Source organism: Papaver somniferum, chromosome 8 (assembly GCF_003573695.1).
Source record: "Papaver somniferum cultivar HN1 chromosome 8, ASM357369v1, whole genome shotgun sequence".
Taxonomy (NCBI): domain Eukaryota; kingdom Viridiplantae; phylum Streptophyta; class Magnoliopsida; order Ranunculales; family Papaveraceae; genus Papaver; species Papaver somniferum.
Window position 1 is genome coordinate 18,327,136 of NC_039365.1, and position 61,382 is coordinate 18,388,517.

The 61,382-nt window shown below is 38.7% G+C and overlaps 4 protein-coding genes across 4 annotated transcripts; 3 read left to right on the forward strand and 1 right to left on the reverse strand.

The window, feature by feature from the left end:
* Positions 1 to 22,338: 22,338 nt before the first annotated feature.
* LOC113305201 (probable inactive 2-oxoglutarate-dependent dioxygenase AOP2) lies at positions 22,339 to 23,523 on the forward strand. The gene is made up of 3 exons (XM_026554286.1): positions 22,339 to 22,721; positions 22,880 to 23,198; positions 23,281 to 23,523. The coding sequence occupies exons 1-3, from the start codon at positions 22,339 to 22,341 to the stop codon at positions 23,521 to 23,523; spliced, it is 945 nt and encodes a 314-aa protein (XP_026410071.1).
* A 281-nt stretch (positions 23,524 to 23,804) lies between these two features.
* LOC113305202 (meiosis-specific protein ASY1-like) lies at positions 23,805 to 30,916 on the reverse strand. The gene is made up of 10 exons (XM_026554287.1): positions 30,901 to 30,916; positions 30,674 to 30,798; positions 25,545 to 25,557; positions 25,372 to 25,448; positions 25,198 to 25,284; positions 24,911 to 25,061; positions 24,716 to 24,792; positions 24,462 to 24,626; positions 24,218 to 24,354; positions 23,805 to 24,024 (listed from the first exon to the last, which is right to left on the reverse strand). The coding sequence occupies exons 1-10, from the start codon at positions 30,914 to 30,916 to the stop codon at positions 24,021 to 24,023; spliced, it is 852 nt and encodes a 283-aa protein (XP_026410072.1). The 3' UTR covers positions 23,805 to 24,020.
* A 6,388-nt stretch (positions 30,917 to 37,304) lies between these two features.
* LOC113305203 (chloroplastic import inner membrane translocase subunit HP30-2-like) lies at positions 37,305 to 39,766 on the forward strand. The gene is made up of 4 exons (XM_026554288.1): positions 37,305 to 37,696; positions 38,120 to 38,235; positions 38,399 to 38,516; positions 39,572 to 39,766. Exons 1-4 carry the CDS (start codon positions 37,406 to 37,408, stop codon positions 39,764 to 39,766), a joined length of 720 nt encoding a protein of 239 aa, XP_026410073.1. The 5' UTR covers positions 37,305 to 37,405.
* A 2,074-nt stretch (positions 39,767 to 41,840) lies between these two features.
* Positions 41,841 to 45,529, forward strand: LOC113304420 (E3 ubiquitin-protein ligase XBAT33-like). The gene is made up of 10 exons (XM_026553524.1): positions 41,841 to 42,191; positions 42,300 to 42,359; positions 42,965 to 43,036; positions 43,128 to 43,312; positions 43,447 to 43,607; positions 43,700 to 43,758; positions 43,839 to 43,885; positions 44,003 to 44,146; positions 44,403 to 44,494; positions 44,708 to 45,529. Exons 1-10 carry the CDS (start codon positions 42,015 to 42,017, stop codon positions 45,250 to 45,252), a joined length of 1,542 nt encoding a protein of 513 aa, XP_026409309.1. The 5' UTR covers positions 41,841 to 42,014; the 3' UTR covers positions 45,253 to 45,529.
* The last annotated feature ends 15,853 nt before the right edge of the window (positions 45,530 to 61,382 follow it).

The window sequence follows — 61,382 nt, forward strand, 5'->3', positions numbered from 1 at the left end:
ACATCCTCGCTCGTCCCACGGATTGATCGACACGTATACTGCTCAGAGTGTTTAATGAGGGTGGTTGAGATGCCTGCTCGTGTCAGACAAGTGTCTTCTGCCCCTGTCACGTCCGTGTCAGCTAACTTTCTCTCCACCGTTGATCTTAGCTTCTTTTGGGATGAGATAAAGTAACTCCTTGGGGTTTATTTGGTGTTCCGTAGTACATCGTATTTTGATGTCTTGGCCTGCCTGCTTTCCACGTATTTTTCTATATACACGTGTCTGATGGTGAGATATATGTATACACAATTTGCCCCTTTTCTTCGGGCTTGAATGTTTAATGGGTGCACTGAATAAAACAGTCGTTGCATATTCTTCTATCTCTCCTAATAACTTTTCCTAGATACTTGGGCACGTCTTTTATTTGTGCATTAACTGCTCATGTAACGGGCATGTTTCCCATTCCTCAATTAATTTCCTTCTCTTTCTTTCGGGTATATTAAGGAGAGAAAGAAAATTAATTTCATTCTTCCTAAACATTCTCTCAATTTTAGTTCTTCGTTCTTCAGCCTTTAAATTCTCTGTCAGTCTTCATTCTTCAGCCCTTAAATTCTCTGGCAGTCTTCATTCTTCAGCCCTTAAATTCTCTGTCAGTCTTCATTCTTCAGCCCTTAAATTCTCTGTCAGTCTTCATTCTTCATCCCTTAAATTCTTTCCATTGAGCATTAATCACGCTTGCCTCCTCTTTATTTCTGATTTGTTCTTTCTGCTGCTATTTTTGCTGGTAAGTTTTTCTTTTCTTTGTTTCCATGGTTTTACGCTATGTTGATTTGTAAATTTTCTGCTACTGTTGTTCCTTGTTTGTGATGAAGAAGTTCTTTCAATGCTTGCATGCTAGTTTTCCCCTGTTCTTCGTCTTAAATCAAGGAGGCCAGTGTTAGGGTAGGGATTTTATGGAATTTTGATCATGTATGCTAATTTTAGGGTTTTTGCGTTATCGTGTGTGGATTTCTATTTATGTGGTTTTTTTGATCGTTGGTAATGTCCTTGAGTTTGTTTTTGACTTGTTTATGATTAATCTTTTCGCAGCCATGTCTGACCGTCCGCGGCTTCCTTATCAGACTCCTGGTTCTGGTCTATCGAGATCTCCTCCGCGTAGAGAGTCTCAAGATGATGTTCGTAGAAGTCGAGTTTCTTCTGGGGCGAAGGCCTCATCTTCTAGGGAAGAGGTTCCTTCGAACAATCCTTCTGAGTCTCAAAGAGTTGTTGATCGCGCGGTGTCTCGTCCGCGGGATGGTATTAGGAGTACGCAGTCACCGACCCGTGCTGTCTGTTTTGATGTTCCTCCCTTACGTTCTGTAGAGCCCGAGCGTCTGCCGCCCCCTCCTATAAGTTCATTTAGATGGAAGAATACCAAAGGTAGTGTTCCGAGGGTTGAGTCTTCAAAGAATCCTTCTTTGAAGAGAAAGGCTTCCGAGGCTTTCATTGGTTCATCCGGCCCCGCCGAGGAGGATGAGGCTGCCCCATTGATACGCAGCGTTTCGGTCAGTAAGAAAAAAGTAACGTTCAAGCACATTGATCTCGAGATTTTCAAGGAAAAGCATGATCTTCAAGCCTTCGAAGTTCGTTTCTATGCCCCTGAGGATGATATTACTTATGAGCTTATCTCAAAGTATGAGTTCGATGAATTTCATTTGTTGACCACGGTTGGTGCGTTCGAAGCTGGTCTTATGCTTCCGTTGTACAAGTCAGGTGATTCCTTCTACTATGATATGCTTGATAGTCGTGAAGGCTCTTCCACCAATACTCACAGCCGTTCTGTATCGCAACTATCGGGGAATTATCTCCGCGCCCTGAAGGAATGCTATCTGCGGAGTAAGGGGGAAACGACAATGACTTGTTACGTTCCCAATCCCGCGGAGAAGGAATGGTATACTCCTGAGAATTTCAATAACTCCTTCGGTGATTACGTCAACAGTAGGAACCGTAAGCCGTGGAGTGTCAGCCTCCGGAATCTCGCTGCTCCTCGCGGCGAAATTCGTTTGTTAAATGAGGCCAGCGATGCCAAGCTGAAGTATGTTCCCGACACGGAGGGGTCTAGTCAGCGGAAACTTTTCCCGGCCCGCGAGAGGATCAAGCGCGACCATGACTACGAGTGGCACGCTACCGTTATCGAAGTGGTTGGTCCATGGGCGTACGGTTGGATTCCTGGTCCCCGCGGTTGGCGTCCTACTGAGAGTAGCAAGCCGCGTGAATCTCCTCCTGCTTGTTATGGAGATTTCTGTCCCTGGCGTTTAAATTTCGCAGGTATGAATTTTCCTTATTGATGAGTGCTAAAAAGTGCATATTTCTATATATTTTTCTTGGCATTTAACTCATCTTTTGTGCATTAATTCTACATTTTATCCCATATTCTGTATTTTCATTGTTTTCAAGAATAAATATTTTTATTAATTAATTTTGCATTTTTAGGTAATAAATAAAGTTTGGATGAATAGCGGAGCGAAAAGAGCAGAAAAGTAGTGAAAAGCCGGGAGAAATTACGCAAGGAAGCCGCAAAGAATGGTGCGCACAAGTCCAAAAAGCTAGGAATGGGCTCAAGAAGGAAGAATTGTTCTTAAAGAAGATATGGGCTTGGCATACCCAAGGCCCAAAACCCTCACCCAAACCCATTTCCTATATCCAAACCCGCCTCCATCTTCAGCCGTCGGATTGGATCCATCTCATCATCCAATGGTCGCTTCATCGTCGTTCATCGAAATCGGAAGCTCCTGTCTAACACTACAGCACCTAACTCCATCTGGCGCCGTTAGTTTCGTTGTATATCTGCATCCAACGGTCGCTGCCAGCCTCTTCACCTTTAGCCGTTATATCAATCTTCATCTCCACACCCCACGGCTAAGCATCGCAAGACATCGAAATTTGATGAAACTGCCTCACACCCAAACATTAATTACCCTATACCCCAAAAGAGAGAACCCTAACCCAAATCATTTCTCCTCCTTCTTTCTTCTTCTTTCTCCCGACCTGCTACCACCTTTCCCGACTGCAACTCCATCATCCATCGCTCCTGTCACCACCATCTCTACCACCAACTCCTCTGTCTCAATCACCTATACATCCCCCTACTCTCTAGCCATCTATTACATCAGCCCATCACCCCTTTTTCTCGCTGGAACCCTAGGCGTGAAGAGTTGATAAAATAGATGAGGCTATAGATTGAAATTGAGGGCAGAGAAGGATCGAGAGAGAAGAGAAGAGGCATGGGTCACCACCAATTCAGCGGATTTGGTGAGCAATTTCGGAATTGAAAATACCTAATTTTAATTTTAGGGTTTGTAAATTATTGGGGCTTTTGAAGTATAAATAGCTCATAGTGTAGAGGATGAAGGTTATGTCTGGATTAGCCAGCTTCACTCTCTAGAGGTCTGGACTAGCCAGGACCTCAATTGTCCTGTTTTGTTCCAAGTTCAATGCTATTTTCCATGTCCTGTTTATATTCAAATTTCAATTTCAGTTCAGTTTATTTCAAGTTTATGTTTAAATTCAGTAGTAGTTGCATTATGTTCTAATTCATTGTGTTAAGGTTTAGATGAAACCTCAGTGCACTGTCTGATAGTGGAATGCTAGGTTAGAGCCTTAATGTATTGTTTTGATTGAGCAATGGGAAGAGATTGATGCTCATAGTGCCTGTGATTGATTGTTCTGTCAAAAGACAGTCAATGCTAGGGGCAAACTAGTGAGCAAATTAGTTTTCCTCCCATTCTAGATGTATGCATAGGATTTTCAACTCAACCTAGGATCACATTGCTTGGCTAGGACACAAAGGTGGATTCTAAGCCCTTAGCTTAGCCACAATCCCTTTTACAGTCACTTAATTTCAGTTCTATTTTGTTCCCTGCTAAATTTACCTTCCTTCACTGTTTTTCTTGCAATTTGTAGCTGTTGTGCACTGAAATCAGTGCACAAACTCCCCCTGCCCTTGGATTACAGCCTTGGTTCCCTGCTATTGTTATTTTATATCCTCTGCCATTTAATCTTTGCTGTGCTGCCATCGTGTGTTAACTTTTTTGCTTTGTTAACTGTTTTAGTTCTTTGTTTCACTGCCTTCATCCATCACTGCTCACTGCCATAGTGCCTTGTCTCCATTGCTAGCTTAGGAAAACTTCTTGTATGCTCCCACTCCCTGTGGACTAACCCCTACTCATCCCTATACTATAAAGCTTGGCCTTGTATACTTGCAAGTTTTGTGTGCAACCCCATTTTCACACCAAGTTTTTGGCGCCGCTGCCGGGGAGCTGGCTGCCATATTTTTGAAGTTTTCATTGCTGTGCTTGAAGCTGTTGTGGCCTTGTTGTGCTTGAAGCTGTCACCTGAGATCATTGCACTCTTGTTCACTTGCAGGTGCCACTGAGTTGCTGCTGTTGCTGGAGCTGGTGAACCAAGCCTGCTGCTGCCAAGCCAAAGCAACTGGGTTTAGCCACCTGCTGCTGCTGGGCTCTGCCTTCTACTGGTGGGCTTGTACTTCTCTGAACTGGGCTTCACCAACTTCAACTGAACTGGGCTTGCCAAGTGCTGCTGGGCTCTGCCTTCTTTTGTTGCTGGGCTCGTGGTCTTCTGTGAGCTGGGCTTCGTTGCTGCTGCTGCTGGGCTCTGTTCCACCTGTTGTTGCTGGGCTTGAGCGTGAGCTGCTAAGGACGATCCCAAAGCCCAACTGGGCTTTTGCAACCAAACTGAGCAGCTGGGCTGTGCTTCAAAGGTAAGCCTAAACCCATTAAGAGAACCCAACCTGTGGGCTTCCATTTTTAATCTGTGGGCTTGTAATTTTTTTTTTTATTTTAATTTTATTTCTTTCTTTATTTGGGATTGTAATAATTTTAGTTTTATTTTTATTTTATTTATTTTTTGGGTTTGTAATAATTAGTTTTATTTTTATTTCTTTCTTTATTTGGGCTTGTAATTTAGTTGTTTGTTAGGCTTGTAGTTTCTTTTAAACTAAAATTTGGGCTTCAAAACCCATCCCAAAAAAAAAAAAAAAAAAAAACAAAAATTGCTCCCATTTAAACCAAATTCCCAAAATAGGCTTTATCCATAAAGTCTAAAACCAAAATTTTGAAACCCATTACTGAAAATTGTGGGCCTTATTCTCTTTTTAATTGTGTAATTGCTTGATAAACATAACATGTCTGGATTTTGGTCTGCTCCTGGGGATGGAAATAAAACTCTTAGAGAACTTGCTTATGGGCATGTGCCACATTATGAGCCCTCCATAGACCATGATGTCAATAGTTATAGGGATTGTTATGGACATTTTCATAGTCTGGAGCCTCAATACATATACCTTGATAACTATTCACACATGTATCAACCAACACAACCTGAAATCTATGCATGTACCTTATGTGGTGGTTTAGACCATCCTGTTGAGAACTGTTATATGTTGCATGATTTTAGAAAATTTAGAGAGTCCCATGAAAATCCAAATTATGAAATGCCCACAAATTGTGAGGCTGGTAGTCATTGGGACCATAATCAATCCTTTGAGGGTTGCGATCAATCTTTTATAGACCCAAATGACCATGCACACATGTACCCATCACCACAATTCGAACATGAAGAATTTTGTTCCCCTATGAAGTACGAATCTATCATGGAAAATCTCAGACTCATTGATCAAAATAATGCTAGATTGGAATTGCGAATGCAGGCATGTTTAGATCGGATGTTGCTTATTAAACAAAATGAAAAAATTCATGATGAAATGTGTGTTGTTCCTAATGAAGTGTCTAGTCCCATTCATGTAAATGATGTTGAATATGATCCTAACCTAGAGGAACATGAGTCGACTAAGGATACCGCAATTGCTAATAGGGACCAATATGCATGTTACCATGATGATGATTATGATGATGATGCTATGTTAGAAGAACATGAAAACATTATGGAACCTTTTGGTTCAATAACATATGGATTCTCGCCCTCGACCTTCATGAATGTTGTTTCTTCTAATTCTAATAATCATTGCAACTCATATGATTTTGAGATTGATTTGGGGCTTGTACAATTGTTCATTGAAGATGAGCATGATATAGGAAAAATTGAATCTTCTGTAGACACTAATGTTCCTATAATTGAAAATGAATTAGTTGTGTCTGATTCCATGCCTAAGTCACAAGATGCTGTCCCTTCTGATGTTGATGTGAGTACTTTGGACAATCATGATCCCGATTTAGGTCTTGATGTTTTGTTCCATGAATGTGTGCATGATTTACTTGTTTCTGATTTAGGGAAAGTATGTGCTAGTACTATTGATCGTACAAATGAAAATAACTTAGATGCACCTACTTTCTTGCCTAAATCACAGATTGAGATTTTTCCACCCAAGCTAGATTTGGTTTGTCACAAAAATTTTAAACCAACTATTCTGAGAGTCCCTAATCTAGGATTGGAACTGTGTGCCTCCGAAGTCCTTTTGGACCATTTTGCATCTAAATATAACATCTTTAAAGAAACACAGTTGGAATTAATTTCTCTGACCATCCCAAACACAGTCCATTTTGAGTTAGACCTTGTGAATCCTGCACCCCTAAAATTGAAAGATTTTGTGCTCAAAAGTAAACCTGTTGAAAAATATAGGTTTGGGGGTGATCCATCCGGTTTTTCACTCTCACTCCCTTTTCAGTCCAATTTTAGTTGTTTGAAACTATCGACGTTTCAACACTTCGTCTTTTGGGTTGATCCTCAACTCTTTAGACTATATGTGTATGGTGAATCTTTTGTATATAATCCAGTAGATAAAATTTCTTAAAACCCTTTTGTTCCTTTTGTATATATTTTGCTAATCCAATATGATCTCGGCTGACATATGTTGGATTCTTGCCTTGAATAACGGAGTTCTAATATTGCTTTCGCCGAAATCGGGTATTCTCTTTCCTTTTTCTCTACTCAACATGATCCTCTTCATATGTTGTATTATAATTTTGTTCATATTTTGAAACATTGAGGACAATGTTTAGTTTAGGTTTGGGGGTATAGAGTAGATACTTTGATAATATGCCATAATTGAAAACAAGAACTCCTTCTTTTTGAAAAAAATGATAAATAAAAATAAAAAAATTAAAAATTGAAAAAAAAAAAAACAAAAAAAAACATAAAAATGGAGCTCATTTACCTTGAAATGTTGACTCTTGTGCAAATATGTAATTATTAGGAGTCTTAGTCTAGATATTTAGGCACCCTGATTCTAGCACAATTCACATAGTGATAAGAAATTTGCACGCGCACGATCTACCAATACATGTATAGCCTCGATCTTCAAGGTGTTTGATAGGAAGTTAGATTGCCAATCACTTTAGAATACTGAATGAGACTTGACTAACTTGTTCTTTGGTTGGCTGGGATAGAAGTTGGAGGATACGTTAAGAAAAGCAACCATAGAATTTGACCGGATGCATTCGATAAGGACCACCTCTTGCTAAGAGTCATTTAATTATGTTTTTCTTTTTGGTTCATGTATCAAAAGTGTCACTATGTTGTAAAGATCAAAGTTATTTCTTCAAAAAAAAAAAGAAAAAAAAAGAAAAAATCAAAAAAATCAAAAAAAAAAAAAAAAAAAATCAAAAAAAAAATAAATAAAAAAAATCAAGTATTTATGTATTCCATGTTTTGTCATGTTAAAGACAATACTCTCTTGTTCCAAAAATAAAAGAGAGTAATCAATGTAAATAAGAGTCATGTAAAGAGTCATCTTTTTGTTGTAAATAGTCTTGTAATAAGCAAGGAGGGTGCAGCCATCGATGTATAACGCGGGTAAACTGAAATATCACCAACTCATTGGGTGAACATTCACAATTCTCGTAAAGCCGGACAGCTAGCTTGGCTTAGAATTCGGTTCTTAGCCTAAAAACTATCTCTTGGTGGTTAGTAGTCATAACTTCAGGTCATTCTAGAAACATGTGTAGATACACTTTACACTCTTATCACATGTATTTTTTTGTTATCAGTGCTAGGATTGTGCCTTTGATAGCTAGATTGACATCTCCATTTTGCTGTGAGCTTAAACTGTCTTGCACATGTCACATTTGATGGAATATGAGCTTATATTTTGACCTAGAACTTTGTAGGTACGTTCTAAGCAAACCTTCACGAGACTTAACTCGTCCACTAGGGACACTTAGTGGTTTAAAAGGCTTAGTGCATATGCTAAATGCATTCGAGAGACCAGCGACAGTGGTATAGGTAGGATTTCATTAGTTTTGTTTTACTTGAGGACAAGTAAAATTCAGGTTTGGGGGTATTTGATGAGTGCTAAAAAGTGCATATTTCTATATATTTTTCTTGGCATTTAACTCATCTTTTGTGCATTAATTCTACATTTTATCCCATATTCTGTATTTTCATTGTTTTCAAGAATAAATATTTTTATTAATTAATTTTGCATTTTTAGGTAATAAATAAAGTTTGGATGAATAGCGGAGCGAAAAGAGCAGAAAAGTAGTGAAAAGCCGGGAGAAATTACGCAAGGAAGCCGCAAAGAATGGTGCGCACAAGTCCAAAAAGCTAGGAATGGGCTCAAGAAGGAAGAATTGTTCTTAAAGAAGATATGGGATTGGCATACCCAAGGCCCAAAACCCTCACCCAAACCCATTTCCTATATCCAAACCCGCACCCATCTTCAGCCGTCGGATTGGATCCATCTCATCATCCAATGGTCGCTTCATCGTCGTTCATCGAAATCGGAAGCTTCTGTCTAACACTACAGCACCTAACTCCATCTGGCGCCGTTAGTTTCGTTGTATATCTGCATCCAACGGTCGCTGCCAGCCTCTTCACTTTTAGCCGTTAGATCAATCTTCATCTCCACACCCCACGGCTAAGCATCGCAAGACATCGAAATTTGATGAAACTGCCTCACACCCAAACATTAATTACCCTATACCCCAAAAGAGAGAACCCTAACCCAAATCATTTCTCCTCTTCTTTCTTCTTCTTCTCCCGACCTGCTACCACCTTTCCCGACTGCAACTCCATCATCCATCGCTCCTGTCACCACCATCTCTACCACCAACTCCTCTGTCTCAATCACCTATACATCCCCATACTCTCTAGCCATCTATTACATCAGCCCATCACCCCTTTTCTCGCTGGAACCCTAGGCGTGAAGAGTTGATGAATAGATGAGGCTATAGATTGAAATTGAGGGCAGAGAAGGATCGAGAGAGAAGAGAAGAGGCATGGGTCACCACCAATTCAGCGGATTTGGTGAGCAATTTCGGAATTGAAAATACCTAATTTTAATTTTAGGGTTTGTAAATTATTGGGCTTTTGAAGTATAAATAGCTCATAGTGTAGAGGATGAAGGTTATGTCTGGATTAGCCAGCTTCACTCTCTAGAGGTCTGGACTAGCCAGGACCTCAATTGTCCTGTTTTGTTCCAAGTTCAATGTTATTTTCCATGTCCTGTTTATATTCAAATTTCAATTTCAGTTCAGTTTATTTCAAGTTTATGTTTAAATCAGTAGTAGTTGCATTATGTTCTAATTCATTGTTAAGGTTTAGATGAAACTCAGTGCACTGTCTGATAGTGGAATGCTAGGTTAGAGCCTTAATGCATTGTTTTGATTGAGCAATGGGAAGAGATTGATGCTCATAGTGCCTGTGATTGATTTTCTGTCAAAAGACAGTCAATGCAGGGGCAAACTAGTGAGCAAATTAGTTTTCCTCCCATTCTAGATGTATGCATAGGATTTTCAACTCAACCTAGGATCACACTGCTTGGCTAGGACACAAAGGTGGATTCTAAGCCCTTAGCTTAGCCACAATCCCTTTTACAGTCACTTAATTTCAGTCTATTTGTTCCCTGCTAAATTTACCTTCCTTCACTGTTTTTCTTGCAATTGTAGCTGTTGTGCACTGAAATCAGTGCACAAACTCCCCCTGCCCTTGGATTACGCCTTGGTTCCCTGCTTTGTTATTTTATATCCTCTGCCATTTAATCTTTGCTGTGCTGCCATCGTCGTGTGTTAACTTGCTTGCTTTGTTAATGTTTTAGTTCTTTGTTTCACTGCCTTCATCCATCACTGCTCACTGCCATAGTGCCTTGTCTCCATTGCTAGCTTAGGAAAAACTTCTTGTATGCTCCCACTCCCTGTGGACTAACCCCTACTCATCCCTATACTATAAAGCTTGGCCTTGTATACTTGCAAGTTTTGTGTGCAACCCATTTTCACACCACTTATGCCCTTGACGTTGTGGAGGGAGACGAGGAGGAAGGTTTCGGTGCTATACTTCCACCGAGGAGTGCCTCGACTGCTCAGGTACGGATTCTAGCTGCGCTTCTTTCTTTTAGAAATTCAACTGTTCGGGAAAAATAATTCTTTTTGTTTTTGGTTTCAGGTCGAAGAAGAAAAAGATTAAGCCGAAGCAGTCTTCTACCATTGTGATGGGTGAGGCTGAGGCCCATGAAGAAGTTACAAGTCCGGTGAACGAAGAGTTTGCTGAGGATGATTACAGATGGGGAGGAACGTACTGGTACTTCCCCTATCAATGTGAAGAAGAGGTCTGTGCGGGTCAAGATGGTGATGAAGGGAGAAAAACGCCGGTGTTATTGGTGATATTTCTGTCCCTGTTGGGATGCCAGACTCTCCCCACCCTTTCTCAAGAGTTTTCTTTTGATCGGCTGTATTCTACAGGGGAGTTTATGGATGATGCCCTCGATTTTCCTGAGGACTTCTCTCTACTGTCCCCCAATGATGATTGGGATGTCCTCGGGGGTGCTAGTAACGGAGACGCTGCTGTTCAAGATGGTGGCGCGGAGGAGCATGGTGCGCATGTGGTGCCGACATTTGTGCTGATGGGCCGTGTCAGAAAAGGGGAAGTCGGTGATTGATTCGCCTGCTGCGGATCTCCCTCATTCGCCGACATCTGAGGGTGAGGACGCCATAATGGATTGGCTCAAGGAAAAGAATCTGCTATTTGTCCCTCATCCCGCCCCTGTTGTTGCTGGTGAAAAGGATTCTGATGCGTATACCCGTCGTATGATGGAAATGTCTTCCAAGGCGGGTGTCTGAGGCCTGGGGAAGAAATTTGAGTGTTCCCGAAGCTACCCTTGTGTCGGAGCCTCCTACTTCCGTTGCAGATATGATGGCCATAGCCGACGGGTATCAATATGGCTTTCCTCAGCAGCGTGTCTTGGAGGTAAATTTTCGTACGTACTTCTACGTGACGATCCAATTCTTCGGTGAAATAATGTTTTCGTCTTGATGTGTAGATGATGAGGAGTGAGCATTGTAACCACGTGCTGTATCAGTTCTTCAAAGCGAAATCTCTGAAGCTCGAGGCTAAGCTTCGTCACAGAGAAAAGGAATTATCTGCGGCTGAGGTGGAAATAGAAGAGAAGAAAAGCCTCAAGGAGAAAGAAAAGCTGGGTGAAGCGGAGGCCAGTCTTCGTTCAGAGCTTGTTGCTGTTCGCGCTGAGTTAGAGCAAACTCGCGGCCAAGTTTCAGCTTTCACAGGTTTGGTTTTTTTTCTCTTTTTCCCTCGCAGTGTGTCGTCATTCCTCTATTTCTTAGTTGTTCTGTCTGAGTCTCCCCACCCTATCTCCAGTGGGTGGTGTCCCCGAGCTGATATGGCTTCGAAACGAAAGGGCACGGCAGAAATCTCGTATTAAAGAACTTGTTCAGAAAATTAAAAGTGAAGCCAAGAAATGGGATGCTCGGGCTGAGGTATGGCGCGCAAGGCATGTTCAGATGGTCGACATGCAAAATCTGTATAACCATGACCGTGCTTTATTTAATGGTACGCTGCTGTGGACACGTGATAGTCTGCGGGAATCCCGTGAGCGTACTTCTTTGTTGGAGTCTAGGATACAACTTCTGGAAGAGGAATTACAAAAGGCTCGATCCCTCCCTTTTCCAGGAGTTGAGGATAGTGCGCTCTTGATCAGAGAAAGGGACAATGCCCGTGCCGAAGCCAATGCTCTAAGCAAGGCCCTTGCCGCGTCCCGCGTTGAAGTAGCTCGTCAGGCTGAGTCTGAGAGGAATCTTGAAGTGTGTATGTACAGATTGAGCAAGGGGGTATCAGAGATAAACAAAGAAGTCGACCACCTTCGTCACATGGATTCGATGAAGCAGGTAGAATTAGATGCCAGTCAATTTACTCTCACCAACCTTCAACTAGATTATAAGAAATTATCCGCGGAATATGATCATCTTGATGAAGCGCGAGATGCGGTTGTTAATGAGTATGAAGAGCTTCGGCTTGTGTCGAAGGTATAACCCTATTCCATCGAGTGTGATTGTGTCTTTTCTGTGCTAACTCCCTGGTGTTGTCTTTTTCAGAACTCGAGGGACAACTTCGCGTTGCAAATGAAAAACTTGAAAAGGCTCAATCTTCCTTAGCGCAGCAGGAAGAACAGACTAAGCATTTTAAGAGTTTGGCGGCATCCCGCGAGAGGCCGTCGGTGCTGCTTCTAAAGAAGTGAGTCGTCTGTCTTCATTGTTATCCCAAGCCCAACAGCGGACGACAGTTATTAAGCACAAGGCTCGGTGTCAATTGGCTGAGGAGACGAACAAGATGCTAGAGAAGATAGAACTTGGCCTAAAGAACGAGCATGGTCTTGTGAAGAATTATCCGCGTCGTCCAGTTCCTGCTGCCTTGCCTGGCTCCTCGGGACCCTCATCTGGTGGGAGCGTCCCTTCAAGTCTTCGGAACGATCCTGCTGATGGGGCGGCATCATCTAGGTAGAGACCGCCATTTTGTAGAGACCGCAGCGTCATTATCCTTCCACTTTTTGTAATCATGTAAAAAGAATATTTTTTGCTAGTATCATGTAAAAGGAATATTTTTTGATGTGTACTCTTCCTTGAATTGGCCTTCACTTTTTGTAATCGTCCTTTATGAAATGGATCCTTTTCTTGATATACCTGCAATGTTGGTTTGTTTTTATTTTAAGCATTGTGATGAAAGACTCTAAAAATAAAAAAGGATTTTAAGTGTTTGGGTGCGATCCCGAAGGGAGGTACCTTCGTGATCGCTTGAGACCTGTCTCCCCGCTGGCGAACCCTTGGCCAGAGGATTCCCAGACGGTGGGGGCCGAGGCAACGTTCTAGGATATGGGGTTAAAAATTTACATACACCCATTCCGTCGACCCGTTGCCTTAAGATTGGTTGGGTATCTCTTTCTGCTGGGTGCCTTCCCCCTGGTCTTACACTTATGGACACTGACGGGGGAGCCCTGAGAGATTGTAGATTAACTACTTTCCCCAATATTGTCGATAGGTTTAGTGGATACATAGAAAGCTTGTTTGATTGATAGGTTGAGGCCTGCAATTCCTCGTCCAGAGATAGAAACATGTAGAGTGGTCACTCCCTTCTTCTTCTGGTACCCTTCACGCAGTTGCAAGGCTGCGTTGCCCTATGGGAAGTATGGTTTGAGCCACTTAGCATTCCAAGGATGTCGGAGGACTTCGCCTTTCAGATTACGAAGGTAGTAGGAACCGCTTCCCGCAATATCATGTATTATAAAAGGTCCTCCCCACGTAGGTGCTAACTTTCCCCATCTCTTTCTCGTTGATACGTGGGATTGTTCTTAACACATACTGCCCTTCTACAAAATTCCGGAGCTTTACCTTTTTGTTGTACTCCCTTGCAAGTCTTCGTTGGTAATTTTCCATCTTTGCAATGCTGCTTCCCTTCTTTCTTCTAGGTCGTCCAATCTTCTAACATCATGTCTGTTGTGAGATTTTTCTCCCACGCTTCGGTCTTTGTGGTTGGCATGAGTATCTCTGTAGGGATGACTGCTTCAGCTCCATAAGTGAGAAGAAACGGGGATTCCCCGTGGCGGATCTTCGCGTTGTCCTGTATGCCCATAACACATTGTGCAGCTGTTCACACCATCTCCCTTTATGCTCGTCTAATTGTTTTTTGAGTATAAGGGCGAGGGTCTTATTGGTAGCTTCCGCTTGCCCGTTGCTTTGAGGGTATATGGGGGTGGACTTGTTCTTTCTTATCTTGAAAGTATCGAAGAGCATGTCTATATTTTTCCCCTGTAATTGTTTACCATTATCAGATACAATTTCAGCGGGTATACCGAATCTGCAAATGATGTTCTGGAATATGAAAGTAAACACATCCACGTCTCTGATCCTGGCCAAGGCCTTAGCCTCCACCCATTTACTGAAGTAGTCCGTGGCTACTATCAAAAATCGTCTTTTCCCTGATCCTTCGATGAAAGGCCCGACGATGTCTACGCCCCATTTTGCAAATGGCCACGGGCTATCGACGGAGTTTAACATTGTTCCGGCGCGTGGATTTTTTGGCGAAGCGCTGACATTCTTCACACCGTCGGGACATCCTCGCGGCATCCTGTATCATTGTCGGCCAGTAATATCCTTGCGTTTTTGCTTTGTCAGCTAGTGATCTCATGCCGCTATGATTCCCCGCGTCACCATAATGGATATCATTTAGAATTCGATGCCCCTCTTTCCGGGACAAGCAACGTAGTAATGGTCCAAGGAAGGATTTCTTGTACAGGACCCCATCCCGAAGATCATATCTTCCTACTTTGGAGAGTATCTTCCTAGCTTGTTTCTGATCCGCAGGTAAGCTTCCTTTTCGAGAAAGGCATGGATCATCACTCTCCAGTCATCTTCGTTGCTGAAGTCTTCGTCTTGATTTGCTCTTGACAGGATATCTTCTTCGTCAAAGTCGTTATGGATGTCTTCTCCTACCTGGTCTTCGATATTTTCTTCCACTGTATCTTGATTGGTAGCGAAGGAGAATTGAGATGCAATCGAAGGCTCGTATACCCTTGCTATTTTAATAGCTTCGACGTTTTTATCCCTCAGCATGGATGATATATATGCTAGGGCATCCGCGTGCCTGAGGTCCCTTCTGCATAAGTGCCGGAACTTGATGTTCGGGATTTGTGATGCCAATGTTTGGACCAAGGCCATGTAAGCTGAGAGGGTGTCATCGTACACATTATACTCGAGCCCTATTTGCCGTATGACAAGCTGCGAATCACTTGTCAGCCTTACATCGGTTACCCCCATCTCTATTATTATACGGAGGGCATGTACGACAGCTTCGTATTCAACGATGTTGTTGGTATGCTCTTTGAATTCTAACCTAAGTGCCTGTATAATCCTTTCTCCGGTTGGGGTGATGATGACAATGCCTATTCCTGCTCCTTCTTTATTTTTGGATCCGTCGACGAAGACTTCCCATTGTCTTTGACTCGCAGGTTCGAGGATATCCATTGGATCCTTGTTTTCTTCCTCAGCTTCTGGTATTCCCTTAATCTCTTCGTCGTTGTCAAGGGGGAGGTCTGCTAAGAAATCCGCCAGAACTTGGGACTTCCGAGAATGTTGAATTGGTCCAGATGGGTGTTCCATTTGGCTATTCGGCACTTTTCCCGTGCTTTTGAGGACTGCTTCCAATGGTGCTTTTCATGGGACCCTGACGAGGTGAGTTAGGAAGTAGGTTCTCAGCTTTTGAGTAGCCCATACCAATGCGAAGATGAGCTGTTCGATCTTGGTATAGTTCCTTTCCGCAGAATTGAGGGTCTTGCTGACGTAATAGATAGGTTGTTCTCTCTTTGTATTGGTTTTGACCAACACTGCGCTGACTGCGTCTTCTGTTGCTGCTATGTACAATGCAAAAACCTCATCAGGATCTGGCTTCTGCAGGATCGGGATTGAGGCTAGGTGTTCTTTGATTTTTTGGAATGCTTCCTCGCATTCAACGGTCCATTCGAACCTGCTCCCTTTTTTGAGAATATTGAAGAAATGTTTGCATTTGTCCGAGGATCGGGCAATAAATCTTCCCAAAGCTGCTATGGATCCATTGAGTTTCTGTACTTCCCTTAAATTCTTCGGGGACGACATCTCTACTATGGCCTGAATCTTTGCTGGGTCTACCTCGATGCCCCTTTTTGTTACCAGATACCCGAGGAATTTCCCCGAGGTGACACCGAAAGTACATTTCTCCGGATTCACTTTCATGTGATGTTTTCTCATTGCTTCGAAGATATTTCTCAGATCCTGGTGGTAATCTTTGCGCAGCTTGCTTTTGACGAGCATGTCGTCAACGTAGACTTCTAAGGTTCCTCCAATCCATGGCTTGAAGATAGCATCAACCATTCTTTGGTAGGTTGCCCCTGCGTTTCGAAGTCCGAAGGGCATTCTAGTGTAGCAATAAAGGCCATGTGGGGTGTAGAACGCTGTGTGTGGCTGATCTTCTTCTGCCAGGGCCACTTGTTTGTAGCCAGAATGTCCATCCATGAATGACAGTTCTTCATATCCTTCTACTGCTTCTACCAGCTGATCTATGCTCGGCAGGGGATAGCTGTCCTTTGGACATGCCTTGTTGAGATTAGTAAAGTCGATGCATATTCTAACCCCTCCATTTTTCTTAGGAACAATGACCATGTTGGAGATCCAGGTAGGGTATTTGACTTCCTTGATAAATCCTGCGTCTAGTAGTTTCCGAAGTTCTGTTTCTACTGCCTCATGATACTATGGAGCTACTTTTCGTATTTTCTGCCTGAACGGGGGTGTGCCCAGTTTGATGCGTAGCTCGTGTTGGATTACTTTTGGGTCAATCCCCGACATATCTCCTAGCTTCCAGGCGAACACATCCGCGTATTCCTTAAGTAATTTGGTCAAAGAATCTTCCCTTCCTTCGTCCATTATGGTCCCTATTTTGATCATCTTCGGGCTTTCTTCCGTTCCTATGTTGATTTCTTTTACGGGCTCCACTGGTGTGAACACATGCTTCAGATTTCCAAGGACTGGGACGTTCTTTAATTGCTATTTAGCGTGTTTCTGTTCTTCGCTGGTTGTTGAAGTACTTGTCTCTGTGCTTAGGACATTATCATCTTTCGTCAAGCCCTTCCCTGTAGTTTCCTTGAGGAACAGGTCTATGGCCTTCTCTTTCGTGGTTTCTTTATTTTTTACTCTTCGGATTTTTCGCTGCTCTTCTTGCTCGTTGTTGATATGATCCTGAGTGGCCTGGCACTCTCTCGTAGTGACCCGATCTCCCTTGATTTCCATTACTCCTTCAGGTGTTGGGAATCTAAGATATTGGTGGTACGTTGCCGCAACTCCTTTGAGTTTATGTATCCATTTTCGTCCAATGATGGCGTTGTAGGGAGATGGGGTGTCCACCACACTGAATCGGGTTTCTAGTTTCATGGGCCCTGCGTCGACCTGCAATATGATGTCTCCCAAGGGCTTCGTGGGTGTTCCATTGAATCCGTAGATGGTGTAATAAGAGGTCATTAACTGTTCATCATGGAGCTTCATCCGTTTGAATGCATCGTAAAATAGGACGTTTACGGAGCTTCCCCCGTCTATGAGGATCTTTTTGAGGTTAAATCCAGCTACTGGTAGTGTTAGGACCAAGGGATCGTTATGGTCTTCCATATCTTATTAGATATCTTCGGCATCGAAGATGATAGGAGATTCCATCCACTCTTCGTGCTAGTCCACCTCTATCCCATCGACCTTATACAATTCGCAGCGGTCTTCGAATTGCTTCCGTAACCTCTTTCCTATCTGTGCTGTAAGTGAGGTCCCGGTGGCTTCGGAACACGAGATGGTGTTGATTGTGCGGTTTCCTTCCGGAAGTTGGACTGGTTTGGTTTAAGGGTGCACAGGAACCGAGCCGGACCGACGTACCGTCCCGGAACCGGTGGAACCGTACCTGGTTTTGTACCGAACCGAGGAAGGGGGTACAGGTACCGGTCCAAAAAATAGCAACCGGGACTAAGCAGGTACAGGTACACGGTCCTTCCTTAGTCCCGTACCGTCCCGGACCGAATGTACCGAATAATTCTAACCATTGGATTTACTACCGATAACCTACTACCCCTAAACTCATCCATGTGTTACAACAGGTGAAACATGTACTTTTTAAGATGGCTTCGATGCAACTGAAGAGGAGTTCAATGGTTACTACTACAGCTTCCCAGACGGGCTTTCATAAACATAGTCCGAGGGAGGTTCTTCGTCGTAGAACGGAAGCTTACGTGAGAGATTATTACAATACATATTTTAGTTCACATGGTGATCTTATTTATTCCTACAAAGATGATGCTAGCAGCTAGCATCATTACAAATTGCCAAGATATCGATAAAGCAAAACTTGGGTCCCGATTGACAACTGCTAAAGTCAATCCAACCAAGTTGAAATCAAAGCTATGGATGTTGTGCCAGTCGATCATGACAATTACGTAGGAGATACTATCGTCACGGTCTCCGGTAACGTAGCTGGTGGTGGCAGCTCATATCTCAGCAATCAGGTAAAACAAAATCAGCTGAGAGTTTTAAATCAATCTCATAATACTTTTTCCGTCTTGTAAAAAGTTGGAGCATCATTTTTATAGTTTTACACTGGACTGGAGTATAAACATTTTGAAATTGTTGTAACACATGGATGAGTTTAAGGTATATATAATTCTGTACTCAAATTGTTTTAATCTGAAAAACAGGTACCGATTGGTACCGGAACCGTACCTGGTACCGTACATGTACCGAATGGTACCGGAACCGAGGTATAAGGTACAGGTACCGGTTCAAAATTTTGGAACCGAGACTAGGGAGGTACAGGTACTCAGTCTCGGAAAGAACCGAGCCGAACCGTACCATGTGCACCCTTAGTTTGGTTCGCTTGGATCTATCCTCGGTAATATCCTTTCGTACGTAATGTTTGAGCTCTCCCGCATCAATTAATTTTTGGATCATTATTTTAAGGTTCTTGCACTTTTCGGTTTGGTGTCCGTTAAAACAATGATATTCACAGTAATCTTTGGACTTCTCGGATCTCGGGGGCTGCTTTCCCTTAGACCATGGCCATTCCAGGTTTTCCCTCCCTTTGATCTCTCGTAGGATACGAGCATAGCTAGCGTTGAGTTTCGTGTAAACTTGATCTTCGAATTTTCGGTCACCTGTTCTTCGTTCATCCCTTCGTTCCTTCCTATCTTCGTGAGGTCTCTCCAATGAGCAACTCCTTTTGGCCCCATTGGTTTGTTCCGCTGAATTGGTGCGGTGAGATCTCTGCGGATATGCCCTCGGGTTTTCCCGTTGAATTTCTTCAAGTCGAGCGTGCTTTTCGATAATTATTCGAAGATCTCCCTCTGTCTTAGGCACGCTTCCATGAATCTCAACAAATAGGGGACTCATTCGGTCTAATCCCCATTTGTAGCAATTGATGCTTACCACTGGGTCCACGCTCCCAATGGCTTGGAAGATCTTGTGCCATCTGTTAGTGTATTCCCTCGTGGTTTCCTTGTAGCCAATCGCTAGTGAAAAGAGCTTATCCATTCCGGTGTTTACAGTCTTGTTATACATGTATGTTCTTAAGAATTTCTCTGCGAGTTGGTCGTATGAGTGGATGGAGTCTGGTGGCAGATTATCAAACCATGATAATGCCGATCCCTTCAGGCTTGACGGGAAGTATCTGCAGAGTACGGCGTCGTTCTGACCCCATCTAGCTAAGACACGGTTGTAATACCGAATATGTGCAGCAGGGTCGCTGGATCCGTCATAGCATTCGAACGTTGGGACAGGGCATTTTAGTGGAATAGGGGTGTTGGCCAAGCGATGAGTTAAAGGCGTAGAGTTAGCTTCTCTCATGACCTCTTCTAACCTCCCCCCGCCTTGTCTATTTTTTAATTGCCTGATATCGGCCATCATCTCATCTCGTATCTCTTCCATTGCGCGGTGGTGCCCTAAGTTCTTCTGCTCGTTACCGTCTGATTCTTCGTCGTCATAATCCGGGTCGGATACGCTACTTCCCCTAGTCGCGTCTCCATTAACTACTATGACGACTCTACGGTCTCGGTTTGGCTCTGGTGCTTTGGAATTTGCTTCATCAAGTTGTTGGCTGGTCTTCGTGCTTAGAGCAATCCGCTCCTTTAAATCTTGATTTTCTCTGGCCAACAGGGCTACAGCATCTGCGTAAACCTGCTGTCTCTTCTTCAATTCTTCAAGCTCAGCCATCAGTCGATGTGATTGGTTGGACCCTTGATTGGGAGTCCCAGCTCGTGCCACTACGGCCATGGTGCCTCCTTCCTCTACGGTCTGTACTAACGGTGGCAGAGGTTCAGCCTCGGTCGCTGACATTTCCAAATCGGGGTGAGTGCCCCTCTGCGGTGCTAGAGCCGCCGGTATGGTTTGATTTTGATCATTTGTTGGTGGCATTCCGAAAGTTGGAAGGTGCACGGGTTGGAATGTTCTGGATTCATCCACCCTTTCTCTTGGTTGATGAAGTTGATTCATAGCGCAAGTTTTGCTAGCCTCTGCAGCCTTCGGGACTACCGCAGCCGCACCGTACTTTGTCGCCGCTGCTCTGAAAGCCGCGGCTGCAACTGAATTAGCATTCATAGGTGAAGTGATTTCCGCAGTATCTTGCCTTTGACTGGTCATTTTAGCTTTGTCTCCTTTCTGCTTGCTTCGGGTGATGACCGGGGTTGTCCTGGGTGTTTCCTTTGAGAAAGCTTTGGATTTTCCTGCTTCCTGCGTTTTTTCCATCACGGGTCCTTTTGTCGACAATGAGATCTCGCAGAAACTCGCCTTCCTTACTCACAATCCGTTCTTTCTGCATAAGGGAATTTCAAATAGCGAAAAACGGGAATATCCGCGTGAATCGGGTTAGTTTGCGAAATCGGGTTAGTTTGCGAAAGAAAAACGTAAATCCATGGATCAAAACAATAAATCTTATCTAAGATAATGGGTGCGTTTTTGAATATAATGAAGTTAACAAACGATCTATTCGGTCCGAGCTAATAAATCAGAGCAATCATATGCCAGTTTAAGACGAAATCACAGGACAAGATAAATCTTTTACCGGGACGAAGTCCCTGTTTCTAGCGCCAAATTGTGAACACACTGATCACGAAGGCATCGGAATGCTCACAACCAATCATCATAATATAGAATAATTTGTGATGATGATATCTTAGTGTTGATTCCTTGGCTCAAAACCTTCGGGTTTATCACAGCCTCATCCAACAACTCCATGCAGAGTGTTTGCGCACGGGATATAGATAAACACAAAGAAAACAAAACGTACAAGTAAAGATCCACGGGGTTAGACAGATATAAAGTGTTGAAATGTAAACAAGACCGAGGTTTACGTGGTTCAGCACTAAGGCCTACGTCCACGGGGTTTGTTGTTTCACTATGTTCTTCACGGTTACAAGAGTAGTCGAATGACTTTTCGGTTTACATGTATTTTCCCTTCTAAAGGATTAACTTACACTCGTAATCTTTCTCTCTCATTTCCTTCCTGTTTTTCCCCCGATCCCCTTTCCTCTTGGTGGAGAAGGGGTATTTATAGGGTTAGAGTGTGAGACCCATCTCTGAAGGCCGTTGGAACCTTATCTTCTAGTGTCTTGTGTCCATCACACAGATGTCTGCGTTTGCCACTTGATCACGCAGAGACATCCTCGCTCGTCCCACGGATTGATCGACACGTATACTGCTCAGAGTGTTTAATGAGGGTGGTTGAGATGCATGCTCGTGTCAGACAAGTGTCTTCTGCCCCTGTCACGTCCGTGTCAGCTAACTTTCTCTCCACCTTTGATCTTAGCTTCTTTTGGGATGAGGTAAAGTAACTCCTTGGGGTTTATTTGGTATTCCGTAGTACATCGTATTTTGATGTCTTGGCCTGCCTGCTTTCCACGTATTTTTCTATATACACGTGTCTGATGGTGAGATATATGTATACACAAGGCCACAGAAGGTCAGTAAAGGCTTGAGTTGCATCGGGTGAAGATACATTCGGGATGCCAAAGGTCTCGTACAAAGGAAGGGCTTCATATTTTCCTTGGTAACCATAATAAAAATCAGGATTCGAATTTTTCAGTTTTTTCTCATGAGGAAGATCAAATTAATCCTTCAACCCCATTGACATATCATCGCATAGCTTCCTAGGAAGTTTATTGTTTGCCATGATCACATGAAAACATCCATACTCTTCGCAAGCTTCTCTCACCTTGACACATAAATTCACCCATCCTTCATTTCCTTCCTCCAAATTCTTGCTGAAATCAAGACACGGAATTCCACTCTTAACATCCATCTCTCACGCTCAATGAAGATAACAAAATGTTGTTGACTTTTTTTTTTTCCTATGTCCTAAGCCAGTCCTGAATAAAATACTGGAAAATTTACTTGTTCCCACTCATCAACGGAATCAATGCCAGGGGAGCGTCAGAAACAGCCAATCACAGCCAGTCATGCAGCACATGACTGGTTGTTTAATATTAGAGTAAGTTAGTATTATTGCATAGCAGTACATTTGCTCTCTCTTCTTCAACCCCTTGCTCGATCCATTGACGTTTGAGAATTAATGGCATCTTTCAACAATAAGCAGCTTCCAGTTATAGATTTCACTAAAGATAATGTATTGAACCCTGGAACTGAATATTGGCTTAGCATTCGAACCCAAGTTTGTAAAGCATTGGAAGAGTATGGGTGTTTCGAGGCCATGTATGATAATAAGGTTTCATTGAAGCTTCATAATGAGATGTTTTCCGCAGCGGAGGAAGTGTTGGATCTACCGTTAGAGACGAAGATGTTAAATACTTCTAATAAGCCTTACCATGGTTATTTTAATCGAGAAGCCTCGGTTAGACCACTTTTTGAAAACATTGGTATTGATGATGCACACGTTCTTGATCAAGTTTGTAACTTCACTAATCTCATGTGGCCGGAGGGGAATCATAGCTTAAGGTATGTTTTGATTTCTTTATACTACTCAGTTTCTCTTATACATACGCTTCATTTGCTTAGAGATTTTATTACAAATGTGAAATAAATCCGCGTATAATTTCATTACTAGAACATGTAGATGCGGTTAATTTCTTGAGAATATCATTTTCATGGAGTAGTGAAGCCGTGCATACCTTCGCAAAGAGAGTGACGGAGTTGAACCAAATTGTGACAAGAATGATTTTCGAGAACTATGGAGTAGAGCAGCACTATGAATCGCATATGGATTCAATGAATTACCTCTTCAAGGTTATGAGATATCGTAAACCTCAAGCGGACGTCAACAACTCAGTTTATCTTCATACGGATAACTCATTTATCTCTGTACTTCATCAAAACCACGTTGACGGATTGGAAATAGAGACGAAGAATGGTGGTTGGATTAGAGTTAAACAGTCGCCTGCTTCCTTCATAGTCATGACGGGAGACGCCTTCTTGGTACGTAAGTTACAATTTTAATTGATAATTTTTCATTCTGGTCGTATATAAATTAAGTATGCATGTCTATGTTTAATTGAAGGCGTGGAGCAATGATAGATTGAGATGCCCTATACATCGAGTTGTTATTGAAGAAGATGATATGAGATACTCCATCGGATTGTTTGGGAACAGCCAAAAGTTGGTAGAGGTTCCGTCCGAGTTGGTTGATGACGAGCACCCATTGAAGTTTAAGCCATTTTGTCAAATGGATTTGATCAACTTCTACTTAACAGAAGAAGGTCAAAAAGCTGAATCAACTGTCAAGGCCTACTGTGGTATATGATAGAAAGTTAAACTAATTAAGACAGGCGAAGTCTAGAGCTTGTTAGGCTTGTAATTCATTAATGAAAAGTATGACATCAAATTCAGAACTTCTGATAGACAACGCTTCCAGCCAAGCTTCATTTAGACCATTCAGCTACAAATTGAATGCTACATTTCTAGACAACCATCTTAAGAAAAAACTCAGCTATCACAAGTTCAGCTGCAAATGGGTGCCACTTGTCTAGCTGATTTTGTAAGCTGACACCAACCCAGGGGTTTCAAACAGATTTACATCTTCACTTACTAAGCGGCCAAACATTTCATTTACTTAAACAGGCAATTAGACAGAGATATCTAATGTATGTATTACATTAACAACAAAGGTTCTGAACTGTAAGCAGATATACAACTTAGTTATCAGGTCATTTTTATTCACCAGAACTTTGTGCTATTCCTCTTTTTTTATTTCAATAATCTATTACTACAACGCGCCACCACCTTGAGATTTGGGCTCTTTCACCTGCAACCACCATTACAACTGAATTAAGTATGATTATAGAAATGAAACAGAAAAAGGAATCAGGCTTAATATAATTTTAATTAGTTAACACGATTGTCTAGTAAAGACCTTACAAGTTAAAGCCAGGGAAATTCAAGTTGGAAAGTAATGTGCTAAATAATGAGGATTTGTTAGATTAGGATAGAATACATACCGTGCTAGTTTTCCTGGAGCGCTTTTCCTGACTGGGACGACTACAGAAGGTATTATCACCCTCACGACAGTTACTGAATCCTCTCCCATCCATACCATTTCGCTTATCGATCCCTGGTATACCACTCTCCCTTGACGCTGCAGGATGCATATCAAAACATAGGACACAAAGTTAGAAAGGTGTCTGCACTAGAAGAGCTATAATATATAATCAAAACAGGAAGCAGGCAGAGAAGGAGTTAAACCTCATTTCCACGAATGGGTGTGTTGTTTCCAAGTTGCTCCTGAATTCTAGACGACCCATTCTGCTGAGTATCAACTGATCTTTCTCGAGTTCTAGTAAGATCAGAACCAACAGAGTGGAGACCACCGCAGGTTGATATGTTTTGAGGTTCACTTATCTCCATCGCCTGTTTAATTCAAGAAAATATGTTATGAAATGTTTAATTCAACCACAGAATCAAGAACAAAGCAAAACTGCAATATGACTCATTATTACCGATAACTTGATCTCCAAAACATTCTTGACCTCAAATAGCTTCTTGTCAGTTAATTCGGATCGAATGACACGTTTACCTGGGGAAAAGTACATACGATTATCATAGTGAAACTTGCATTCTCAGTACTTACTTTACACTCACATGCTTAATTGAGAAAACTGAGTAATCTTGGTTCAAAAAGTTGATTATGTTACCTAATCTTGGTTTGTTCTTGGCTTCCACATATCCATCACAAGCCATCTTATCGAGCAGTTCACGCGCAGTTGCCTGATTTGCCTCTCCTTCCAGCTTACTTTGAAGTTTAGATATTGTAACATAATCCAGTGGAAGGACATGATAAAGAGCCTACATTTGAAATACAATAAGATTAGACATCATAGTAGAAGGACTAAGGGGGATGGTATGCCTTATCTAGCTTGATAGATAAACTACTAAGTTACTATGATGAGGTACCTTCTATTTACACAGAAAGCCAACTCACCTTCAAGTACAAGTAGTCTTCATCATTCCCTCGCTGAACTTTCTCATCAACTTGGTTTACTTGTATCTCTTCCTTCACGACAATTGCCTGATTGGGAGGTAGTTTGCTTAGTGATCACATGATGACCATGACAATAAGATATTGAAGGCAAATATGAACTGAAAGAGAATTAACCTTCATCTTGCTGATGGAGTAAGAATCCTTTCCCGTTCTTGACAGTATATTTTGGTTTACAAGTTTATCCATGATTTCTGGGGAAATAAAAAGAATTAATGTTCTGAAATTGAAAGAAAACTGCTTTCTGCCAATGCTTCAACTGTACATACGGATTCAAGTTCTTTGCTCACCTTCAGTCAGAGCCTGCAAAACAAGAACAAATTGAAATTCTTAAATTAGTCCTTCACACCAACCAAATTACTGGAGAATCAGACAGAACTAACATTGCCTAATCACTGGAACAATCCCAATAAGAACAGTGTTCGTTTACGGCTCTGTTATTGTTGTTAGCGAATATTATGCTCCAGCATATATCCTCATAATGGCGTATTATTCTCCAGCATATATCCTCATAATGGCATATTATTCTCCAGCATATATACTCATGAATATTATGCTCCAGCATATATCCTCATCATGGCGTATTATTCTCCAGCATATATACTCATGAAGCCATATTATTCTCCAGCATATATACTCATGAAGGCGTATTATATGTTTCCTTATTAGCTTGTATTCTAGGCCTTTCTATTCTCTATTTTTGGTAATCGCTGTATATATAAACCATTGTAATCCTTTCTTATAATTTATGTAATTCAATCTTTCTCTTGCACATGGCATCAGAGCCTGTGTTGTGAGTTCATTCTTTTAGGAGTTGAGAAAGTTTGTCAGAAATAGTAAAATGTTGCTTTGAAGTTACTCTCGTGTATTTCTTCTTTAATATCGTCTCTGTGTCAGCATTGTGAGTAACGTCAGTTGGTTGTTGGTGTCGATAGAGGTACTCTTTTCTTTCTATCTTTTGGTTAAGTGCTATTTGTGATGATGTCTAATGAAAAAGATGATTCTCTGCAATCGATTAATGTTCGTTTAAATGGTGGCAACTACATATATTGGGCATATGTTATGAAAAATTTTTTGCTTGGAAAAGATGTTCAGGGATATGTTTCTGGTGATATTACTAAACCTATTAATCTTACTGATGCAAATTATAATACCTTGATTGTTACTTGGAATCGTAACAATGCTAAAATAATCACTTGGATTAACAATTCCGTTGATTTAAATATTGGCATGCATTTGGCAAAATTCGAAACCTGTAAAGAAGTTTGGGATTATTTGACAAAGTTATTTTCGCAATCGAATTTTGCCAAACAGTACAAATTAGAGAGTGATATTAGGGATGCCAGACAGGGGGATAAAGATATCCAGAAATTTTACTCTTTAATGACTAGTTATTGGGATCAATTAGCCTTAACTGAACCTGTTGATCTACGTACTTGTCGGAGGTTAATCAATCCTTAATTATTATTATTCCATAAACTCATATAAATAGAGTTTGAGTATTACAGAAAATCTAGTATTCTGCAAGAAAAAGGGTCACTGGAAATCCCAGTGTCCTATACTTTTGAAGAAACAACAGCAAGGAAGTTTCTTCAAAACGCCACATACTGCAGCTGCTACTTCGCCTGTAACTGATGGCCAAGCCGCATCTTCTCTTATTGAGCAGCTACAAAAGCTTCTCGCGTCCCAACAATCGCATGCCATGACCACAACGTTGTCTCCATCTGTAGGTTTGTCTACTTCTGCGACACCAGGTATATCTCAATCTACTTGGATATTTGACTCTGGAGCCTCTCATCATATGACTAAAGATATATCTTATTTCACTTCTTTGTCCCCTATTTCATTTTCTCAAACTGTTAAGACCGCCGACGGTACAAATCTTTCTCTTGTTGGTAGTGGTTCAATTAAAACTCCTCATTTATCTCTTTATGATGTTTATTGTACTCCTCAGTTGACTATGAACTTAATTTCTATAAGTCAGTTATCTGATTCTGGCTATTATATTCACTTTACTCCAACTTCGTGTTATGTGCAGAATCCACAGTCGAGGAAGCTGATTGGGATAGGTCATAGAAAAGGGGGGTTGTATGTTTTGAAGGAGCTTCATCTACCTGATACAGCAGCATCTTCCGTTGATTTATCCTCTTTTCATTTGAATTCTAATTCAAGTTCTTTTTTCTTATGGCATAATCGTTTAGGACATATTTCTGGTTCTCGTCTTAAATATTTAGCATCTACTGGTCATCTCAGACAACTAAAATCTCACAACATTTCTGATTGTAGTGGTTGTAAGCTTGCAAAATTTTCTTCCTTACCTTTCAATAAAAGCACTTCCGTCTCTACTGCTGTCTTTGATTTAGTCCATTCTGATGTTTGGGGACCTATATCCATTCCCACAAAAGGTGGCTCTAAATATTATGTTTGTTTTATTGATGATTATTCTCGCTATTGTTGGATTTTTCTTATGAAGCAACGACATGAATTCTTTGGTATTTACCAGTCCTTTCGTAACATGATAAAAACTCAATTTTCTGTCGTCATAAAATGCTTTCGTTGTGATTTAGCTGGTGAATACAAAAAGAATGAGTTTCTTGCACTTCTTTCCTCTGATGGGACGGTATATCAAACATCTTGTACTGATACACCGGAACAGAATGGAGTGGCTGAACGTAAACATAGGAACCTTTTAGAAACTGCTCGCTCTCTCTTATTATCTTCTCATGTCCCTTCTTCATTTTGGGGAGAAGCCGTTCTGACGACAAATTATGTCATTAATCGTATACCAACTATCCTTACTGATGGTATTTCTCCCTTCGAACGTTTGTATTGCAAAACACCTAATTATTCATCTCTAAAAGTCTTTGGTTGTGCCTGCTTTGTTCTAAAACCTCATCGTGAAATTACTTCCAAATTAGCATCTGAATCTGCTCTTTGTGTATTTCTTGGATATGGTGATAGTCAAAAAGGTTATCGTTGTTATGACCCTAGTACTCAAAATTGTATATCTCTAGTCATGTAGTATTCCTCGAGCATATTCCATTCTTTTTCATTCCATCTAATCCGCATAAAGTTAAAGAATCTGATCTGTTGCATATTGATCCTTTTGGTGACATAGAAAATCCTACTTCTGATTTATCGTTAAATATTCTTTCCTCTACTTTTTCTACCGATGCTTACAGGAACGAACAATATTCGGCAGATAACACCCATTCCCCTTCTTCTTCTACAGCCGTGTCCTCGTCGTCTTCCGAGATTGGTGATCCTGTCCCTCCTCGTTATCCTTCGCGACAACGTAATCCTCCAAATAGGTTTGGTTATTCTCATAGTGATTTTGGTCTTTCGTGTTATTCCACTCAGTTCTCTTGCTTTCTCGCTTCTATTCATTCTCTACATGAACCTACCTCCTATAAGGAGGCTGTTTGTGACCCACTGTGGCAGCAAGCTATGGATGAAGAACTTTCCGCATTATTCAAAATAGGAACATGGGAATTGATTCGTCTCCCACCAGGAAAACATGCAGTAGGCTCTAGATGGGTATACAAGATCAAGACCAAGTCAGACGGCTCTATTGAGCGCTACAAAGCTCGCCTTGTAGCGAAAGGTTTCACCCAAGAATATAAAAATGACTATGATGAGACTTTTTCTCCCGTGGCAAAAATGACTTCCGTTCGTACTCTTATTGCAGTGGCATCTATACGAAAATGGAAATTATCTCAAATGGATGTGAAAAATGCTTTTCTAAATGGGGATCTTTCCGAAGAAGTTTATATGGTTCCTCCTCGCGGTGCTCCACACAAACAAGGAGAAGTTTGTAGACTCCGAAAAGCTTTATATGGACTCAAACAAGCACCCCGAGCATGGTTCAAAAAATTATCTAGTGTTGTCGCTACTCTTGGTTCTCAATCTAGTGCGTATGATTCGGCGTTATTTGTTCGTAATAGTTCCGCTGGTCGTATACTGTTATTGCTTTATGTTGACGATATGATAATTACAGGGGATGATTTGGTAGGCATTGAACATCTCAAACAACAATTATGTTATCAATTTGAAATGAAGGATTTGAGACCCTTACGTTATTTTTTAGGCATCGAGGTTGCTAGTTCTTCAAAAGGTTACCTACTTTCTCAGTCCAAATATGTGGCAGATATTCTTAAAAAGGCTTGTATATCATATACAAGAATTGTTGAAACTCCTATAGAAACCAATGCCCGCTACACATGTTCAGATGGTATGCATTTAGCTGATCCCACATTGTACCGTACTATTGTTGGCAGTCTTGTTTATCTCACTATTACCCGGCCCGATATTGCATATGTTGTTCATATAGTCAGTCAATTTGTTTCTTCTCCTACTACTGTGCACTGGGAAGCAATTATGCGTATATTGAGGTACCTTAGAGGAACTCAGTATCATAGTTTATTGTTTCCTTCTTCTTGCTCGACGAATGTCTCTCTGATGCTGGATGGGCTGGTGATCATGGTGATCGAAAATCTACTACCGGTTATTGTGTCTTCCTTGGTGATTCTCTTATTTCTTGCAGGAGTAAGAAACAATATATTCCTTCTCGTTCATCAACGGAAGCTGAATATCGTGCTATGGCAGACACTACTGCGGAAGTTATTTGGCTACGTTGGTTAGTTGGAGATATGGGTGTTGTTATATCAAGTCCAACACCAATAAACTGTGATAACACATCTTCCATATACATTGCTCGTAACTCTGTATTTCACGAACGTACCAAGCACATTGAAGTTGATTGCCATTTCATTCAACACCATTTTTTGCACGGTACAATTTCTCTTCCATACGTGCCTTCCACCATGAAGGTTGCAGACTTCTTCAGAAAATCACATTCCGTTGCGCGCTTTCGTTTTCTAGTTGACAAACTCTCGATGATTAATGCTTTATCATCGTGAGTTTGAAAGGGGGTGTTAGCGAATATTATTCTCCAGCATATATATCCTCATCATGGCGTATTATTCTCCAGCATATACACTCATGAAGCCGTATTATGCTCCAGCATATATCCTCATCATGGCGTATTATTCTCCAGCATATATACTCATGAAGCCGTATTATTCTCCAGCATATATACTCATGAAGGCGTATTATATGTTTCCTTATTAGCTTGTACTCTAGGCCTTTCTATTCTCTATTTTTGGTAATCGTTGTATATATAAACCATTGTAATCCTTTCTTATAATTTATGTAATTCAATCTTTCTCTCGCACAATTGTACTATAAATCAAGATTGTTAAGTATGACTACGATTTGCTACAATTGTCAAAGTTGTGGCTAAAGGTGCCACAACTTTCGCTTTCTCACTGCAAATCTGACTCCATAAAGTCACTTAATATGACATTTTCTAACTTAGCAACCACATAGTGCACTTAGATGAGTTGATTGTACGACTTACCACTGATATGTCCGGGAAGCTAGAGAGAACATCAGTCAGTTCAATATTGTCAATGTGGCTAGAGCTAATCCAGTCTCTTACACGTTTTAACTGATGTTCGTCCTCTTCTGCATCATGTGTATCATCTGTAATAGATTTAAACCATTAACTCAAGGTGGATTTTGGCTAAAGTTAAGCCACTATAATATTACGCCTTTGTTGTTAATCATTCAAAACATCTAATCTACCTTCTTGATCCGCCATGCTATTGTTTTCACGTGATCAGGCTTTATCTGTCATCACAAGTATTAGGTTTTAAAGTGGCGAAAATGAAATGGAAGAGGACAGGGATGAAAAAAAGGCTGAAAGGGGAGATAATTACCTACAGGAGCTACAATGTACCCGTCATCATCATTTGCTAAATGACTCATCTGACAAAACATTTTCAGAGTTTTTCAAATTCTATTCTCGAGCTTCAACCATATTTCCCAACAATTTGAATGAAAATAGAGGCCGTGACATGAAAAATAAGTTACGCTATAACTGTACCTCGCTATCTGAATCTGAAGGATCAGTTGTTGGTGTTGAATCAACACCCAAGCTGATTTCCTCATCATCTTACATGTCATTGTTTTCATCTTGACATGGATCCAGGATGCTTTTGACCTGCGCACTTCAAACTTGATCACTCAAATTGAACTTGAAAGATCAAAAAAACCTAAACCTCAGCTTTCACTCTTGCACAATTCGGTGTTACCAATTTACCTTGAGAGCTAGTACGAAATGTTTGCTGTTAACATTTCTGATTTCCATTTTGAGAGGGTTCTTCAACCATGGATGGTTAACTTCTTGTTCTGAGCAGCCTCTGAAGAATGGAGGCTCATAGTCTATAGGTTTTCCAAAATATAACTCAAATTTCAGAACAGTATTTCCATTCAAGATTCAAAACATTTATAAACTATTACTCCCTCTGTTTCTTTTTAACAGGCCAGTTTTATTTTTAGAGAAATTTAAGGAAATTAAGAGAACTAATCATTGAAAGTGGTCCTCATGACACTTGTCAATAAAAGAAGTGAAGTGAAATTGTCCCCATGACACATGTCAACAAAATAAGTAAAGTGAGATGGTCCACATGACACTTGTCATCAAAAGAAGTTAAGAGAAAAGTGCAGCCAGAAAATTAAAGTAACATTTGACTTTCCCAATTAGGAAACCAGCCTATTTTTTGAAACATTTATTTATAGAAACCAGCCTATTAAAAAGAAACGGAGGGAGTAGTAATTTAATAAACAAGTATGCTAATTATTAACGATACAAATACTTTTGTCGGTTCTTGATTTGAAATTACGAAGGCGTTTTGAGTTTGAGAGAGCCAATCCCAAGATATTTTCCAGGACCATGCAAGAAGGAGAACCCAGGGTTGAGAAGAGAGATCCTGTGATAATTCACCCTCAAGTTGCTCAATCCAGCGATTCTGATGAGGAACTTCCTGAAGCGTCCAGTGATGAAGAAGATGATGAAAGTTCATCATCAGGAGATAGTGATACATCCCCTGCTTCATCGGGTAGCAGCTGCAATGAACGATATGAAGAGGATGAGGAAGACTGGAGTTACGATGATGAGGACTATTAAAGTTCTCTTCTGGAGTATATAGGGAAGCCAGGTTTTCAGACTTTGAAAAAAGTTTGATTATGATTAACAAGTTTTTTCCAAAATGGCCGCCTCTATGCTTACTCCTTGTCTTTTGAATTTTTCTAATGGTGCTGGTAAACAGTTTTTTGGTGGTGCTTGCTTTTCGACAGGTTTTGGTAAGTGAAATTTTTGCTTCTTTTTTTGGGTAACATGTAATGATATTGCTTTTTGTGAAGTTGATAATGGTGGGTAGATGTTTGTTTAAATCAGTGATGTCTTGGTACTGGGATATGTAATTGTAAATTGGATAACATGCATCGAAATGTAGTTCTGTAAGAAATGCAGTCGGGGTTGGGATATGTTTGAAGTTTTTCTTGGTACTTTGAATGCTGTATTTGGTATTTTGAATGCTAGTAATGTTGGATTTAGTTTTCTGAATGTATTCACTTTTGAATCTAGTAACGGAGAAACACAAATTGGTAAGAAGAACAATGAATAACTTTAGTAAACTGTTAATGGTTGAGCAGGGGTTCCAGGAATCTTTGAAAATCACTAAATTGCATCTGAGAAGATCTTGAGAAGAATCTAACGTCACTATGACGGATAAGAGATTTTGTAGTTTAGTTAAATTTTACATTAACTGTTACAGTAAGTAACTTTTATCGATTATTCTTGTCTATTGCTTATTTAGTCAGCCACATGTGACAACCATTTATGCCACCCCAAGGCACGATACAAAGACAAAACTTTGAGTACAACGGAACATTTTCCTTGCTTTTCATATTTACTCCACTCCGCACTCCCCAGCCACCCACACTTCTTTTTCCTGGTTTAATTGGGGCCATAACAATTAAATGGGGGCCTGCACTAGAGGATAAAAAAGGTCATCCCATCCTAATTTAGGTCATCCCTTATAATTATTTTCTAAAATGGCTGAAATGTTCCTAAATAATTAGTGATAATCTTAATTAATTAGTGATAATTTTATTTAATTAGAGTTTAATTCTTCTTTTTTTTTTTTCCAGATTTTTTGTCTGCAGTTTTTTGAGTGATATTTTTTTTGCCCAGATCTGTATGAAAAGTCGTCATGGTATAAAAAAATTTCAGCGACGATCCTAAACAGTTGTTAATGTTTCGACTGTTTCAGTGACGACTCTAAACTGTCGAAGATTCACTAATGGCGGAAATGTACGACAGTTTTGAGTCGTCATAAACATAATCAATTCCCCGACGACCCTTTGGAAGAGTCTGATGAGATTTGTAGATAGTGGTAAAAAGTGATTCGATTCTCGAATTTGTGAAGGATAACTTTAGGCTTAAATTCAAAACTAAATAGAAAACTCACTAATAATTATAACAAACACTGACAAAGTTGGTATCAATATTAAAAGAACACTGAGGCTAAGATTCCACTATTTTCCAAGTTCAAAGTGATTTGGTCCAAATATTTATATTCATGCAATTTTCTCGTTTAATTTGATTCTAAAATATTGCAACTAATAGATTTTCAAAAGTAATAATTGTAAATACCAAGTATGAAGCATCAAGAGTCTATAAACTAAGCATACTCCATCAAAATATATCACAATCACTCAAATAAAAATCATATTCAATAATAGTGCAAGGCAAATAATCATAATAATAATTGCAATAAATTAAATACAGTAGATTGTACCGCTTTTTGTTGGAAAAATAGCTTCCTCTATCGCCTCAGCAATGGGGTTTAGCTCCTCATATTAATCATGATCTCAAAATAATTGTTTCTGGCTCAATAGATAACACAGAGATTCGCAACGCCGTAAGTGTGTTACAAACGTCACTGCTACAGGATTTTAAGACTGTTAAACAACGATAGTGATCTGATATAGTAATATAACGACTGCTATTGGGTGTAAATGTTCTTCGTGTTCTTCCTCTTCAGCAACAGCAGCAGAATATTGTATTTTTCCTGCAACTCGATCTCTGGAGCTTTCTATTCTCCTCTAAACTTCTCCTAAGGTTTCGTACCCTTATATGACTTATCCCCTCTTCTTTTATAGGCCACAGCTCGATTAAATCTCCCCCAAAATCTTGATTTATCTCCACAACAAGTTTCGGAATTTTCTTTCTACCAAACTCTCTTCACGCGTATTTTGACCTCTCCCAATACTTCCAAACTCTTTATTAGATAACTACGAATGTTGGGGAAGCTTTTCTATCCTTTAATCTCTCTGAATTGTCGAAAAATACTCCGACAGCAACCCGTGACCACAACACCTATGTTTCCTTCTCCCGGTCGATCTAACCTAATTCATTCGATCTAATCACATATACCGACCCTGTTATGCTCTAGGAAGTCCATCCCAACAAAAATCCGAGATTGAATCTCCTTAAATCTTCCCAAGAATGCGAACCCTAATCTGCATGCATGCTGGTTTGTTTTACCGCCAAATTTGAAATTTGAATTTGTGAAGAAAGGGCCCCCCCTATCCAGAGTAGGGGTGCCTTTAGCAGCTGCCTTAAGGGGTGTCCTAGGGGTGCCCCTTATCCAAACTGGGGGTCCGAATAGAAAGTGTCCTCCGGTGCTTTCCGACAACTTTTCGAGCCAATTTTTTCCAAAAATGTTTATTGGCCAAAAATACCTACAAATAAATAAAACACCATAATAAGTACAAAAATGAGCCCTAACAATATATAGAATCGAGACAAATCGGACATAAAAATGTGTCTATCAGAGTCGTTATTGTTTTGATTACGTGTATGACGACTTTAAATAGTCGTTAACGTTTTAGAAGTATCGTTACAGACAGTCGTTGGTCTCTTAAAAGAGTCGTTATCTTCGTCGTTAATAGCGGAAATGTACGACAATTTAGAGTCGTCATGGTATTGGAATTTATTCAGTGACGACTCAAAACTGTCGTTAATGTCTATGAAGGGTCGTTGTTTGAAAAAAAAAAGAATATTAATCAAGAATAAAACAATATATTCACGATCGGATTAATACGCCCCTGAAATTTTTGGTTACAAATAAAATGTCATGCCCCTTTTAATATTTATGCCCCCAATTAAAATGTCATGGCTCTTTTCTCCTAACAAATTCCGCCAATTTCTTTATTAAATTTCAAATTTCGTCTCTTGTTTGAAACGAACAATGTCACTCTCAGTTAACCTAATAATCACTGGTTCCAAATAAACACACCACCCCGCACAAATTTGATTGTTTTTCAGATTTGGGTCTTCTTGTTTCTTTTCTTCTAACTCGTCTTCCTGGGTTCCCAGTATTCTAGAGAGAAAGAGATGGGAATTCATTTGGGTGTTCAGCATCAGGAGAGAAATTAGTAAGTGCAGATAGAGATGGAGATTTAGTTATTAGAATTCAATCCTGGTTTAGCTAAATCTTAATTCTCCACTTCATTTTGTTTTGATTTGTAGCATTGTTGCTTGAAAAGGGAGCAGATGTCAATTCCAGGAATTTCTGTGGACAGGTAAAGTTATCAACTTTACTCTTTTTTCTGAAGTTTCTTTAATATGTAGCTCTTGATTATGCCACTGTAAATTACATTGGTTGTCTATAACATTATGCGCGGAATTACCAATGCATCAGTATTATAGTTATTTTCCAACTCTAAACTCTTTAGTTCAATTGCTCCAAATTTATTTATCAACATCTCTTGACAACCACTTGCTCCAAATACTCGATTTTTGGGTGAGGGGTTGGCCAAATTTATCTGATATTCAACTTTCAGTGCTAGCTAGGGCATGTGTAATATCGAATTATCCTTTACAACCACTTGGTCTAGATTGAGGACATAAGTATTTAGATCTCGTCTTACACAATTGTTCCTGAATCTAATCAATTAGTGACTGGATATTTTTGTTTGACTGTGTCGAAGACGGCATTGATGCATCTGTGAAGCCGTGCATTGGGAAGTTCTGCAAACACTCCTACTCGACAGTAGCAATGCGAGTTTACTAACTAAGATTTCCATTTGGTTTAGGTTACTTTCTATTTAGGTAGATGTCTGTACGGTTATTGGTACTTACGGTATTTGAGGCCTAATACTTGAAACCTTATGTTTGTTTTCAGGTTATACTAGCCGACTAGACAGCTCTCCATTTCACAGCTGCAAATGGACATGTCAGTCGTGAGATGTATAAGACTAGTAGTAATGTAGTACCAGATTTTGTCCCACACATGAAGTCTTCAGTTCTCAGACTAATACAAGCAACAAATTTGACCAACTGTATGTTGTTTGCAGGTACCGTTGGTCATTAAACTTTCCAGATAATGGCTTTATTACAGGAGCTGGAAGTACTCCTTTGCATTATGCTGCTTGTGGAGGCAATCCGAATTGTTGTCAGGTTAAGAAACTTTCTTTATCCCGCGTAAATATGCTTTATTTTTCTTTGGGTTCTAGGAATTTAGAGAATTTCTTTTTCTGCGATCCTTCTTGGAAGAGGTGCTAGACTGCAAGTAGATTTACATTGAACTGCAACGGGTTACGTTTTAGCAGTACAAATAGAATCTTTTCAGTGAACTTTAGCTGCTTCGCCAAGCTTTCTTGTTTTCTCTTTCTTCTACAGACACTAAGCATACCAAATATTTCAACCTACTTTTAGGTATCTTCCTCTTGTGTTGCGAGGATATGGGGACGCCATTGGCTTGAACCCTTGCTGCCACCTAGTCCTGACTTAGAACTTCTGGTTGCCCTTCATGAGCGCACTGAACATAGCAAGGTGATCTTTTGCTTTATTTACCTTGTAAATTGAATACTAAAATTTGATCTTGAGCGTTCTTCAGTTAGTAAAGTCCAACTACTGCTTTACTTAGGAGTTGAGATGCAAACTCATATCTGTATATGTCATCTTTTTGTTCCAACATGCATATAAGAGAACGTTTATTAGTCTTCAGTATTCTGGATTAACTCTTATTGATATCTGCTGCGCTACTGCAGAGAATGTGGGTTGCACTCTTAGAAGATGTTATACATCCGAGATGGGTGTTTTATAGGGCTTCCAGCCATGGGCTATGTTTGACTTTGGGATACTTCAGAAACCAAAAAGTGCCATACACGTGCCGAGAAAGGTTGTACTAGGGCAGAAACAAAGAAGAAGTTTAGTGATTATTAGGGTTTTTAGTAAATGATGATGGATGGACAAGAAGGTGGAGCAGTGGTGAGGATACCTAAAAATAACTATAAACAAGTGATAAATCAGCTCCAAACAATCTCAAGAAAATTAACGGAGTTTGATACGAAAATCAAAGAGTTAAGAAATGGATATCATGATTGGGTTTCCAAACAATCTTTTGTTGTTGAACTTCCTGTTGTTACTACATTTGGTGTAATCCATGGAGCTGCTTGTGGTGCTTTTACCGGAGCCTTAGCTGAGGTTGCTAAGCATGTCTATCCACAGCATTCACTTGCCATTAAGGTACTGTTGTATTAACTTTCTTTTGTATAATCAGATTTGGATCAATCCACTCGGGAAGTTTACTCCTTTTTATCTATTTTCCTATATGTTCTTTAAATTTGCTACTCCAGAGTATTTTGTAGCTGCTCACACTTATGTGAATTATTGTATTTCATCAAGTTTTCATGTTTTAGGTGACTGCATTGACTAGTTCTGATCAATCCACTTTGAAAGTTTCACTCCTTTTTTTTTAATAGAAAATAGGGGTTTAAAAGAAAAATTGAGTTGAGCAGAATTTGATTTACTACTAAATTCCTATATGCATGCATATCTCTGTTTCCAATTAGGGGAATTGGGTTAATACTGTAGACTCAATGCTGTTTAGTACTGTAACTTCAGTTTGTAGGTCTCTTTCCATTTGGTCACGCGCTTTCAATTTTACAGGCTTTCAGCCATAGTCCTATGACACAAGCTCATGTTTTTGCTGCTATGAGGGGTGCCCGTGTCAGTATTAATTGTTTTATGAAAAGAATTAGAGGAAAAGAGGATGTCCAGACTCGGTAACTAACTAACCCATTATATCCGTGTCTTTGATTCTTCGCTAACGATGGATGCATAGTGCTCGCTGTAAAATCACAGGTGGTTCATTATCTAGTCATAGATGTATAAATGTGTCGGGTCTTCATCTTGACACCTAAGTGAATGAAAGCATTGATTTTGCAGAATGGCAGCAGGTTTTGGTGCTGGAGTCATGCTTAAATTGATGACATCCACAGGGGAACCTGAGGAGGCAGTCATAACAGGAGTCATTGGTGCGCTTGTTGGAGGTACTTCCTTTCAGGTAAGCATATGAGGGAAAGAGTGATCTTTGTACCAATCTTGAGTCTACACTCTTGGATGTTTACTCTTTGCAACAAAATTAAACATTTGAGTCATCACCCACGACATTACATTCTATAAAATGCATATATTAATTAGAATATGTGCCTCCTGTAGAGATGAACAGAATTTCAGTTAGGTGGAATGTTTTTCTCACAATCAAAATTATTATTCTTGTGCCACACTGGTTTAGACATATTAGTTTCTCTAGTACCTTGTTTTATTGTTATGCGAAATCTGCACTTGGGATTTAGAAAAAATGATTTCTTGAAGAATTGGTTTTGTTGGCCGCAGTATACCAGTGTTGTACTGCACCTGATGCAGATATTTTTAGATGAAGTATGTGGTTGTATCGCAATTTTTTTTAACATATATTATGAAGCTGTTATGAGACATCCACAAAAGTGGGTCTTGCAACTGGCTGCTGGAGATTAAAAATGTCAGTTCTGAAAATCTTGCGCCGATAACGTCACTGTGATTGATGTCTTAGTGCAGTCCGCGTAACGGATCTTTGTAAACAGGACATGTTGTATATAGCCTTCTCATGCTTGACTTTTTAGGCACCTAGATTAGATAACTATTGTGTTGTCTCTGTGGTTGAATATAAATCTATATGTTGATAGTATGATCTTTGGCAGGTGACAGTGCTGATTAAATGTTATCAAGCTAGGGTATGGTACAATCCTCCGTTTTGCTGAGAATCTGCCAATACTTGTTAGTATACTAGTGTTTTGTACCACAGTCCCTTTTCTAGCATCTCAAGGAGGAAAATATCTCCGACGAAGAATGAAAGTCTGTCGTAGCTAATTATGCCGTATACAAACTTCTTCTTCAGCATGTTATAAACAGACTATGGTTGTGTGTAAAACTTACTTAACTACCGTGTGTATGTTTCGGTGTTGATTTTCCCTTTTCTGTCTTTCTTCGAAGAGCATATTGTTGTAGTGTGCTTGGAACATAAACGTTTCTCTTTTCCATTAAGCAATTAATATTCTACTCTGTTTTGTGACTGTGCAGCTAGGTAATAGAATCTCTCCGCCGTCAAGGGAGTATACCAGAACAAGATGCATGTTGTCGAATCTTGGCCTTCAGCGTTACGAGAAGAACTTCACAGAAGGCTACTTAACAGACATTACCGTACCTTGGCTTACCGATAGGCAAGTGTTGTTGAGGGAGTTCATATCACCTGTTGTTATCTGTGTATGTTCATAGCATTTACGAAGATGATGACAACCTTTTCTCTCTATCTTCATCTGTTACAGTGTTCTGAAAGAAGTGGGAGTCCCTCCTGGACCAAGGCTTCTGATACTTGCCCACATTGAAAGGTGCTGATCCCAACTCGCAAATTTATTTTTCTGGCGTGAAAACTGTTACTTTAAGTTGGGTTATTTAGCATCGCATAGTCCCATTAATAACGTTATTGTCATCTTCCGTTGCGTTTTCTTCACTTGATCCTAAGTAGGAGTTTGGTGAAGAAGCACGACTAGGTTAACTAGTTAAGACTAAACTAATGCCTTCAATGCCAGTCTCAGGACATCTCTCACCAGACCTTTCACCACTCTATCTAGGGGTATAAATATAGAGCCACACCTTGCCAAGGCACTAGTCGTACATTATTCTTGTTATACCTAATTTTGGTGGTATATTACTCAACACGATGAGTGGAAAAGTGAGCCTATGAGGGATTCATATCTTATATTCCTATCCTATAAGTTGGTGGGCAGTGAGGCTCTGCTTCACCTGTGTCAAAAATTAAAATAAATTGTTTACGGATCCTGATAACATTTTGACTTAATATTCAGGGATCCTGAACTGCAAAAGATGCGGCAACGACAGTGAAACTGATGGTAAGCGATTAAGTAACCAACTAAGGATAGCCCAATTGGCCAGTGGCCTCAGTCTCATTGAGGTTAGAGGTGTGAGTCCCTTGTTCTAGAGAAAGTAGTGTTATTTACAAGTTACTTTTGAGTGCTTATTGTTCTGGAATCTACCTTACATCAATGTTGAGCAAAACTGATGGTGAACAATGAAGGTTTATCTTTACATAGCACGAGAAATGTATATATCTTCTATTAGTAGTTTTCTTTCCTCCCCTTTCTTTTAGCTTCAATTGCTCTCTTTGGGTAGTTTTCTTTTCTTTTTCGTTTCTATAGTCTGAACTGAACTTCTTGTGAGGACACCTTTCATTCCAGTGGTTAGATTAGAAGACCTACTGGTGAACTTCCAGACTACCGGTGGAACCAACCTCCTTTGCTGTAAACACTGTCACTTTTACACCAGTAAAAATGTCATCCACTGTTATGGTGGCAATTCGGACAGTCAATTATAACTGCTAAAAAATATTCAGAGCATAATATGGTGATGGATTAGGTCACCAACTTTGTGTTTCAGTTGCTTTCGAACATTTTAGATATTATCTACTAAAATTAAATTTTATCTAACCTTTTTCTTCGCAGACATGAGATGAGATACTTATTTGCTTTCATAATCTATTATTAAGTACTAATATCGTCATTTGATTATAACACTTACCAAATTTTTGGGGTTCATTTAATAATAACTTGGATCAGATATTTCTAGCTAAGTTCCGTTGGTTGGTAGGTGGAATTTACTTGTTAGTCCAACATGTTTGAAAACTAAAAAACTTCACAACTTAAACATGCCCCAAAGTTAAAGGGATCAAAGTGAAGAAAAATAATTCCCCCTCCTCTCCATCATTAACAGTGGAATAATGCAAAATAATACAACCCGTACATCTAAAGCACCCACTACCCAGCCATAAAAGCACATGTATAAGCTGAACAGCAACAGCCTGACTGAAGTAATATGTATGGAATCTCCCTTCTTGCATTTGACACTGTCAGTCGACCTTCCTTGAACATTCTATGAACCGCGTTAACAAGTCGCAAGAAGTTCAGTACTTATGCTTTCAGTAAAATGTGGGTGGCGTGTGATGTTAAAATGTCGGTTGTTGAATAAAAAAAGGCCATTCCTCCCTCCCTCCCTCCTTATGTGTTTTTTTTTTGTTTATCTGTTTGTTACATGCTTTTATTAGAAGGGACACTTTTTTCTGTTTGCTTTTCAAATTTACTCCACAGGCACAGCTTTACCTTCCAAGTCAATCAATTCATTTTCTAACACTTTCAATCAAAATTCCCCCAAATTTCTTTCTTTATTAGATACCCTTCCAAGTTTTGTCTCTTGTTTTGAATTTCATCCCTTTTTTAATAATTTCACTCCTCCTTACTGTCTAAGAGCAAGTCATGCCATTTGACTTGATAATCTCTGGTTCCAAATAGACACACCCCCACAAATTTGTTTTCTTTTCTCTCTGGTTTCTCTGAGTCTTGTCTTTTTCAGATTTGGGGTCTTCTTGTTTCTTTCTTCCGACTCTTCTTTGATTATTTTTTCTGGGTTTCTGAGTATTCTAGAGAGAAGGGGGTTGGGGGTTGTGGGGGAGATGGGGAATTCATTTGGGTGTTCAGCATCTGGAGAGAGATTAGTGAGTGCAGCTAGAGATGGAGATTTGGTCGAAGCTAGAATGTTATTAGAATTCAATCCTGGGTTAGCTAAATATTCTACTTTTGGTGGTTTGAATTCTCCACTTCATTTTGCAGCTGCTAGAGGTCATAATGAAGTAAGTCGAATCAAATAAAGTTACCCCCTTTGTTTCAATTTGATTGATTTGTTGAAGCTCAGATCTTGATACAAACTATCTGTAATTTCATTCTGTTTTGATTATTAGATTATAGCATTGTTGCTTGAGAAAGGAGCAGATGTGAATTCCAGGAACTACTGTGGACAGGTAAAGTTATCAACTTTACTCTTTTTTTCTTTCTTCTTAGTATTTTGTTTAGCTGTCAATTAAGTGAGAAATTCAGATTTTTAATGGGCAAGATCCTTGTATTAAGTAGTTCTTAGTTCCGAGGGTAGAATTTTTAGAAGTAGATTTTTGATTTTTCAACAATGCGTGGTTGCTCTTGATTATGACATTGTGAATCAAATTGGTTGTTTAGGCTTCTTGGCATTTGTCTTTGGAATTATCGATACATCAATATTGTAGTTATTCGACAACTTTAGACTCTTTAATATCTTTGGATATATTGTTTGATAGATTCTGGTAAGATGTTAATAACCACTTGCTGTGAATGCTAGACTAACACCCGCTTGCTGTAAATGCTAGACTAACACCCGCTTGCTGTAAATGCTAGACTTTCGGGAGAGGGATGGGCCAAATTTATTTGATGTTCAACCCTCAGTGCTAGCTAGGGCATGGGCAACTTGGAATTATCCTTTAGAACCACTTATCTAAAATTAAGGCATAAAATATTTGGATCTCGTCTTACACAACTGATATATCCTGAATGCAACTGATTACTGATTGGGTATTGTTGTTTATATGTGTCAAAGACGGCATTGATGCATGCCTGCAGGTATGGGCATTGGGAAGTTGTGCAGACACTCCTGCTGTACAGTAGCAATGTGAGTATTCGTTCTTCATTTTATACTTAGGTGTATGTTTGTTTGGTTATTTTACTGAGACTATCTTTTATTCGTCTATGTTTGTTTCCAGGTTATACGAGCTGACTACCTCAGTGGTCGGACAGCTCTCCATTTCGCAGCTGTAAATGGACATGTTAGATGTATAAGACTAGTTGTAGCGGATTTTGTCCCAAGTGCTCCACATGAAGTCATCAGTTCTCAGACCAGTGGAGAAGGAGGACCTGCGACTAATTCAAGCAACAAATTTGACCAACCGTACGTTTTTTGTTTCATTTTGTTCTCCTACGAGTTTTACTCGTTACTGAAGTCTGTAAATACAAACACCGCCAAGCAAGTCAAAACTCCAAGTAGCAATTTTCTGAGCCAGTTTTGTGATATGCCAAATGCAGTGCACTCTCCAAGTTTGTTAACAAGGCGGCAGATGGTGGTATAACTGCTCTCCATATGGCTGCTCTTAATGGGTATTTTGATTGTGTCCAGCTACTACTGGATATTCATGCAAATGTCTCCGCTGTGACGTTTCACTATGGAACCTCGATGGATCTGATAGGTGCATTATATATGAGACTTGGTTACTTGATATATTGTGTTCCATTAGGTATCGTTAGTCACTAACTTTCCAGGTTTTGGCTTTTATCGTAGGAGCTGGAAGTACTCCTTTGCATTATGCTGCATGTGGAGGCAATCTGAAGTGTTGTCAGGTTTAAAAACTTCCTTTATACTGCATTATGCATTAGTTTTCGTTACGTTCTAGGAATTTAAAGAATTTCTTTTTCTACAGATCCTTCTTGGAAGAGGTGCTAGTAGATTTACATTGAACTGCAACGGGTAACATTCTCAGTTGTTTTTAGCAGTACAGCTAGAATCTTTTTAGTGAACTTTAGCTGCTTGGGCAAACTTGCTACAGATACACTAAACATATCATATATTTTGACCAAATTTTAGGTGGCTACCTCTAGATGTTGCGAGGATATGGGGACGCCATTGGCTTGAGCCCTTGCTGACACCTAGTTCTGACTTAGAACTACCGACATTTCCGCCATCAGTTTACCTCTCGTTGCCTCTCATGAGTGCACTGAATATAGCAAGGTGAGCTTTGCTCTGTTTCCTGATGTGGAAATTTCTAAACACTTGATCTTCAGAAGTTGTTCAATGAATACGGTCCAAATACTGCTTTACTGATTGTGTTGAGATGCTTCTTCGTAATTCATTTTGCAAACTTAAAACTCGCATGCTGTCTTCTTATTTATGTGGGCATATTTCATGTCGAGAGCTATGATTGCGAGAATAAAAAACGTTTATTCATCTTCAGTCAGTATCCTAATTCGTACCAAATCTACTGCAGGGAATGTGGGTTGCAATCTTCTAGTGCCTCAGCTGATGATAGTGATGTATGTGCTGTTTGCCTGGAGAAGGCATGCACTGTAGCCGCTGAAGGTTTGTTCCATAATTCATCTACCCTTATTATTCTTCCTGTTTGAGCTATTTTTTCGACAATTGATTCTCCAAGTCATTAAATATTTTAAGCTAATTTTCATGCTTGAATCAACCCAACTGTGGTTCCACTCATGTCGTATCTGACTTGTATCAACTGGTTGACTTGTAACTATCATGATTGATGAGCCCTAATGTTACCATACATGCTTTCAGGTTGTGGGCATGAGCTTTGTGTAAGGTGTGCGCTCTATCTTTGCTCAGCAAGCAACATTCCCTCCGACATGGTTGGGCCGCCAGGTTCCATTCCATGCCCTCTTTGTCGGAATGGCATAATCTCTTTTGTTAAGTTGTCTAATTCTCCAGCAAAGGAGGAGCTCAAACAACATCTATCTCTAGGACTCTGCACCCCATGCATGCTTCATCATGACCCAGAACCCTCACCTACCTCACTTAGACCCGAAATTCGCAAGAACCGTGTTGCTTCAGTTTCTTCCGATTTTTCATGTCCTGTGTCTTGCAGTCCATTCCCTTCAGTTCCTATTCCCATGTGTACATGTAACGAAGATTCCTGCCCGTCTTTTGAACCCTCGGGCAGAGAAAACGAAGACGAGTCGCCACGTCGATCACAAGGAACGATTGGAGGAGAAGAAGATAAAACAGAAGGAGCAAGGTTTGACAAGACAACATGCTCAAGTATATTTTGGACTAGAAGAAGTTGCCACAGAGAACATCAATGCAATTCCGAAATCAACGCTTAACTTCATTGTGTATATAAAATCCTCTCTGTAGAAGGTATAGGTTTCCATTACTTATGGATGTGCAGAATGTACTAGGTATTTTTTTGTTGTCCTCGGGCTAGAATCGGCGAAATTTGTTTGTTTCCCACTATGCCTATGTCTGTTTTTGGGTTTACAGATGTTCTTAAATGTATTGGTTAGCTTTATCATTTAGAAAATGTTCATCAGATGTAAGCATTCAAGTAGATAAAATTACTTCCATGGCTATTTAAGAGATTTTAGTTTTTGGTTGTTGTAACTGATTATTATTTTAAAAATCATTGTTACATGTGTAAGGCCTATTCCTATGTATAAGGTTAAAAAAAATCTGTTTGACATGCTAGGTGGCATGACAAATGAGTTGCGCCACTTTGGGAAACCACTGAGCGACAAAGTTTCTAGCGATCGAAATAGTTAATATCATCAGTGACGGAGTTGTTATTGCTAGCGCTACCGAGAATATCGCTCGATATTAATTATATCGCCAACGACTAGTTCTTGGTCGCCTATAAATAAGTAATTTTGAAATTAAAAATTTACAACATAATTTTTACATAACTTATTTTTTCTATTTCTCTCTTTCTCTCTCTCAATCGTTTCAAAATTTTCTAAATGGAAGAAATTCAAACCCAACTTGATTCGCCGATGCAACTTGATTTTTCTGGAGTAGTGCTCGAAGGTGTTGTTAAGAAGATATCTGATAGTTATAAAGAAATAGGTACAAAGCAAAGAAGTCTTCAAATTTTGGATATTAACCAAATCAAACCCGCAACTAAGAAAATGCAAAGAAGTGTTCAAGACAAAGAAAATCAATTCAAAAGACTCTAAAAAAATTTGAAGATAAAAAAGAAGATAAACAAATGAAACTCCGTTCATGAGCGCATTGATTGGAAGTTTTGTTAAATGAAGAAGATAAACAAGATGAAGAACATTGTCTCAGCTTTTTATTTTTAAAGTCTATATTCTAAATTATTATTGTAAAATGACTGTTAATGATTAATGATTAATTCAAAGTTGAATCAGAAAATTTGACTCGTATTTTTGAAAATTAAGCTCATATTTTATTCTTAATTCAGTCTTACATTTTAATTAGAGTTACATTATATTTTAATTTAAACTAATAAAATAAGACGAATATTAAAACTTAATACTTACACTTAAGTTAGACAATTAAAAAACTAAAATATAAATATTGGACTATACTTCGGAAACCCTCTTAAAATCTCAAAACAACTTCCAAATTGGTAGTCTTTTCCGTTGATCCGACGATATTCCGACACGACACCTTTGTAAAAAGTCCGTCATGGTTTCACCGTCCATCATGTTTCGACCCGCTTGCTGTAGTAAAACAACGTACTCAACTAGAACGTCGCTGCCACGGTGGGGAAGGCCGGCCGAAGAAAAACGAAATGCCGCTGATTGCATTACGCATTATATATCATTTTTTGTCAGAATTTTATTTTTGAAGCATATATATCATTTTAGTGGTTGTATAACCAAATTAATGGGTGCATGGACCAATATACGATTGTATAAACCGTTATGCTTCCTTTTTGGTCGGTCGGCCCAATAATTTCTTTATTGATTACAGTGAAGCGATGAGACAACCCTGAAACATCACAATTGTTGGGATTTATTGTTTGTTCTTGAAACTTTCCAAATATTCTTTTCCAAAATGTTTGGGGATTGAATGCATCTGCGAATATAGTCTCAGTAAAACAAACATAAATCCTGCAAATACATTCATCTTCCGTAGTAGTAAATTTTGCTAATCGCCTTCTAATCGACTTTGAACATCGGCACGATTAGCAACTCTTTGATTTTCGGAAGCATGTTGGTTTGCTATAAACTCATCCATGTTCATACTGTCATCCATGCTCTTTGAAGAATTGAAAGAGTGATGAAAAGAATTGCAGATTGAGAAATTCTAGAGAGATTTAGAAATTCTGGTGTGAGTTGAAATGATTTTGAACTTTTATATTTATAGGGGGGGAAATTGTAGCCGTTGGATGAGAAACTGCTGAGCGATGATCTAATCACCAAGCGACAACTTGACGAACAGTGTTGTCATGACAAGCGAATGTTGGCATTATTATCGACCGATGAACATTCTGTCGCTCGTTAGAGACTCTGTCGTGTATGCCTAAGTTGTATATATGCCAGTTAGCCACTTATATTGCCACTTTTGTCATACTCATAGTGAGTGCAAAAATGGCAAACCAACTGAAATACCATGTGCATAGGAACAGGCCTAATTCCAACAAATTTTATTTTTTTTCGTGAAAACACAAGTGGCATGGATGCTAATGGGAGTGACAATTTTATTGGGGGCTACCAACTCGAGTAAATTGGGTTGTGAAGAAAATTTTTGTTGTTCTTTTGTAATTTGTTTCTGTATCTCCTTCTTGTGCTCTAAATTTATTTATTTAGCTAAGAATCGTTTCTGTACTTACTTAATAAGTTCCTTTTGGGATATCCAAAATTATGTTAGGGTTTTGGTCAAAGGTCTTTTTGGAAATTTATCCCACATCTTCTTCCTTTTTAAGTTGGATTTTTTTTCTTGACGAGAGCATTTCATTTTCCTCTTCTATCATGTCCTCATCAAGTCTTTCAAGTAAAGAAAATGATGTTTGGACTGTTCTCTTTCCCTCTAAGAAAGTTCGTTTCGATTCTTTTGATAGTGAGATGTGTCAAGACAAACGTGATTCCTCCTCTGATGAGAGTCCTACTATCTCTAATTTTGATAAGCTCTCATTAACCATGAATATTGTCTTGGAACAAGTGCGTGCCTTGAAGAGTGAACTCGAATCTTCAACCAAAAGACTTGAGGACAAGATGGATAATCTCGAATCCAGGATTGATGTAATCGAAGATGGGATTGATGATTATAGAGAATATGAGAAGAGTATTCAAAGTAAGTGAAATGTTCTTTGGATCTTAAGAGTTATTTTATTTTGTCTGGGAAACTTCTTATGAGAATTTATTCTTGTGTTTTAAGAAGGATAACTAGGGTTTGGAATATCAATTATTATGAGTACACATAGTTGTTGCCAAAAACTTTCATCTTGCAATGTTTTAGATTTATTTATTTAAATTCTAAGTTATTTGGAAGATGATTTTGCAGTATTAATCTTTATTGGTTTTATATATTGCAAATTTGGTATGAGAGATCTTTGGGTTTACGTCTGTGAACTATGATTATCTCATATATGCCCAAAAATTAAGTCTGTTATATGTCTTTATGCAAATATTGATAAAAGATAGAATGATTTTTTCAATATTTCACAGTATTAATCTTTCCCTGATCCACTTCTATGTGAAAGTACTGTTCGGCTCCGTAAATTTTCATATGTTGAGCATTTCCAATTAAATTAATCACTAAGGTTCCTTTGTGGTTAATTTAATTGAGTTTTCTGGATACAAATTCATATTTCATGTGATTTATTAATATCCAAAAAAATCCTCTTTTCTTCGGGTTCTTAATTGAACTTGTGCTTAATTGCCAACTCTTTTTCGGGAGTGCAGTTGTGGAATATTGTAGGAGTTATCTTGTATATTTATAAACTCCTTGGTGAATACACTAAGTTTCGACTATGTGAAATCATCGAAACAAAGTTGATATGTTCTATTATAGTCATGAAGTATCTCTTTGAGAATTTCATTATGATCCCGCTAGTTTTCGTACCTTTGCAATTTATATTTGAAAAAACGGGGGTCTAACAACACCACCCAATATTTCGCTTAGCAATCTGTATGGACTAACTCCGAAATACTTTCTAGATAATCAACTAGACAGTCAGACTCAATCTAGGTAAAAGTATCTCAAGGAGTTAATATGTCTCTCTTGTTTTGATTTACTCAAGCTAATAGAAATCAGCGAGTCTTTAATCAAACACAAGGAATAAATTGGATGGCACCAAAGACCAATATCCAAGGATCAATCAATGACAATCAACAACCAAAGGTTGGATTACTCTAATTAATGATCTTACGCATAACCTGTATTATTTCAATTATAAAGATAAAACAATATAATGCGGAAATAGAAATAACACAGACACCAGAAATTTTGTTAACGAGGAAACCGCAAATGCAGAAAAACCCCGGGACCTAGTCCAGATTGAACACACATTGTATTAAGCCGCTACAGACACTAGCCTACTACAAGCTAACTTCGGACTGGACTGTAGTTGAACCCCAATAAGTCTCCCACCGATACAAGGTACAGTTGTACTCCCTATGCCTCTGATCCCAGCAGGATAGTGCACACTTGATTCCCTTAGATGATCTCACCCACAACTAAGAGTTGCTACGACCCAAAATCGCAGGCTTTGACAATAAACAAATCTGTCTCACACAGACAAGTCTATCAAAGGATCAATTTTTCTCCCACAGATAAACCCTAAAGTTTTTGTTCCGTCTTTTGATAATAATCAAGGTGAACATGAACCAATTGATAATCCGGTCTTATATTCCCGCAGAACAGTCAGAGTTATCAATCACCTCACAACAATCTTAATCGTATGGTAGCGAAACAAGATGTTGCGGAATCACAAACAATGAGACGAAGATGTTTGTGACTACTTTTTATATCTTTCCTATCGGAGATATCAATCTCAAGAACCAATCTGATTGTACTCGTACGATAGAAGATGCAAGATCAGATCATACAACTACGATAAAAGTAGTATCGGTCTGGCTTCACAATCCCAATGAAATCTTTAAGTCGTTAACCTGGTTTTAGAAGAAGAAAACCAAAGGTTATAGGAGAAACGACTCTAGCACGCAAACTAGTATCACACATAAGGTGTGGGGATTAGTTTTGCACAATACTAAATGTCGCCTTCATATAGTCTTTCAAATCAGGGTTTGCAATTAATTTACCTTGGTATAAAGTAGTCAATATCCACCGTTAGATGAAAACCTGATTTATATTCAAGCTAATATTTCTCAACCGTTAGATCGAAAACTTAGCTTGTTGCACACACTTGACAATGCACGTTTCTAGGTTTGTTAATCGTACCCAAACGTATGCACTTGTTGGTTCAACAATAGTTAACCAAAAGGTTAGCCATATGAGCAATTCATATCAACCATGTTCTTCTTCACCATAACTAGTTCAAATGACTTCAAGATGAACTAGTTAGAGAGTTGTTCAATTGCAAGGAAATCTCATGTACTACACAAGACACAATTAAAGCAAAGATGATTTGATTCACTTGATCGGTTCATGAACTTTAATAGCCACGGTTTGCAAACTGCATTCCTTAGTCTTTATAAGTTTAAGTTCAGAAATCATCTTTAGATATATAACCTTCTCAATTTCGCAGACTAGGTTCGCAGACTTAAGTTACCGGGCAGAGTTTACAAACTCCAGCTGAAATTCTCGGGAATGAGATATTCGCCGGTTCGCGAACTGAGTTCGCGAACTTAGATTCACGCAAGTAGTTTGTCAACTCCAGCAGAAATTCTCGGGTTTGAGAACTTCGGCAGTTCGAGGACTGAGTTCGCGGACTTGGCTTACGCCATTCTTCCGGTTCTCTTGATCAACAAAGTTCGCAAACTTTGGTTCAAAGAATAGGACTTATACATAAATATGTTTCCACAACAATGCTTATGTCCACCATTGGTTATGTAATCTAAACTCTCATTTCAATCATTGAAACATTCTTAGAGGACGTTATATAGTTGTTACACCATTTCTCGTCAAAGCAATATTCAAGATGATCGATTAAAACATATCATGACTTTCGTCACTAGGTAAAGATAAACTTGATCGAAGCGAAAAGCTTACCAACACATATTTCGAGATATAGATAGGTGAGGTATACTCGAAATACCAAATGTGTATAATCAAAGTCTATATATATATACCATACGACTTCTTGTCTCAAAGAGTAGGAGATAAAGTAGATAGACTTTTGAGTGATAGATAAGTTCAAGTCTTCACATACCTTTTTGTCGAGAAGTTCCACCGGTTCCTTGAGTAGTTCTTCTACTTGTATGATGAATCGCCATGAAGTCCTTGAGCTTAACTACACTTTCTATCCTAGTACGATACTTATCTATAATATATTAGAAATAAAGACTTATAGTTTTGATCACTAACATTGACAAACATGCTTGAGATAACAACGCATGCGAGTTCGACCGAGCAATGCTCTAACAATATTGACAAAAAGGGGGAGAATAATTTTGTAGTTCACACTACATATTCATATGGTTACGAATCATTATGTAAGGGGGAGTGGTTTTCATTGTGGGGTGAAGTATTGACTAAGGGGGAGTGATACATATCACCGTAGTATTATTGTCAAAGTTGTGATACAATTGAACTTTGATGTTGTGTAATAATACTATGACGCTGTATAACAATAATTGGGAACATCTGTTTCTTATTGTTATGGCTATAAATCTTCAACAATTATGATACTGAGTTGAACACGTTCAGAATCACTGGAGTACATGGAAATGACGAAGATTTCGAGGAATATTGAAGAACCAAGGAAATCTAGCATTTGGATGAGAAGCTACAAAGTTTATTTATATTTTTTTAATCCATATATAATGATAGTTTTCTCACTAAAATTGGCAAAGGGGGACATTGTTAGAGCACTGTTCGGTCAAATTCGCAAGCGTTTCTATCTCAAGCTTGTTTGTCAAGTTTAGTTGTCAAAACTATATAAAATGTGTAGTTGAGCTTTAGACTTCACGGCGTTCATCGATTGAAGATTAAGATCTACTGAGGGGAGCTTGGAGGAACTTCATCAACAAAAGGTATATGGATACTTGAACTCATCTATCACTCATAAGTCTATTATATTCTATCTCCTATTGAGACAAATTCGTATAGCTATATAGACTTCATATTATACACATTTGATATTTCGAGCTGAGTTTAACTCGCTTATATATTTATATAAATATGTGCTGGAAAGCTTTTACTTTAACCACGTTCATCATTATTCTTGACGAAAGTCAAAAGATGATCATGTGAAAATCACCTGGTAACATTTTACATGATTTGTGTGAGACAGTCATTTGATGTAGTCTCAGAATGTTTCATATTGATCATTATATCACTTGAAAATAGATTTTAAGCCAATAGTTTGTGTGAGACAGCTATTCCCGTCTTCTAAGAATGTTTCAATGTTTATAATGGGAGTTTAGAACAATTAACCATTGTCTGGATATAACATATTATGTGTACCTGTATGCAAACTGTTGTAAGAATGATTCAGGTCCGGAAACTAATTATGCATACCCATATGCGTACGGTTTGAAATTTTAAAGTCCAGGAAATATGTCTGCATACCCGTTTGCAAACTGTTTCACTTGGGTTCGGTCCGGAACGATAGTATGCGTACCCGTTTGCAAACTGTCGGATATGACCAAAGTCCAGGAACTTTAGTTTGCATACCCGTTTGCAACTAAGTTGGTTTAAGTTCTAAAATTGGTTAAATATGATTTCATACTCATGAACAAATACATTTATATATTAAGGAATCAGTCTTTGCAAACCGTGGATAAATGTTCATGAATCCGATTTTGCTTCAATTGGGTCTTGTATACTTCTATGAGAATATAAACTAATGAACAACTCTATGAGTAACACGATTAGATTCATTTGAGAATGATTTGATCTATAAGTGTTAAGATGAATAAGGTTAACAAAAAAGTGTTCATATGGATAACTTCGGTAACTATTGTTGAGCCAACTCAATATGCACGTTTAGGTACGGTTACCCATATCTAAATGAAGGTATATTTCATTTGTGTTCAACAAGCTAAGACCATGTAACGTTGGAGAGATATTTCTTTGGTTTCAAGCAAACTTATCTTATGAAACTCTAAATTTTGTAATCAAAAAATAATCACATGCTCTGAGGATCGGGAGATCACCTGGGTTAACTCGGTTCTTTTCTTTCACTCGTTTTTCATAGATTTCATGCTTATTTTACTTCGTTTTAAAATCTGTTTTGATTCAGTGATGTTTCTGTAATCATTCTACTATTCTAGTTAGTATCTTTCTTCTGTGGGTAACTCGGTTTAACTTATTCTTTTTCATTTTCATTTGTTGCTCATGTCTTTTTAATTATCTTGTTTCCTCGTTGAAGCCTTTGCAGTTAGACTTTATATCTAATGGCTTTTGCCAATTTGTATGGTATGATCAAAGCGTTTGCTGAGTTTGTATATGAGCTTTTGCTCGAAGGTTCAGATTGTGTTGGATCCAAAGCTTTTCTAATGGTGTTTTGTTGAAGAAATCTCGATTCCGTTTCAACCCGTCAAAACTCTGTTATTCCTTATCCCGCCCTTCACAAGATCCAAAAACTTTCAAATCTTCAAAATTCAGCTGCATGAAGCTAATTTTTATCCTAAATTTACTCTATATGTTTATAGACAACTATGCTTTGTACCAAACTTGGAAAGATATGGACTCATTCTGTTACCATATTAATAGCAAAGAATATAATCTACATTCATCCAATATACAACTTTTCAGCCAATTTTACCCCCATAACCCTAAACACTTTTCCATAACCTACCCTCTTAGTCATTTCAATCCTTTGAAGAATACTTCTCAGTGCGTTTTGATAACCCACTGCATCTAGGCATCTCAAAAAAGTTTGATTTTCGATTCAAAGGAAAAATGGAAGAAGGAAACTCTAGTCATGTAGTCGATCTGGTGAACAAGTTCAAACAGGCTACCCTTGATCTAGGTGATACTAATGAAGTTGCGGTTTTTAATCAAAGTACTTGCAATGAAAAAGAGAATGAATCTGAGTTGGAAGCAAGTGCTATAGGGAAAATTATTATAGAATGGAGGATGAATTATGACACGGTGGAGAAGTACATCATCTTTACTTGGCCATTCTTAATATTGGATAACCTAAGGATTGTTGAACTTGAGACTAACTTGATGATTTTCAAGTTTAATGAATGGGATTTGCTGAATAAAGTTATTGATGAAAGACCTTGGATCATAAACAAACATCTTCTGGTTGTACATGATTACATACCTGGAATGATCTATACATAGAAACACTGGGGTTTTCAGCAGTTCTGGATTCAATTCAATTATATTCTTCAAGAGCACATGAACGTCTCTTATATCACGAAGATTGGTGAAGTTACAAGTATTGAACCTACGGATGCTATTCCTGTCGGTGCCACCCCTGTGAAGGTCTGTGTTAATGCGGATCTCTCTATGACTTTGAGGAGAGGTGTTAAGTGCACTACAACGGCAGGAGCTACTAAGTGGCAAAAGTTCTTTTATGAGAGACAACCTAATAACATCTTCACTGAATGTTATGTGATTAATCACTCTAAGGAAGTCTGCAAGGATGCTGCTAAATACTTAAAGAAGGCACATGAAAAACCTTACTTTTTTGGTAAGGTGGACAGTATTTGTAAAAATATTGCTGCTATTAAGTCCAAATCGGCACCTGCTGTCAAGAACATCCTGAAAAATATGTTAAGACATCGGTATTTGTTCCTCCAAAGGATGGTGAAGTAATTAATCTTGATTGTTTGCTCAAGAAGGATGGAGATATTTCTGAAGAAGATAGCATATTAGGAAAATGTCTTAGAGCTGACCACACACCCGTTGAAAGGCCTTTGATACCTGGGACTTCTTCACAAAGCACACAAATGAATCCCAACTCAACTGACCATACTGCTCACAAGATCATTTCTGGAGATATCCAAACAGAAAATGCTAACAAGGGGAATCAGGTATTACATTTAAGCTCTTCCTTTTCATTGTTAAATTACATTTACTTATTATTATTGTCATTACTTTCTTGGTTCATTTTTTCTAAAAGGGTATTTATACTCATCTCTCAGTTTTAATACCTCTTTGAAATTTATTCTTTTCCTTACATGCTTTTAATGCTCAAGTATTTATTTTTTCATGCATAAATTTCACTAGGAAGCACGTTAAAAGCAGCAATTTAGGTTTTATTTGTTTTCTTTTAACTATTTTTTTCAACATGAGGGTCATGTATTGGAATGTCCAAGGACTTAATACTACAACAACAAGGGATCATCTTAGAGACATTATTAGAAAACAGAATCCAGATATTATCCTCCTTTGTGAAACCAAATTACATGCAGATAAAATGAAATATTTATTAGCTCCTTTTAGGTTCCCAAACACTAGATTCATTCAACCAGTTGGTCTCTCTGGAGGATTAGTACTTATGTGGAAAGATGGATTTTTTCATGATGTGGTTAGCTGTGAAAATAACATGATTCATGCAGCTGTGCAGAGTAACCCAAGTCAACCAGAGTGGTTATTGTCTTGCATGTATGGTTACCGTGATTACTCTAAAAACAAAGCACAATGTGAATTCATCAGAGACATTGGTTTAAATATTTCTCAGCCTTGGGTTCTTATAGGTGATTTAAATTTTCATCTAATTGCTACTTCTTCTTCAAGTGATGGGTTGGTTAATTTTATACTTCAAGAGGTTGGCTTAGAAGACTTGGGTTTCATAGGCAGAGAACATACCTGGTCAAACAAAAACATGAGTACTGGAAGGAAAAGGTCTAGAATTGATATGGCTTTAGCAAATGGGTATTGGAACAATCATTTTTTGGATTCTAAAATACTTCATCTGACACAAATGGGAAGTGATCATTGTTCAATAATACTGGTAACTGATTATTCTCAACCAAAGTTGTGGAAGCCTTTCAAAAATTTTAAAACTTGGTTACATGACAGATCTTGTGCAACTGAAGTAGCTAAAGCCTGGGAAAAATCAGTCCAAGTTTCTCCAGGGATAAACTTATTAAAAGACTTCAATTTACAAGAATCACTATGTCAAAGTGGAATAAAACTCACTTTGGTGATATTAATCAGAATGTTGATTCCCTGCAAGAACAATTATCTTCCATACAAGCTCTACCCTTTTCTCAAGAAAATAAAAGAAAGGCGTCTGAAGTAGGAAGAGAGTTGGATAAATGGCATAGAATTCCACATGATTTCCACAAACAAAAGTCAAGAGATAACTTTGTTAAGGATATGGATTACAATACTCAGTATTTTCATACTTTAACTAAGAGGAAGAGAGCCAGAAACAACATAGATTCCTTAAGAGATGCAGATGGTGAATGGTTACACTTAAGAGAAGATATTAATGCTTTGATCACTAATCATTTTAGAAGTATAAGTACTTCTAGTCATCCCATTATTGAGGAACATCACTATCACAACATTCCCACATTAATTTCAGAGGAATATAACAGAATACTTCTTTTGCCTCCCTCTAATGAGGAGATTCTTAAAACTTTGAGGAGTATGGAGCATTGGTCAGCACCATGCCATAAAGGTTTCCAAGAAGGTTTCTACAAGACTCAGTGGAATATAGTTGGAGAAGATGTTTGTGACATGGTAAAAACTTTTTCAACACAAATATTTTACCAAATCAGATAAAAAAAACTTATATTTCCTTAATTCCAAAAAAGAATAAAGCATGCACTCCTTCAGATTTCAGACCTATTGGGATTTGCAACACTTCTTACAAAATCATCTCTAAGATATTTATCTCTAGAATGAATCCTATCATGGAAAGAATTAGTTCTCCTTATCAAGCTGCATATGTGTCAGGGAGATAGATTAATGACAATACCATGATTGCTCATGAACTAATTCATTCTATGAAAAAGAAAGAAGGTGAAAGTGGCTGGCTAGATCTCAAGCTTGATATGTCAAAGGACTTTGACAGGTTAGAATGTCCTTTTATTCTCAAAGTTATATAAAGCTTTGGTTTCTGTGAAAAATGGTGTCAATTAATACAACAATACATAAGTACTACTTCTTTGTCAGTTGTCCTTAATGGTTCTCCTTGTGAATAATTCTTCCCTACAAGAGGTATTATATAATGAGATCCATTATCTCCTTATCTATTCATAATTTCTATGGAATGGTTTTTAAGAACTCTCTTAGAAGCTCAAGAGTCTAAAGCAATTAAGGGCATCAATGCAGCAAGAGGTGCACCACCTATAAATCATCTGATTTTTGCAGATGATTGCCTCATTTTTACTCAATCTAATTTAACCAGTGTGAATAATCTCTTGCAAGTTTTGCAAGATTTTAGTTCACAATCTGGTCAGGTCATCAATTTTGACAAATCTTCTATTTTTTACAGCAACAACATGTATCCTTCTGTATGCAACACAATCATTAACATACCGGGAGTTAAAGTAATGGAGAAAGATGAGAAATATCTTGGTTCACCTCTTATTATTGGGAAGTCCAAAGTAAAGGCATTTAAAGAAATCCAAACTGCTTTTGAGAGAAGACTTGGTAACTGGCAAGGAATATATCTTCATCAATCTGGAAGATCAACAATGGTTAAAGCAGTACTAAACTCAGTGCCCATGTATCAAATGAGCAATTCTAAGATTCCTAAAACTCTTAAGAAGAAACTTGATTCATTGCAAAGAATGTTCTGGTGGGGTTATAAGTCCAATAGAGGTATTAATTTAATTTCCTGACAAAATATGAGTTTATCTAAAGATTTGGGAGGTCTGGCTTTTAGAGATTTGAAAATGCTAAATCATGCTCTCCTCACCAAAGTTGCATGGAGAATATGTCAGCAACCAGATCACTTGTTAACTAAAATTTTTAAGGCAAAGTATTTCAAGACGGAGGAATTTTTACATCTCACAGGTGAAAGAAACAACTAATCATGGACTTGGAAAGAAATTGAGCTTGAATTTCTATACTTCAACAAAACTATTTTATGGAAGTCAAAAATGGAAAGAAAACAAAGATATGGGTGGACAGGTGGATCATTGGGCTTGACATAAAAGTTGAGCCACTACACCCTAATCATTTTCAACTGGTCTTTGTCAGTGAATTGATCATTCCTGGTACAAATAACTGGAACGTGCCTCTTCTGCATATACTTTTCACTGCTGATATTGTGGAGAAAATCAGAAATATGCAACTTTCCCAGAACGAAGAAGATGTAATACGATGTCTCCCTTCTAAGGATGTATATTTCACGGTTAAGAGTACTTACAATAAACTCACAGAAAATAGAGTTCAACAATGGGTGGATTTAAATACTGTCCCAAAAGCAGTTTGGAAAGCTCTGTGGAAAATGAAGCTGTCGCACCGCGTGAAGCTTTTTACATGGAAGTGTTTGAAGGGTAAGACTGTCTTAAGCTAGAAATCTCTTAATATTAACATTGATAAAATAATTATTAACTTTCAGACATTCAATGATTGGATTATATCCTGGTTCCAAGATGTTCAGAATGTCGGGGTGGTTGATCTACACAACTGGAGAACTTTTCTAATGGTTGGTAGCTAGATAATATGGAAGGAAAGTTGCGACTGCATTTTTCAGGATAAAACTCTAAACCCTATGAACATTGTTTCTAGAATTCAATACCAGTTGATTAGTTTCAGTAGTTCTTCACAGGATATTCCCAATGATAGTATAATATATCATTCTGCATCTGCATCTCATGAATCATCTACTTGTAATGATCACAATGACAACTCCATGGATGAAGTAGAAGTATTTAAACTCTTTGTAGATGCATCATTTGATTATGATACTAGTGAATGTGGAACTGGAATGGTTTTATACAATCCTGCAGGAGAATGTACCGGGTTCAAAGGATCTTATGCAGCTAGAGTGACTGATGCGGAGACAGGAGAATGTAGAGAAATTCTGGAGTGCTTGCGATGGGCCAAAGCGATGGAACTACACAAAGTCCATCTAGTTGCAAACACAGAAGTACTTGTCAATTCTATCAATAATAACACCCTTCTTGTGAGATGGGTTAATAGGAAAATCATAAGAGATATAAAACTCTTGTTAAACTCATTTGACTACTTTAAAATTAGTCATGTTAATAGGAATTTTAATCATGTTGTTGATTCCATCTCAAAAGAGGTTAGGAAAAACAAGCTAGTTTTGGAGGAATTCAGCCATGATATTAAACATGTTGAGCTATTGTTATCCGGGCTTATTGAGCCAAAAATTCCTTAGAAATAAAATTCTTTGTTATCAAAAAAAAAAAAAAAACTTAGCTTGAATCTAATTCAGGATTTCATCTAACGGTGGCAATTGATTGCTTTGTTCCAAAGCCATCTAACCCTGATTTTTTGAAGACTATATAAGGGAGAACTCTAACAACTGGGAAACCTAATCCCCACACCTCATGTGTGATACTAGTCGCGGCTAGAGTCGATTCTCCTTTAACCTAGGTTTTTCCAAAACCACTATAGGTTAACGACTTAAAGACTTCATTGGGATTTTGAAGTCAGGCCCAACTATTTCTGCAGTTGTGTGTTCTGATCTTACTTGTTCTATCATATTGAGTACTATCTTCTCTAAGATTTGATCGAGATTTATCTTCGATAGGTAAGATATAAAAACTAATCAAAAAACTCTTCGTCTCATTCTTTGTGATTCCACAATAACATGTTCTACAACCATATAGTTAGGTTATTGAGAGGTGATTGATATTTCTAGGTTGTTCTTCTGGAATATAAGTCCGGTATATCAATTGGTTCATTTTCACCTTGATTTATCAAAAGACGGAACAAAACTTCATAGGTACTTCTGTAGGAGATAGTTTATCTACCAGAATAAGCTTTTTTTGTGTGAGACAAATTTGTCTATAAGTCTTTGACTTTGGGTCGTAGCAACTCTTAGTTTTGGGTGGGATCAACTAAGGGAATCAAGTGCGTAGAGTCCAACTGGGATTCAGAGGCGTAAGGAACGCGAATTTACCTTAGTCTGTGCGAGATTGGTTAGGGCTCAACTATATTTCAGTCCGAAGTTTACTTGTAGTAAGATAAAGTTTTTAGCGGATTAATACAATGTGGTGTTCAAATCTGGACAGGTCCCAGGGTTTTCTGCATTTTCGGTTTCCTCGTTAACAAAATTTCTGGTGTCTGTGTTATTTCTTTTCCGCATTATATTTGTTTATATAATTGAAATATCACAGGTTGTGCGTTATATCAATCAATTGGTAAATACAATCTTTGGTTGTTGATTTAAATTGATTGACACTTGAACATTGGTCTTTGGTACCATTCAAGTTATTTCTCATAATAATCAGGCTCACGGATTTCTATCTGTTTGATTTGCTGATTATATTGAGAAACAAATATATAATTCTTTGATACTATTCTTGATTGAGATTGATCTCAGAATTGTATTAGAGTTAGTACATACAGATTGCAGAACGAAATATTGGGTGTGGTTGTTGTACCCCCGCTTTTTCAGCTTGGTCTTAACTATACGAAGTTGGTTTAGATTTTGTATAACGGCTTAATTCTGAGAGTATTCAATTATGGACTGGGTCCCGGGGTTTTTCTGTATTTGCATTTTTACTCGTTAACAAAATCTTGCTGTGTCATTTACTTTACCTTTTCGCAATTATAATTGTTGTTATTATAACTTAAAGTAAATTACATAAACGTTAACTTTGCAATACTTGATAGTGATACTATAGAGTTTGGTTAAGTCTGAACATACATTATCAAGCATCACACTTTGGTAGTCCGTATTGTCTCGATCTCGTATCCATAGTCAATCACACAAAGTGTGCATACCGATTTGTTACATTATCTCGACTTTGTCCATAAACGATCATGTTCGGTAAAGGGACTTATAGGTGGATATTTAAAAGATTGTGGTGTATTTGGGTACCCTCATCTTTTCAGAGAGAGAACTTGCTTTCCAGTGTACCTTGTCCTTCCTTATATAGAATTTTCCAAAAGCCTTTCCTTTTTATGACATCATGCCACATGTCCTAAACCTCCTTAGTTACTACTAATTTCATCCCTTCTCTAATACAACCTTCTTTTTTTTGATTAATTCCTTCATTATCCTTTCCATCTTATGGATACTTTCTTAGTGGACTTGGGACTTAGTCCCCAAGTACCCATGTTTCATGTTGAGTTTGCCTCCCCTTTAGGACTCCCTAGCCCTGGTAAGAGGTAAGTATTTTCATGTATCAACAAGGAGAAAAAAAGAAAAACTTTTGTGATATTTGTGAAACCCTAGGTTTTGATTCACTCAACCAGAATGAGTGATTTCAATGACAAATTTGAGATGGTTGAATCTTTATATAATAGA

Coding starts and splice junctions, on each gene's coding strand:
- LOC113305201 (XM_026554286.1), top strand. CDS start 22,339: ATGGCATCTTTCAACAATAAGCAGCTTCCAGTTATAGATTTCACTAAA. Junction 22,722..22,879: donor GAGGGGAATCATAGCTTAAG/GTATGTTTTGAT, acceptor TTCATGGAGTAG/TGAAGCCGTGCATACCTTCG. Junction 23,199..23,280: donor TGACGGGAGACGCCTTCTTG/GTACGTAAGTTA, acceptor GTTTAATTGAAG/GCGTGGAGCAATGATAGATT.
- LOC113305202 (XM_026554287.1), bottom strand. Junction 24,793..24,910: donor CAAGAACAAACCAAGATTAG/GTAACATAATCA, acceptor ACTTTTCCCCAG/GTAAACGTGTCATTCGATCC. Junction 24,627..24,715: donor TTTTGGAGATCAAGTTATCG/GTAATAATGAGT, acceptor TGAATTAAACAG/GCGATGGAGATAAGTGAACC.
- LOC113305203 (XM_026554288.1), top strand. CDS start 37,406: ATGATGATGGATGGACAAGAAGGTGGAGCAGTGGTGAGGATACCTAAA. Junction 38,236..38,398: donor AAAGAGGATGTCCAGACTCG/GTAACTAACTAA, acceptor TTGATTTTGCAG/AATGGCAGCAGGTTTTGGTG. Junction 38,517..39,571: donor TTGGAGGTACTTCCTTTCAG/GTAAGCATATGA, acceptor GTGACTGTGCAG/CTAGGTAATAGAATCTCTCC.
- LOC113304420 (XM_026553524.1), top strand. CDS start 42,015: ATGGGGAATTCATTTGGGTGTTCAGCATCTGGAGAGAGATTAGTGAGT. Junction 43,313..43,446: donor AGCAACAAATTTGACCAACC/GTACGTTTTTTG, acceptor TGCCAAATGCAG/TGCACTCTCCAAGTTTGTTA. Junction 43,759..43,838: donor GCAATCTGAAGTGTTGTCAG/GTTTAAAAACTT, acceptor CTTTTTCTACAG/ATCCTTCTTGGAAGAGGTGC.